The sequence below is a fragment of the Panicum hallii genome, chromosome 1, assembly GCF_002211085.1.
Source record: "Panicum hallii strain FIL2 chromosome 1, PHallii_v3.1, whole genome shotgun sequence".
Lineage (NCBI taxonomy): Eukaryota > Viridiplantae > Streptophyta > Magnoliopsida > Poales > Poaceae > Panicum > Panicum hallii.
The window spans coordinates 6,382,905-6,452,819 of NC_038042.1; the positions used below are offsets into that span (position 1 = coordinate 6,382,905).

The 69,915-nt window shown below is 46.1% G+C and overlaps 6 protein-coding genes and 1 pseudogene across 19 annotated transcripts; 4 read left to right on the forward strand and 3 right to left on the reverse strand.

Annotated features, from left to right (window-relative positions):
• Positions 1-13,594: 13,594 nt before the first annotated feature.
• Positions 13,595-14,677, reverse strand: LOC112872859. Its single transcript, XM_025935896.1, has one exon. The coding sequence runs from the start codon at positions 14,361-14,363 to the stop codon at positions 13,767-13,769; it is 597 nt and encodes a 198-aa protein (XP_025791681.1). The 5' UTR covers positions 14,364-14,677; the 3' UTR covers positions 13,595-13,766.
• Positions 14,678-17,275: 2,598 nt separating this feature from the next.
• Positions 17,276-21,142, reverse strand: LOC112892129 (heterogeneous nuclear ribonucleoprotein A2 homolog 1-like). Of its 2 annotated transcripts, none has more exons than XM_025959218.1 (7): positions 20,982-21,142; positions 20,695-20,887; positions 20,564-20,604; positions 19,247-19,410; positions 19,018-19,120; positions 18,777-18,946; positions 17,276-18,273 (listed from the first exon to the last, which is right to left on the reverse strand). In XM_025959218.1, the coding sequence occupies exons 2-7, from the start codon at positions 20,859-20,861 to the stop codon at positions 17,737-17,739; spliced, it is 1,182 nt and encodes a 393-aa protein (XP_025815003.1). In that variant the 5' UTR covers positions 20,862-20,887; positions 20,982-21,142; the 3' UTR covers positions 17,276-17,736. The 2 variants fall into 2 exon arrangements, with proteins under 2 accessions (XP_025815003.1, XP_025815012.1); XM_025959227.1 differs by having other exon boundaries at positions 20,695-20,890; positions 20,982-21,133.
• Positions 21,143-22,162: 1,020 nt separating this feature from the next.
• On the forward strand, positions 22,163-25,921 carry LOC112892166. Of its 10 annotated transcripts, none has more exons than XR_003228683.1 (5): positions 22,163-22,890; positions 23,440-23,751; positions 25,186-25,305; positions 25,381-25,466; positions 25,627-25,921. XR_003228683.1 is itself a non-coding variant. In XM_025959275.1 (3 exons), the coding sequence occupies exons 1-3, from the start codon at positions 23,920-23,922 to the stop codon at positions 25,643-25,645; spliced, it is 384 nt and encodes a 127-aa protein (XP_025815060.1). In that variant the 5' UTR covers positions 23,762-23,919; the 3' UTR covers positions 25,646-25,921. The 10 variants fall into 10 exon arrangements, 1 of the variants encoding a protein (XP_025815060.1); XR_003228682.1 differs by having other exon boundaries at positions 25,392-25,466; XR_003228679.1 differs by having other exon boundaries at positions 25,186-25,466.
• Positions 25,922-26,661: 740 nt separating this feature from the next.
• Positions 26,662-30,677, forward strand: LOC112892143 (reticulocalbin-1). Of its 4 annotated transcripts, none has more exons than XM_025959240.1 (8): positions 26,662-27,284; positions 28,351-28,453; positions 28,536-28,601; positions 29,439-29,603; positions 29,700-29,796; positions 30,034-30,162; positions 30,241-30,359; positions 30,440-30,677. In XM_025959240.1, the coding sequence occupies exons 1-6, from the start codon at positions 26,702-26,704 to the stop codon at positions 30,148-30,150; spliced, it is 1,131 nt and encodes a 376-aa protein (XP_025815025.1). In that variant the 5' UTR covers positions 26,662-26,701; the 3' UTR covers positions 30,151-30,162; positions 30,241-30,359; positions 30,440-30,677. The 4 variants fall into 4 exon arrangements, with proteins under 4 accessions (XP_025815025.1, XP_025815033.1, XP_025815050.1 ...); XM_025959248.1 differs by having other exon boundaries at positions 30,244-30,359; XM_025959265.1 differs by having other exon boundaries at positions 30,034-30,158.
• A 34-nt stretch (positions 30,678-30,711) lies between these two features.
• LOC112892121 (cytochrome P450 711A1-like) lies at positions 30,712-33,032 on the reverse strand. The gene is made up of 4 exons (XM_025959205.1): positions 32,725-33,032; positions 32,493-32,642; positions 31,383-32,319; positions 30,712-31,281 (listed from the first exon to the last, which is right to left on the reverse strand). The coding sequence occupies exons 1-4, from the start codon at positions 32,976-32,978 to the stop codon at positions 30,952-30,954; spliced, it is 1,671 nt and encodes a 556-aa protein (XP_025814990.1). The 5' UTR covers positions 32,979-33,032; the 3' UTR covers positions 30,712-30,951.
• Positions 33,033-38,934: 5,902 nt separating this feature from the next.
• LOC112872388 lies at positions 38,935-42,030 on the forward strand (annotated as a pseudogene).
• Positions 42,031-58,870: 16,840 nt separating this feature from the next.
• LOC112895266 (zinc finger MYM-type protein 1-like) lies at positions 58,871-60,589 on the forward strand. Its single transcript, XM_025963214.1, has 3 exons — positions 58,871-59,201; positions 59,292-60,534; positions 60,584-60,589. The coding sequence occupies exons 1-3, from the start codon at positions 59,047-59,049 to the stop codon at positions 60,587-60,589; spliced, it is 1,404 nt and encodes a 467-aa protein (XP_025818999.1). The 5' UTR covers positions 58,871-59,046.
• The last annotated feature ends 9,326 nt before the right edge of the window (positions 60,590-69,915 follow it).

Below are 69,915 nucleotides of genomic sequence, written 5' to 3' on the forward strand. Positions count from 1 at the left end.
CTCTGCAGAGGTGTGCAACTTTATCCACAGGTGGGGTACCACAGCACGAACACCTTAGTGCTGGTGCAGATCCCATCAAAGCCCTTACCCACCTTAGCTAGAGCTAGCTAGCCACCACGGGATCCATCAAGGGGTCATTTGACCTAACACCGAGGTTTAACCGGGGCATAAGTCACACAGAGCTTATCCCATCTCCTTGATCGCCCGTTGCTCCCAGCTCTCCTGATGGCTATCAGACTAACTAGTGGGGTTAGGCTAAGCCGTTGCCCATACAACGGTCAAGTGGTTTGCACGACAGGAAGCTAGGTGAGACGACACATCAACTCGGTCCTTAGGGGTGACAAGATGGATATCTCCCTTCCTTGCTCAACCACACAGGTACGAGCACACCAACGGCAAATCACACAGAATTGCCATCCATCCCGTCTAACTCGTCTTTCAAAACACATTTTTATCCCTTCCCACACACACACACACACTTTCTTTACAAAACCAGGTGGTCAAGATATGGGTATCACAAACAAGGGTGGCTATCCTACCATGCTTTCAGTAAGCAAATCCATGCAATTTTATAAAGCAGGCCACTGGGTTGTGTTTATAAAAATTAGGACAGAAACATGCATCAAAGGGTGGAGTTGAACTTGCCATCATCAAACCCTTGCGGAAGGTCCTGATCGAAGCACTGTCCCTCGGGCTCGGGGTCGCAGAACTGGTCCTCGTTCGCTTGGTCACAGTCGGGACCTTCCTCGTTCACTCCGTGTCCTACGACGCAATTAAACAAACACACAATCAAGCGAACGAACCAAAAGCTTTTATCGTTGAGCTCGGATCGGAAATAATTTAGTTACGGAGGTAGGGGTAGTATTTTTGGGTGGTTTCTTAATGGCATGGCCAGAACTATACTAGAAAGAGCGTGGTAAAGTTTCGGGTCGATCAGAGATCATTTGGCGCATAAAATGACGAGTTAAAGCTGGTTTCAGAGGTTAAACGGGGGTCCAGGGACTTGTTCGTAATTATCTAAAGGAGGTAAGGGCTTATTTGCGAACCCTGGAAATATTCAGAGCATGCTAAAGGGTGTCTAGTACAATTAGGTTTTCGTAATGGAGGGGCTTGGTTTGAAATGTTAAAAAGAACAGGGTCTCTTAAGCAAAAAGAAGTAATTAAGGGAGGGGGGTTCTTTTTGGGGAATACAGTAAAAGGGGGGGCCATGGGCAAAATGCCCCTTCTTCCTCCTTCCCCCCCACGGGAAACAGAGGAGGGGGGGGGGCAGGGCTCCTGCGCCGGCCCAATCCCGGCGGCCAGGGTTCAAGGGCGGTCCGGGGCAGGGGGGGTGAAAGAGAGGGAGGCGCGGGGATCCCATCCCCGGTCTCACCTTGGCCCGAGGTGGAGTGAGGGTGTGTGCCCACGGGAGCAGGGGCGGCGGCGCTAGGCGGCTCGGCGTGGTGGTCGTCGGGGCTAGGGAGGCAGAGGGCGGTAGCGGTGGAGGCCGTGGGGAGAAAGGGTGAGCGAGGCGGGCTACTTATAGGCGGAGGGAGGCGGTGGGGAGGCGGGGCCGCGCGGTGACCGGCCTCCGGGCTCGTCAGGGCGCCATTAATGGCGTGCGGCCTCTTGCGGCCGTCGTGAAGCGGCGTGCGGGCGGCGGGGTCGCCGAGGCGTCGTCAAGCACGTGGGAGGAAGGGCTGTGCGGGCACAGGCGATGGCGCGAGCGGCGAGGGGGGGGCGCGGCAGCGGCGGGCGGCGCGGCGTCGCGGGCCTGGGCGCGCGCGCGTGCGCATGCGGCGCGGCGTGGCGCGGGCCAGGGGGCGGGGCGGTGCGTACCGCGGCGTGCGCACGGGGAGGCAGTGGCCGGCCGGGGCCAGCGACGGACGGCGCGGCGTCGCGGCTCGGTCGTGCGACGGTCGGCACGGCGGGCGGCGCGGCGCGTGGTGCACGCGCGGGGCGTGAGGGCGCGTGCGCGACGCGGTGCGGTTGGCCGAGGGCAGGCGCGCGCGCGCGTGAGGAGAGAGGGGGGGTGTGGTGGCGTGGCTCGGGAGCCAAAGGCCGGTGGTGCTCGGGAGCAGGGGAAGGGGAGAAGAGGAGGGAGGAGAAGAGGAGGGAAAAGAGAAAAGAGAGAAAAGAAAGAAAGGAAAAAGGAAAGAAAGAAGAGAGAAGAAATGAGAGAAAAAGAAAGGAAAAAGGAGAGAGCAAGAGACAAAAGAAAGGGAAGGGGGGGTCGCGTCGGCGCCGATCGTGGCGCCGACCGCGGTCGGTCGGCCACGCGCGTGTGTCATCCGCGCGCTGCGCGAGACGAACGGAATCGCGCCGGCGCTGATCACGGAAAAAGCGGTCGCGCGTGATCGTCGGCCACTGTGCGGTGCAGGATGGGACAGCGACCCAGTTAGGGTTAGGGTTTTGACGTCGGACACGAATTACTCTAGCGCGTGATTTAATTTAGTGAATTTTCAGGGCGTCACAAACCTACCCCACTTAAAATGAATCTCGTCCTCGAGATTCGACTGGTTCTCGAACAGATGGGGAAACTCCTTCTTCAGAGCCTCCTCGCGTTCCCAGGTCGCTTCCTCTACTCCGTGTCTGCTCCATTGAACTCTGCATATCCGTACTTCGGAGTTTCTTGTCCTCCTAGTGACAGTGTCTAGAATTTTGACCGGTACTTCCTGATATCGCAGATCCAGCTGCAGATCTATTGTTTCCACCGGCACGTGTTCTTCCTCGGGTACTCTCAAACACCTCCTTAATTGCGAGACATGAAACACTGGGTGTATATCTGACATTTCTTCTGGTAACTTCAGTCGATATGCCACCGTTCCGACTTTCTTTAGAACCTGATACGGTCCAACGTATCGAGGGGCCAATTTTCCTTGTACTTGAAATCTTCGCGTCCCTCGAATAGGTGAGATCTTGAGATAAACAAATTCTCCTGGGTTGAAACTTAGTTCTCGCCTTTTCTTGTCTGCGTAGCTCTTCTGTCGGGATTGAGCTGCTTTTAGCTTTTTGCGGATCTCCGCTACTTTTTCTTCTGCTTCCTTTATAAGTGCGGGCCCTACTAGTGCACGTTCTCCAACTTCCGACCACATCAAGGGAGTTTTGCACTTTCTTCCATAGAGGGCTTCGAATGGCGACATGCCCAAGCTGGCTTGGTAACTATTATTGTACGAGAATTATGCATAGGGCAGACTCTGCTCCCAATCCTTTCCTTAGGTCAGGACACATGCTCTCAGCATATCTTCCATAATCTGATTTACCCTTTCGGTTTGACCATCCGTCTGTGGATGATATGCAGAGCTGAAATCTAACTTGGTGCCCATGGCTTGATGCAAGCTTTTCCAGAACCTAGAGGTAAATTAGGTCCCTCTATCTGAGACAATCCTGCTAGATACTCCGTGTAGCTTTACTATGTTCTCCACATAGAGTTTTGCCAGCTTTTCTCCACCGTAATTAGTTCGTACGGGTATGAAATGTGCCGATTTAGTGAGTCGATCCACTATTACCCATATGGAATCGTGTCCCTTCTGTGTTTTAGGTAGACCCACTACAAAGTCCATTCCTATCTCATCCCATTTCCACACCGGAATAGGTAGGGGTTGCAATAATCCTGCTGGTTTTTGATGTTCGGCCTTGATCCTTTGGCAAGTATCACAATGAGCCACAAATCGTGCAATGTCCGCCTTCATTCCGTTCCACCAATACTTTTGCCTTATGTCCATGTACATTTTGGTGGATCCTGGGTGGATGGAGTAGGCCGAGTTATGGGCTTCGTCCATGATTATCCGCCGAAAGTCTCCATCCCGGGGTATACAAATCCTATTCTCGTACCATAACGCGCGCTTATCGTCCACTCTGAAACCTGGTGCTTTGTTTTCTCCAGTCTGTTTGCAGATCTTTACTAACTCCTGATCCGAGCTTTGAGCCCTTCTAATTCTATCCTCTAGTGTTGACTGGATGTTTAGTATATGGCTGGAACCTCGAGGAACAATGTACACATTTAATCGTGCCATTTCCTCGCGCAGATGGTCATCGTTAGGTCCATGAGGTTTCCGGCTTAAGGCATCGGCTACCACGTTCGCTTTTCCGGGGTGATAATGGATTTCCAAATTATAGTCCTTGACCAACTCCAACCATCTTCTTTGCCTTAAGTTTAAATCCGGCTGGGTGAAGATATACTTCAGACTCTTGTGGTCGGTGTAAACCTCACACTTATTTCCAATCAGGTAGTGTCTCCAAATCTTAAGGGCATGCACTACGGCTGCCAGTTCCAAATCATGGGTCGGATAATTCTGTTCATGAGTCCTGAGTTAGCAGGAAGCATATGCAACGACTTTCCCGTCTTGCATCAGCACACACCCTAGTCCTTGTCGGGATGCGTCACAATAAATGACAAAGTCTCGATGAATGTCTGGTAGGGTCAGCACTAGGGCGGTTGTCAACCTTTGCTTCAATTCTTGAAAACTCTTTTCACAAGATTCTGTCCAGGCGAACTTCTTCTCCTTCTTAAGAAGTTCCGTCATGGGTCGGGCTATCTTGGAAAATCCCTCGATAAATCTCCGATAGTACCCGGCTAATCCAAGGAAGCTCCTGATCTCACTAACGTTAGTTGGTTGCTGCCAGTTGGAAATGGCCTCGACCTTCTCTGGGTCCACAGCTACATCTTCCGCGGTCAGAATGTGACCAAGGAAAGCTACTCTCTCCAGCCAGAACTCACACTTGCTAAATTTAGCATATAGTTTATGTATCCTTAGCTTTTCCAACACTACCCGCAGATGTTGCTCATGTTCCTGAACACTCTTGGAGTAGATAAGTATGTCGTTGATAAAGACTACGACAAACTTATCCAGCTCGTCCATAAATACTTTGTTCATGAGGTTCATAAAGTAGGCAGGGGCATTGGTTAGTCCGAAGGACATTACGGTGAATTCAAACTGTCCGTAACGGGTGACAAAAGCTGTCTTGGGGATATCACTTTCTCTAATCTTGAGCTGGAAATATCCCGACCTTAGGTCGATCTTGGAAAAGTGCTTGGCTCCTTTTAGTTGATCGAAAAGGTCATCAATCCTGGGGAGGGGGTACTTATTCTTGATGGTAACCTCATTCAGTGCTCGGTAATCTACACACAACCTCATACTCCCATCTTTCTTTTTGACAAACAGAACTGGGGCTCCCATGGCGACGAGCTTGGTCTGATGAAGCCCATTCGTTGCAGTTCTTCTAGTTGCATCTTTAATTCTGTCAACTCAGGGGCTGCCATCCTATAGGGTCTCTTGGCTATAGGGGAGGTTCCGGGGATGAGGTCTATGACGAACTCTATATCCCTGTCCGGCGGCATACCGGGCAGCTCTTCGGGGAATACATCTGGGTATTCGTTTACTACCGGGACTCCTTCTAGGGGCTTGGCTTCCATGCTAAACACCATTGGGTCAAACTTACTGTCCCGTGTATGGCAGATCACTTGTACTCCTTCGGGGTTTGTTAGGTGTACCACTTTGTTGGTACAGCCTATGAGACCATTGTGTCGGCTTAACCAGTCCATTCCAAGGATCACGTCTATTCCCCCAGACTTAAGTACTACCAAATCTGCTAGAAAGTCTACCCCACTTAAATTGATCCTTACCAGTGGACAACCTAATTGACAATTGATGTCGCCTCCAGGCGTCCGGGTTAATAGGGGTGTTTTTAGTAGTACTGTAGGTATTTTGTGTTTCTCCACATAGCTCGAGGATATAAATGAGTGCGATGCTCCAGAATCAAATAAAACTGTTGCCAGTGCTGAGTTGACTAGGTACTCACCGAGCACTACGCCCTGAGCTTCTTGAGCCTCCTGCGTGTCGATGTGATTGACGCGGGCTCATCCAAATGACTGTTGGGGCTGCTTCATCTGCTGGCTGTTGTCGTTGTTGCGGATGGGCACTCGGTTGGCACCGGTCAGGGCTGGTCTGGGTCCATTCACCGTGTTGGAGAAGGCCGATGTTGCCGGCTTATTCTTGGCATAAGGGCAATTGACGATGAAGTGCCCTATCTCACGGCAGTTAAAACAGGCCCTAACGTTGTTGTTGTCGGAGGCGGCCAGGCTTGCATTGTTCTGCGGGGCCCTCATGGTATTCTGACTTTTAGGCTGTGCTTCAGGGGCCCGTGGTCCTGTCACTTGGGACTGAGTCCTATACTGCATTGGGGCCTGGGATCTTGGTGCAGTATAGCTGAAGTTTCTTGGCTTTTGGAAACGGTCTTGTTGGCGGGCCTTACTTTCCAGGAATTTGCGTTTGTTGTCCTTCCTCTCTTCAGCTTTGGCCCTTTCTGTAAGGATAGCCTTGTTCATCAGGGTATTAAAGTCAGGATAGATCTGTGGGGTAAGCAAGGTCCGGAGTTTTGGGCTTAATCCCTTCTTGAACATGTCTTGTTTCTTGTCGTCGTCGTTTACTTCCTCCGGCGCATACCGGGCCAATTCTATGAACCGGTGGGTGTACTCTTCCACCGTCATGCTTCCTTGTTGTAGTGCGCGGAATTCATCTGCCTTGCGCTTCATGGTGGCCAAAGGAATGTGGTAGCGGCGGAACTCCCTCACGAATTCTCCCCAAGTGATGGTAGAGTCATCTTCGGCTGCAGCACAGTAATTTTCCCACCAAGCTAATGCGGTCCTGGTGAGTTGGTGGGCCGCCAGAAGGACTTTGTCCCGGTCCTGGCATTCGAATGGTTCGAGCTTCCTCTGGATTACTCGTAACCAGTCGTCTGCATCCAAAGGGTTGCAGGATCCGGCAAAGGTGGGCGGCTTGGTCCTTAGAAAGGCCGTCAGCTTGTCATTCATATTCTACCCTCGCGGCTGCCGGTTAATGAGGGCATTGGCCAGCGTCTCCAGTATGAGGGTCTGGTTGTGGATTATCTGCGCCAAGTCTCCGAGGGGTGGGGGTGGTGGTAGTTGCTCTCCTTCTTGACTTCCTCCTCGGTTCTAGCTTACTTCCTGTTCTCCTTGGGGAAGATCTTGTTCAACGGGCTGTGCTCCGGCACTAGCGGCTACGGGGTTCCGGCCACGGGAGGCCCTCGCGACGTTCCGGGGGGTCACCTGTTGATTGGGTAAATTGGGGTTACGATTATGTGATGTTTAAGTTGTTCAACTCGTATATAAGGCAGAATCTACCTTCTGCCGGTATTCAAGTAGCACACAACATCACAAGCAACAAGCACCAACCATTTTATTACTGCAAGGGGGGTACAACTTAGGGGTACGACTAGGTCTCGTGCTACTCGGCCAGGGTCTTGTCTAAGGGCACGTCTTAAGCAGAAGGGGCTGCAGGGGTGCATCACTAGGATGGCGTCGGTTATTCTACTTGCGCGGCGTGCCTTCTTCCGGGGCGGGAAGGGTGAGGGGTCCTCGCTCGCCGTCCTCTGGGTTCCCATCAGTCAAGGGTTGTGTTGCAGCATCCCCTGCGTCGGCGGCAGCAGAACTTTCAGGGTTCTCGGGTGGGGCTTGTGTGCTCCCAAAGAGTGATCCCCACCCTATGACGGGTGTCCCGAGTAAAATATGGTCTTCCCCAATTGCCGGGACTGGTGTTCCACTTTGAGTCCAATCTTGCATACGCCGGTCTCGGGCCTGCCTGAGGCTCTCTTGGGCGACTGCTTCGCTGCTGACTGCGGCTGCGGCTCTTGCTTCGACGTGGGCGGCTCGGATCTGCTGTAATCTCACTGCGAGCTCCGCTTGCTCGGCTCGATGGGTCTGCTCCCTTAGAAGGTTGGCTTGCTCATCAAAGAGTTGGTCCAGGGCGGCTAGGTAAGTGGCCACTTGGTACAGGGGGCCTTCTTCGTGGCGACGTCGTTCCAGGTTTCTCATGCGTGCTTCCCAAACTGGGGTTCTGATGGCCGGCAGAAAGAACTTTGCTGGTGTAGGGGCGAGGTGTTCTTCAAAAATCCGGCACAAATAACGGAGTGCTTTCCTGATAGCCAGGGGGTAGGTGTCCCGGTGTCTAAACCCTGTGGCAGTCGCTCGCCAAGGCTGGATGTCGGGGTAGCGGTTGCTCCTGGCGATGACCAGGATCACCCTGCAGCGGAGGGTACCATGATGCTCGTACTCTCGGCTGTAGTACCTTGGGCGTTCTGTAACGCCAAGGCTTTTCAGGGTGTTGATAAAAAGGCCGGGAAAGGCAGGTGCTGCTTGGCAATCGCCCTGGGTCCATCCTTCCTCAGTCATCTGAAACAAGGGCAGGGTAAACAGTCTAGCACAGATACAAAAGGGAGTAGATAACATTTATTATTGTAACGGGGTACAGTTTTCATGGATACAGGGTTATTAGGGTAGGGTTCTAACTCGGAGTGCTACTCCTATCATGGGGATTCTTCCTCGATCCTGATAGGGCGCTTCTTTATCGGGAGGCATCGATCTATCTCATCTTCGGTCTGAGTACCTTTATCCCAATGGGTTTCCTCGGGTTCTTCTTCCTCTTCCTCTATCCATCCACCTGTTCCACTGTGGTTTTCGTATTCCTGTATCTGGGCTTGGAGGGCGGCCAAGGAATACTCGGCGCTTGCGGCTCTTGTCCGTTGTTCCTCCAGCTCCTGGGTTATCTTTTGAATCCCACGGATTAGCTGCCTCAGTTGCGCTGCCTGTTCGCGGTAGAGTGCATCCAAGCCAGTAAGGTAGATGGATAGGTGGGAGACCGTATCTTCTAGGTCTTCTTCTTCTCGTCCAAGTCCCCTCATCCGGGCAATCCAAGTGCGTCTTCTCCCCTCAGCGGGTGGGAAAAACCCCATAGGAGTCCGCTGAAGGTGGTGCCTGTAGAGCACACGCAGCCATCGCAGGGCTTTACGGGCGGCCTTTCGATAGGTGTCGGGGAAGCGGAAGCTAGAGGTGGAGATGAACCAAGGGTCCACATCAGGGTAGCGGGTGCTCCTCTCCACAAAGACCATCATATCGCACCGAAGGGTGCCTCCGGAGATGTATTCTCGGTAGGCATACTCTGGTGGTTCCATAACCCCAACGCGTTCCAGGCTGAGTAATAGTAACTTAGGGAGGCCGGGCTCTGCGTGGTAGATTCCGCTAACCCATCCATTGTCAGCCATCTGGAACAGGGCAAAACCAGTGGTAAGTGTTTGTGTAAGAAAAGAGCTAAGTCAGAGCAAGTCCCAGGGTCCGAAAGAGGGTCTCGCTTCTAGGGTTGCGTCCTACGGCCAGCCTACGGCTCTGATACCACCTGAAGCATCACCCCCTATCAGGGAAGACTTAAAAGTGTTACTTTACCAGTCCTAGGAGGCTGATAACACTTTTATTACCTCAGATGGTTCATCACCGTACAACTCTTCACGGTAATGGGCAGTGAAGCGCCACTATCGCGAGGATTACAACTAAAACCCACACTACTACACTAACTACGAAAAGGGGGTCATCAGAGTCTTGCGCCATGCGGAGTTCCAACGGTGACCTCACCCACAGGCAAGACTGGGTGCAGGACGGAACCCTACTCGACGTCTTCGGGGATGTAGTCGGGATCTTCCACTATAAAAGTAAGAATGGGGTGAGTACAAACGTACTCAGCAAGTCCAATCACACCCGCGGAGGGGAAATAACAGAGATAAATGCACAGGTTAATCCAAGGATACGGTTGTGGTTTCATTTGCGGAAAACTCGACTTTATGCAAAGGTTCATTTAAAACATTTTCAAAACAAGTTGTTAAACATTAAGGAGCACATGGTGTTGGTCCACACAGGATCCAAGATTAAACTGCTACCGGACTCCCCGTCCGTCGTAACACACAGCACAGGTGCCGGACACTTCCCAAACAACCCACACCAGTCCAACCATTCCCAGAAAGCAACACTAGTTATGTGACCACACCGTAACTTGCCCAATACCGTGGGCACGGCTATTCGAATAGATTTTAACTCTGCAGAGGTGTGCAACTTTACCCACAGGTGGGGTACCACAGCATGAACACCTTAGTGCCGGTGCAGATCCCATCAAAGCCCTTACCCACCTTAGCTAGAGCTGGCTAGCCACCACGGGATCCATCAAGGGGTCATTTGACCTAACACCGAGGTTTAACCGGGGCATAAGTCACACAGAGCTTATCCCGTCTCCTTGATCGCCCGTTGCTCCCAGCTCTCCTGATGGCTATCAGACTAACTAGTGGGGTTAGGCTAAGCCGTTGCCCATACAACGGTCAAGTGGTTTGCACGACAGGAAGCTAGGTGAGACGACACATCAACTCGGTCCTTAGGGGTGACAAGATGGATATCTCCCTTCCTTGCTCAACCACATAGGTACGAGCACACCAACGGCAAATCACACAGAATTGCCATCCATCCCGTCTAACTCATCTTTCAAAACACATTTTTATCCCTTCCCACACACACACACACTTTCTTTACAAAACCAGGTGGTCAAGGTATGGGTATCACAAACAAGGGTGGCTATCCTACCATGCTTTCAGTAAGCAAATCCATGCAATTTTATAAAGCAGGCCACTGGGTTGTGTTTATAAAAATTAGGACAGAAACATGCATCAAAGGGTGGAGTTGAACTTGCCATCATCAAACCCTTGCGGAAGGTCCTGATCGAAGCACTGTCCCTCGGGCTCGGGGTCGCAGAACTGGTCCTCGTTCACTTGGTCACAGTCGGGACCTTCCTTGTTCACTCCGTGTCCTACGACGCAATTAAACAAACACACAATCAAGCGAACGAACCAAAAGCTTTTATCGTTGAGCTCGGATCGGAAATAATTTAGTTACGGAGGTAGGGGTAGTATTTTTGGGTGGTTTCTTAATGGCATGGCCAGAACTATACTAGAAAGAGCGTGGTAAAGTTTCGGGTCAATCAGAGATCGTTTGGCGCATAAAATGACGAGTTAAAGCTGGTTTCAGAGGTTAAACGGGGGTCCAGGGACTTGTTCGTAATTATCTAAAGGAGATAAGGGCTTATTTGCGAACCCTGGAAATATTCAGAGCATGCTAAAGGGTGTCGAGTACAATTAGGTTTTCGTAATGGAGGGGCTTGGTTTGAAATGTTAAAAAGAACAGGGTCTCTTAAGCAAAAAGAAGTAATTAAGGGAGGGGGGTTCTTTTTGGGGAATACAGTAAAAGGGGGGGGCCATGGGCAAAATGCCCCTTCTTCCTCCTTCCCCCCCACGGGAAACAGAGGAGGGGGGGGCAGGGCTCCTGCGCCGGCCCAATCCCGGCGGCCAGGGTTCAAGGGCGGTCCGGGGCAGGGGGGTGAGAGAGAGGGAGGCGCGGGGATCCCATCCCCGGTCTCACCTTGGCCCGAGGTGGAGTGAGGGGGTGTGCCCACGGGAGCAGAGGCGGCGGCGCTAGGCGGCTCGGCGTGGTGGTCGTCGGGGCTAGGGAGGCAGAGGGCGGTGGCGGTGGAGGCCGTGGGGAGAAAGGGTGAGCGAGGCGGGCTACTTATAGGCGGAGGGAGGCGGTGGGGAGGTGGGGCCGCGCGGTGACCGGCCTCCGGGCTCGGCGGGGCGCCATTAATGGCGTGCGGCCTCTTGCGGCCGTCGTGAAGCGGCGTGCGGGCGGCGGGTTCGCCGAGGCATCGTCAAGCACGTGGGAGGAAGGGCTGTGCGGGCACAGGCGATGGCGCGAGCGGCGAGGGGGGGCGCGGCAGCGGCGGGCGGCGCGGCGTCGCGGGCCTGGGCGCGCGCGCGTGCGCATGCGGCGCGGCGTGGCGCGGGCCAGGGGGCAGGGCGGTGCGTACCGCGGCGTGCGCACGGGGAGGCAGTGGCCGGGCCGGGGCCAGCGACGGACGGCGCGGCGTCGCGGCTCGGTCGTGCGACGGTCGGCACGGCGGGCGGCGCGGCGCGTGGTGCACGCGCGGGGCGTGAGGGTGCGTGCGCGACGCGGTGCGGTTGGCCGAGGGCAGGCGCGCGCGCGTGAGGGGAGAGGGGGGGTGCGGTGGCGTGGCCCGGGAGCCAAAGGCTGGTGGTGCTCGGGAGCAGGGGAAGGGGAGAAGAGGAGGGAGGAGAAGAGAGGAGGGAAAAGAGAAAAGAGAGAAAAGAAAGAAAGGAAAAAGGAAAGAAAGAAGAGAGAAGAAATGAGAGAGAAAAAGAAAGGAAAAAGGAGAGAGCAAGAGAGAAAAGAAAGGGAAGGGGGGGTCGCGTCGGCGCCGATCGCGGCGGCGACCGCGGTCGGTCAGCCACGCGCGTGTGTCATCCGCGCGCTGCGCGAGACGAACGGAATCGCGCCGGCGCTGATCACGGAAAAAGCGGTCGCGCGTGATCGTCGGCCACTGTGCGGTGCAGGATGGGACAGCGACCCAGTTAGGGTTAGGGTTTTGACGTCGGACACGAATTACTCTAGCGCGTGATTTAATTTAGTGAATTTTCAGGGCGTCACACATGCATGGCTCTTCACAATTTTGTTAGAGAAAATACCAATAAAGATCCAGATTTCAACTTCGATGTGCAAGATGATGCTATCGGTGGCAGCCAACCTACCATGATCGATGCTAGTGCTCCAGGAGATGATATTGATATGGGTACCTTTCGTGATGCTATTGCTGCCTCTATGATGTCTTGATATCATTGTAAAATTGTATTACTTATTAATCTATGTTCATCATGACTATTATTTATTAGTTTATTTTATCATTATTGTGTGTTTTATGACTATAATTCTACTATAAAAAAATTCTGATACTAATAATATACTTAGAATTGAAAATGGTAGAGAAATCCGATCAAAATGAGCTATTACAGGACTCAGGGGCATATAGATCATTTCACAGACAGAACAGATAATCCAGTAGAAATAATCAGGATTGTCAAACACTCTAGATTCTTTAGACAGCAGATTCTCCAGACAGCGGTTTATCTGAAAATTTTGATTCTCAGATAAGCGATTCTCATGTAAGCGAAACCAAACAGGCCGTACATAGGTGCCACTGATTAGAGCAAACTTATGCCCACATGCTACCAGATATTCAAGTCGTAACACATGCCGCAAGGTAGAAACCAATCCCTTCGCTCAAATTGCTGGTAAAAAGGTGTTTTGATCGGAGGTGGTGATCTCCTTGGCAAAGCTCCGGCTGCGTGCGGCTGGAAGTGGCTGCTTCGCAGTGGCATGCTGGTAGGGTGGACCAAATTGTTAGCCAAGCGTTGCTGGCCTAACTGGGAGTGCTGGGCTGCAGCCAGCGGCGATTCTTGGCCCAGCAAGGCGCAGGCACGGGGTTGGTTAGCTGTTTAGGCGGGCCACTCGGAATCGATAAAGGGCCTGACCCGTAGGCCCGTTTGAGTTCCTTTAGTCGCTGAACTGTGGGCCCACCCTTTGGTGGCCTGTACATGAAACAGGATGCCAGACATCTGATGAGGACGCTGTTATTCTTAGAACTCGAGCGAAACCTTTCCAAAAAAAAAAGAACTTGGGGGAAAGGGCATGCGGCATCGGCATGTGCACATGCGCTTCGCTTTCATCGTGTACAGACTAGAGAGAGGAGGTTAGGAGACCCAAGTCCCATGTCTTCAGTTTATCTTTCTTTAGCCGTGGCCTCGGACCGAGCTTTCTTTAGACGTCTTCCGAGCAAGCTCGAAAAGCAACTGTTTCGACTCGCATGGCGAGCGAGGGGGATAATCAGCAGGATACAAAGACGCCAAGATGGGGGACCGCCAAGATTAAGCTAACTAATGAAAGCTCACACAGATAATTTTTTTATAAAAAAAGCATTGCATATGCTGGAAATTTTTTACCGTTACACCCACCTCCTCGAGACCTCGGCCTCTACGCTACGACGCATGCGGTAATAATCGCACTTAGCCCCCTACGAGTAAACGTAATCCGTGCTCGGGCCTGCTGGCTAGGCGGTGCCGGTGCGGCGGAGCGTGTCCCGGTAGCGGAGGATGGAGTCGAGGCGCTGCAGCCGGAGCTGCTCCCGGAACTGCCGGATGAAGTCGTCCGCGCGCGCGTCCACCTCCACCGCCGGCTCCTCGCCGCGCCCGGCGCCCCTCGCCTCCGCGAGCGCCGGATCCTCGGTCGCCGCCCTCCGCATCCTCCTTGCCCGCGGACGCCGGTTACTGCTAGCTGGCGCCGCCTCCGCGGCGGCCTCCGACCGGCTCCTCTCGATGCGCGCCGCCTCGCGCTCGGCCTCGCGGCCGTCGTCCCCCGGCGCCCCGGCCCCCGTCGTCGCCGGTGGCGCCAGGGGGGACGACGGCTCCGCTCCGGCGTCGTCGAAGAGCGGCGCGTGGTCCGCGGCGAGGCCGAGGCGGGAGAAGCTGAGCGACGCGCGGAGGCGGTCGACGGCCAGCGACGGCGCGCGCAGCAGGAGTCTCCGCCGCTCGTCCCCGGGCGCCGCCGCCGGCATCAGCCTGGACGCCACGGCGATGGTGGCGATGACGAGGTTCACGGCCACGAACAGCACTGCGGGCGTCAGCCACCCGCGCGCGGCCTCCAGCATCTCTCTCTCTCTCTCTCTCTCTCTCTCTCGCTCTCGGGTGAATGCGGCTGCGGGGTTTTTTTAGCCTCCTCGAGGCACGGCAGGAAGGGTTTAGAGCTCCGGGGTGCGGTGGCGTGGGAGCGAAACGGAGGAGCCACGTGGGTGCGTGGGAGCGGGCGGCGGGCGAGGTGTTTAATGGCGGCAGGAGGAAGTGAATGCGCCTGTGGGGCACATGGAGGAGACGGACGAGGAGGGAGGAAGACGACGAGGGGAACCGACCGACCAAGAACGTGGCGGCCAGTCGCTGACGAGGGGAACCGACCCGCCCATAGGTTACGGCCGCTGCGGACCTGCGGTGGGGCGCGCGAAGACGGCCGGACGCGGGCGGTCAGGAGCGGCGGTACCCGTGTAAAATACGGCGCGTGGATAAGAACATCCGAGTTCACTAGACTCGACTCGGTAGTAAATTTCTTTTTCTTTTTAAAATAAAATACTCCATTTATTTTAAATTACAGAAAACATGAAACGGAAGGAGCACGCAGTAAACTTCTTTAGCATCTCGATTTTCTTGCCAATCTATACTAACACTCAGTTAAAAGTTCCAGAGGTACTATGCTTTCCCTAAGTTTTTTTCTTTATATCTACTCCATCCGGTTTAAAAAGTACGTGGGTTCCTAGACTTGTTCATAGTAGGTTCCCCGAATTATTAGTTGTACGTCTAGGTGTTTAAGCTGCCCCACACTCTCTCTCACTCTCTCTCTCTCATAGCAAGAGGTCCAGTTCATTCATGAAGAGTAGAGAGTGTAGTAATTGGAAGGCATGGCTAGAGGCACGCCCAAAGCCCCCCACATTGATAAGCAGATGGTAATTGATGTTTGGTCTGAATGGCACAATGCCACAGTTAATAAGTCTAAGAACTATATTTGCAAAATGAACATAGACTTCACACCCTTGAACAAATTTGAGAGCAAGGCTAATAATTTAGCCAGTTGTTGGCTAAATCCCATTGCCATGACATCTTAAGCCAACCTATATATAATAGTTGGCTATACATGTGAACTATATCATTAATACTTGGTTCATCTTCCCTTTCTCATTCTCTCACCAAATTTATTGGAGTCCGTGTTGCAGCAAATTGAGAGCACACTGTAAACTTGCAGCCCGCTTTTCTTCTCTCCCCCTTCTCTCTCATCCAACTCAGCATAAATATGATGTGGTACTTCATTTAGCCCGCCTACATCCTCATTATACTTGCTCTTAGGAGTGCTGATGTCCTTAAGATATATTACTATATCATCAATAATATTGCCTATATAGGTTGTAAAAAAATTGCTTATATGAAATTTGGAATGCAGGAATAGATATATATTGATCCAAACTCTTTGGAAGGAAGCATTTGCTTTCCGCCTAAGCTGTCGCAGTTCTGATTACCAAATAGAAAATTAAAAGATTGAAATGAGGCCTTGTTATTTAAGGATGAAAATGGTACGTTTAGTTGTCATAGGGTTTTCTGCATCATAGGTGGATACGGATAATATGATAGATAGGATTGTCTGACTTTAAAAGGCGTAAGTTCCCAAAACATAGTTACAAGCATATTTGAGTCCACTAGTACCAGAGAAAAATATAGTGCCACCTAAAACCAGTTTGTTACACATCCTATTTAGCGAAAGAAAGAAATAAAATCGAGAAAATTGACCTAACTTAATATTGGTGCTCGCATTTTGAGCTAACTATTCCACTATTGATAGTTATGTTTGCTGCTAATGCTTCTGTACTAGGGTACACGGGCGACCGGATGCAGTCCATGGCAACTACATTAATCTCTGCTTTTCGATTCTGCACCCATAAAGCATCGGGAAAATTCCTTATTTAACACTAGAAGATGACTAAATTTCTTTCTTGGCCCTGTAAAATTTTTTATCCCTACTTAACACTGCATAATCTCCAAAATTCATGAAACGTTTTCTGGTCATAGAACAAATGAAGATGGACCCATTATGCTTAAAAACACACATATATCTTTACAACTTTAAAACTAAAATTCATCAAATTAAACTACCTTTAAAACTTATATGAATTTTTATGGCACCAAATTACTTTCAAAAGATCAAGGGAGAATAACTAACATTCCTCACATGGGATGTAGTAATTTATAAAATTCTTTCATGTCATCAATTACATAGAGAATTATGAGGTTCTTCTAAAATTTTCCAAATACTCCGTTCTTCATAATTCCCTACGTAACTTATGCTAGAAAATAAAATAATAAACTATTTCATCAAATGCAAGGAATAATAGTTGTGTTCCATAATTTTTAAAATATTTTGGTGCCATAAAATTCAGATAAGTTTAAAAAGTACCCTAATTTTGTGAATTTTATTTTAAAAATTACAAAGGTACATGTGTGTTTTTAAAAAAGAATAGGTTTATCTTCATTTATTTTGTCACTTAGAAAAGTTTCATAATTTTTTAAAGTGATTTGGAGGTTGTTTTGCCGAATTTAGCTCAGAGAAATGATGAAAATATCAAATAAGGAATCAAAATTAGAACTCGGTGTCACATTGGGAAGGGAAAATTTTTTAGGATCAAAGAAGAATTGAGTTATCTTTTCGGGTCAAATAAGGAATTTCCTCTACAGCATCAATTATCCACAGTGTAATCGCGCGACATGCGGATTTAGAGCAAGCGGAAATGCAAAGTTGAGAGTAATCTCTGTTGTGGTAGCAATAGGCTAGAATTCTGGCCCACGGACGTGGTCGTCGTGTCCTGAGGATGGGCTCTAAGCCTCTAACGCGGACGCAAACCATTCAACCAGAACCGGAAAATGAGCCCACAGACATACATAGGGAAAAGATTTCAGACGACACAGAACAAAGCAGAACCAATCTTTCCAGCAGAATGCTAATTCTCTGCAAGTACGTAGCCACATGTATCCCATCATCCCAGATTTAGGGGAATCCCACTGTATCAATGTCAAGAATGTATGTCGACAGTCAATTAGAATATTAAACCAAATCCTGTAACGAGTTCCTAATTATAATCACCACAGATTTCAACAGTTAATTGCTTGGAAAACCAATGTTACAGCACAGAATATAGTTCTACCGCACCAAATACTGTTCCTACCATAAAACGCTTGTTCTCAGGGTTCTAAGCTCTCTGCATACCAAACTAAAGAATACAACACAGGTTTCATGTGTAGCTTCTGCAGCAAACAAAAGCAGGCAGGCGGGCTGGCTCAGCGACTGTAGTTACACAGTTGCTCAAGTAGCAGCTTAGTTCAACCCAAACAATGTTCCAATGCCGCTGATTAGGTGAAATCGCATGAAAACTGAACTTCTAGGAGGCATGAGGAACCCTGGGCCCTAGAAAACCAGATTTGACTTATCACTTATTTTCCATATGGATGATACCTGCTAGACCCTCGAGCACCTGAACTCCCGCCAGCAGCACCACCTGCTCCACCAGCACCCCCATAGCCACCATATCCGCCAGCGCCATAGCCACCTGGGGCACCACCATAGGCACCACCTCCATATGCACCCCCTCCGTATGCACCCCCTCCATAAGCACCACCACCGTAGGCACCATATGCACCATAAGCGCCTCCGTACATGGAGCCACCATACCCACCACCAAAACCAGACCCAAAGCCAGCATTGCCTCCATAGCCATACCCTCTGCCGTAGCCATATCCTGCTCCTGCACCACCGTCATATCCATAACCTGCTGCAGCACCAGACCTATAAGCACCACCGTACCCATAACCGCCGCCGCCGGCACCACCACCACTGTTGCCACCGCTGCCGCTGCCAGCTCCACCACTACGGTAAGAACTACGGTAACCACCACCACCCCCGTGGCTAGATCTACCATTACTACTGTGATCAGATCCATGCTTCTTTGGTTCAGCCTTCTTTATTTCAACCTGAAAACAAAATAGTACAAAAGTAACTAACATCACTACAAATCACTTCAACTTGGAGTACAATAAATAACCTTCAGTAAGCGTACAAACATTAATTCCAGTGTGTACAACCAAAAATGCAAAATGCATAGAAAAACAAAGAGCAATACCAAAGAATTAACCAGCAGGAAAAAATAATGGCTCCTCGAAAAGGAACCACAGAACACAATAACAACAAAGCCTTTTATTCGCAAGTTGGGAATTTGGGATAGGCTAGAGAGCTATATAGCACCATTCAAAATTTTAATGCAAACTGTTGAAAATCAGTGGCTATAATTCATGTTCTAGAAAAAAAAATGATCCTTTACTTGTAGCATATGAACATGAATCTATTACCCTCTTTTGGGCCCCCTTATAAAAGTATAGTTGAAGAAAAAACTATGAGATTGGTTACAGGTCCACAACAGCTACTACAACTACCACTACAGAGTTTACAACATAAACACAACAAAAAAAACTCTAACCTGCTTCCCACCAAGATCACGCATTCTCCCCTCTGATATGACACTTTCAACAGAATCCTCGCTTTCAAAAGTGACAAAACCAAACCCTCTAGAACGCCCAGTGCTATGATCAAGCATTATCTGGTGTTCGACCACCTTACCATAAGAGGAAAAGTGATCCTTCAACTCATCTGAAAGTTTGTACCTTCTCAGTATCATCAACAAAATGTATCAAATATTTCATTGTTTAGCAAACACCTACCTTCAGTTAGTGATGGTGGTAGCCCACCAATGAAGATCTTTCTTGTCTTGGGGCCATCTTTGGTGGTCATTTCTTCCCTAGGGACTGTCCTCTTGACCTCAACCTGCATAAACAAGAAGTTGAGCGGTCAAGACAAGCTAAACTTCGATCCAATTGCAGAATTTGCATATGAGAGTAAACTGCAAACTGAGGTCCCACATTACGGCCGGTCTAAATTTAGATGTCCTACCGTTCTGCCATCTATAACGTGCTCATCCTCCAAAACCTTGTCTATAACAGATGGATCAGAAAATGTAACAAATCCAAATCCACGAGGCATCTTAGTATGCTTGTCCTTCATAATTACAGAATCAGTTATTGCCCCATACTTCTCAAAATGCTTGGAGAACGTTTCTACATACAAACAAATAAACCATACAGATTTGTCAATTGGGAAAAGAAGAACAGAATTGGGAAAAGTAGCAGAGCACGGACTATTGAGATAAGAGGGTAAAAATATTTCACACAAGATCAAACCTAGATACCTCAATCAAGGACCAAGAAACAAATCCAAAAAGCAACTTAATTCACAAATGCCATGCACCCATAATTGCTTTCTTTTAAGCAGAAAAAATATATGTATCTTCTTACACAAACCAAATTGGTGTATGTATTTCAGCATTTGAATGGGCTCATGTTCATGTTCAAGCTATCTCAGTACCGCTAGCCTTGTCATTATTTTGATCTTACATTAGTTAATTTGAGAAGCATATCTGGGTATCATGCACTTACGTACCAACAAAGCAGAAATATCAATTTGACAATCTGCTGAGTTTTATAGGACAAACAATTTGTTAAGAGGGCAAAGTAATTCTTGCTGGTGTACCTTTATCCAAATAATACTAAGTGGGTTATAAATTCACAAAAATGTGATTGGCAGTACAAGCAAAGACAAATCCACACAGGCGCAGAATGTCAGCATCGTGTTACACTGAAAATAAGCATAAGCTCAACAGAAGTGCTAAGTGCAGTCTACCAAAAATATGTCGAACAGCAGAAAACATGCAGAAAGATAGTAAAGAACCATGTTCAAATCAAGCACATCGACAAGTATGCATGTAATTTTCTATGACCAGCCACCCTGGTACTTTATACATATATCTTATTCCCATTAGGAGGAAGTTAAAAAATAACAAACTGAATAAAACATGGTCAATCATACAAGCAGCAAGTCAAGTAACATAACAAATAATGCCACGGGCAAGCAAAAAATACAACAGAACACACGGATAACATTAAGCTATTATAGCCAAACACATCAAGCAGCAAACAAGGTAAACAGCCAACACATAAGTACCCTGCCGGGCGTGTAACAAAAGCATGCAAACAGAAACACTACTTTCCACAATAACAAACGCCCTGTTCCCCCTTAATGATGAACCTGCAGCTCAGCTCTACTTGTTTCTATATATTTTTTTATTTTAGCATTCGAATTTACCAAACACCAAACTAGACAAATCTAACCCTGGCGCACGCCGAATCAGTAGTTAATGACATAGAAATTCACCTTCAGTCGTCTCCCAAGCAACGCCCCCGACGAAAATCTTCCTGCAAAAGTGAAGAAGAATATCAGCTCTCCCGCCCCCGCATCCTTCGAAATCAATACTCAATCGAAACCCTAGAGCCCAGATCGCTCACCCAGACGAGTCGCCGCCGGCTCCCCTCCCGTCCTCTGCGCCGGCATCGCCGTACCCGGAGCCCCCGTCCCGGCCTCCCCGCCTCCCGGGGTGGCCCTCCTCCTCGTCGACCTCCTCCTCCTCGTACCCGTTCAGCGCGTGCTGGTTGTCCTCCGGGTACCCCGCCATGCCGCAAGCTTCCTCAAAGCCGCCGCCTGCTAACGAGACCAACGGAATCTGAGCAAACACGCGGAGCCGCGGGAACCCTAGCTCCGGCCCGGGGAGAAGGCGCGGGGAAGGGCGGATTACCTCGGAACCGGAGCGATCGGATGGCGGGGTTCGGGGGGCCAAGCAAACCCTAGGAGCGCCGCTGCGGGTGCGGGTTTAGAGGGGAAGGGTACAGGAGAGAGATGGGATGAGAAGACGACGGAGGCGGCGGCGAGGTTTGGTTCGAGTCGAACGCGCAAGCGGCTCCGGGTCCTTTATATGAGACGTGCGCGACGGTGAGGGCTACAGGCGGAGAGATGGTTTGGGTTTTGTTACTGGTAGGAAGGATGCTTAATAATCAAGCACAATTTCTACTTTTCGATTACTTAGTTAGATCTACAATCTCGTAATTTTGTAAGAACGGAAAAATAGAGTCGCCATCTTAATAAGATTGGAAACAAGCTATTAAAAAATTAAAATTATTAAAATACTTTGAACTTTTAGCCTGACGATGTCTCTTATTTTGGTCCCTATCTTTTTAGCCTACTTCCAAAACTTTGTAGTCTACTTCCACTTTTTCTAAGACTATATGCTAGCGATGGCGGTTAAAAAAATAATTTGCTCGAACTATTTTTGTTGTGCGATAATAGAAACGTCACTTCTAAAATTTGTAACCTACTTCCACTCCTTTTAGATCACATGTTAGTTATGACGGTTAAGAAAATAACTCGCTCAAACCATTTTTGTTATGCGATGGCAGAAACATTCCATTCGCTAGAGTGCCTACAATTTATGCACATATGGATCCTTTAGTAATTAGTAATAGATATGTTAGGATTATATTTAGAGATATATAAGTACGTTGTGAATGTATAATTGTGGACGTATATCTAAATGTAAAGAAAAGGATAGAAAATTCATATCACAACTAGAGGAGAAATCTTTATCAAACTAAACCAGTGTTAGCTCTATATATATGTAGTGTATAATAGTAACTTTTCACTAATTCGTATAAAATTATCGGTATAGCCTGATATCGACAAATAGGTCTAGCTTCACTTATATTAATGTAGATAAAAAATACACCTCCTATAAAGTACAGTTGAAATACTAATAACTCGTCAAAAAGAAAAATATAATCAGTCTACGTATACTCCTAAAATGATTAATTAGGGGATAATTTTTTGTGCGACACCGGTCCAGCGTCAAACCTTCGTCGGTCTGCCAACTCCATACCTCAACCGTCCGATGGTTTACTCCTGCGATCTGCGCCTCTCATCCTACCTCTTCCCGACCCCCGAGCCTCCCACCTCGACGCCGCCCTCACCCTCGCTCGGGCCTCGCCCATGCGCCGCCCTCATCCGCGCGACGGCCTCCACCTCGCGACGGACCGCCGCCCTCCTCGATTCGTGTCCCCTCGGCCCTCGCGCAACACCTTCCTCTTCCGTGAGCCACCCAATCCGGTCCTGCGTGCGACGCCCCTGCCCATGATGCGCCGCCCACCCCTCCCCGTCGGTCGCTCGCTCCTCCCCATCGGCCACCCGCCGCTACATCTCTCTCTATCTGTGCTCGGCGGCTGGCGCAGCCCGCCTCCCGCTCCTCTCCCCTTCCGTGTCCGAGGCGCGCTGTCCGCATCATCTACGACCGGGACTAATTCGTCCGTCTTGCCGAAGTGCCAAACGGAACCGCCCGTTCACCCTAGCTCCATCCGGCCTCCAGTGCGATCGTCGCCTCCATCCATCCCACCCGCAGTCAGAGCCACCAACACTGAGCAGTTGTCCGTCCTCCTGCCCTCGCTCCATCTCCAACCTCCGATCTGATGCGGCTGCTTAGGGCCGAGCGCCCGTGCCCACCAAGCATGCCCCACGCCGCAGCCCTCCGATTCACTCCCTTCCACCACTGCTTGTTCCGACGCCTCTCCCTCTCTGGGATCAAATTGGTGGAGGCAATAAGATCGAGCCTGCGGCCAGCCAGCCTGGTGCTGCTCGATGACTACTGGCCGGTCAACCAGGTGCACCACCTCATCGTCAGCTACTTTTTTCTCCCCTCCTAATCAGGCTCCCCCCCCCCAAATTTCAAACCCTAGCTTGAAGTCCATTAAATCTTGGACAATGGGAGCAAATCAATTGCACAACCATCTTCTTAACATCCACGGGGTTCCATTTTTTATGGTCACTACTATCCTTCCAGCTGAATTGGTGGCTTGGTACCAATATTCTCTAACTGGGCAAGCCTTTTTGTTTTGTTCTGGTGCAGTGCTCGATCTGTGCAGTATGCCTTTGTTTTATTGGTTAGTTTATATGCGTTGCTGTTTTAGTAGAATGCGTGTAGGGATTGTAAGATTTAATTCAGGTACTCTGAATTCACAGTATTCCATTAATATTCCATCAATAGTAAATCAAGTTTCTCCCATTATGAGATTTTCTGATTAGTATTTCTTGTTATGCGTATGTTGATATTTATCTGTTTTGCATCACAATCGCAATGTAATAACAGAAGTCATTCCTTTTTGATTTACGATACTGACTGTAGCCTGGTTTTCTAACCATATCATCGTCAGTATGTTTTGCCAGGTGATGTTCTGTTCCCTAGCGATGTTCTGTGTTTGAAGCAATGTGTTAGAGGAGTTGTCACTCTGAGTGAACCCAATGAAGCTCTGGTTCCAATATCCCCTTACCACGTAAATGTTCCTTTACCATCTTCTAGTTGCAGAAATAAATAAATTCGATCTGATTATTGACTGATTCTTGTTTTTTTTTCTTTCTTGTGTCATGCGCTCCTGTAATCATGTTGGCGTCCTAAATTGGTCGGAGAAGCGATACTGCTCCCGACTCGATGCATCAATAGGTCACTGGCACTGATGAATCTTTCCGTACGTTAAGATCATTTCCCCTTCTTCCATTTAATATCCTTGCATCTTTTAATGATTTTTTTCCTTTGAGGATTTTTACTGCAAAATCTTGATGCAAGAAAGTTGAAGCCCACATATTTGAGGAAATGTACAAGAACTCAAATATGCGCTATTGTAAAAGCAGTACCAATGATATTTGGTATGTGCTTTGAGAACTGTAGTAATCTAAGATTAAGATGATCGAGTTCATAATGGCATTAGCTTTTGTGATATAGTGGTATTTATTTGGGCATGCTAACACTCTCTTGGGGCATGTAAATTGTGATATGCATCAAATTTCTTAGATTTGGGCTCCTCACTTCCAGGTTTGGTTTCGTATAAGCATGCCATATTGCCATAATTCTGTCACCTGGATTGGTTGTGGTGTGGCTTGATCATATTGATTTTCTGTACCAACAACTTCAAACCTGGAGAAACTACAAAATTAATTCAGTATCTCTGTTTCCAAAAAAAAAAAATTTGTTTGCCTATAATTCTGTTCATGTTGTTGAATTGTAATAAGAATCTTCTTGGGTTTGAGCTGCCGTTGTGATCCTTGAGAGTAGCTTTGAATTCAGACGCCATGGTGCTTCTTTCCTCCATGGAAGATGCACAAGATTTCTCTAACTCAGCTCAAGCATGAAAGGCATGGATTAATATATGAATGCACAAATGCCATTGTAGGTGCTTTTAATTATCTTCTGAACTATTTCACACGCCAAACTTATTATTTACCACTAGATTGTTTCTATTTGACGAAAGATATAGTATAGCCCCAATTAGAATATTCCCATTTTTATTTGGAATATGAGTGATGCTGTGAGATATAACTGCAAACTTCAAATAATTTTTAGTTTAACTCAATTCTGGTTACAGTTCGCTGCCCAGTGCATCATCGAGCTCTGCATGTACTCAATTGTAATCCATTGGGTTAATAAAGAACCCATTTGTTCTAAAAAAGTTATTGTACCATTGCAAAAAGTTTTCTGCACCTAATGCCATAGGAACGGTTGGATGACGAAAGAGCATCACAGCTCAGTTATTGAGTTATATGTCAACTTGGTCCACATAGGTCATGCTGGTGCATTTCTTTGTGATTACTGACTACTAAAGGCATTGCCCTCGCTCATATATGCACGTGGAGCACAATATGTATTTTGGTTGCTTGCTCACTCTCTATTGTGCTTCGTTTTAGACTTTGTTAGTGATTGCATCTGAACTTATGGTGTATTTACTTTTTTTTTGCCAGCATCGGTTGAGCTTTGCACTTGACTCAAAGTAATACATATATAAGTTTAACCAATAATAAAAAGAAAATCTTTAATATTCTCTCATATCACTTTCACAAAGTATAGTATTTTCTAGGATTTTTTTCCTGTAAACAACTTAATATAGCTAACCTTTTATACCTATCAGATCGTGGGACCTGCTATCTCTGGTTGAGCTGCATCCAGAAACTGAAGATTCATTCACATGGAAAGTGGACAGCTAATAGGCAATGCACGGCAAAGTCAGCTTATCTTGCCCGACACCAAGGTTCAATCAGATTGCATGGGACTGACCTCATTTGCAAAACATGGGCTCCTCTTTTGGGTTAAAATGTTTCTTTAGCTCACTTTCAGAAGACATCATTGGACTGCGGACTGGTGGATACGGCATGGCTTACAAGCTTCAGAGACCTGCAGACTTTGTAATCAGTAAGCCGAATCTTCTGACCACATTATGCTCAGGTGTTCTTTATCTGTACAGATTTGGTGGGCAATATTATCTAGACTGGGCTTCAAGAACATCAGACGCATGGTGTGAGTTTGTTATTACAAGATTGGTGGATCAACCTGTGGGTGCATTTACTGGCAGGAAAATGAAAAGGTCTTGATTCTCTGATCGCTCTGGTCACCTGGAATTTGTAGAAGGAAAGGAATGCACAGATCTTATGGAATGATGAGGCGATAGTGCAGCAACACATATGGATTGTTTGTTTTCTGAATAATAACAGAATAAGCAGAGTAGCTGAAGTTCTCTAGGTTTATTTATTGATGTATATACATGCTAGGTCTGTGTTGCGTTGCATGTCATGTAATAAAACTATTTGCTTTTTTTCTTAATATAAAGATGCACAGCTCTCCCGCGTATTCAAGGGATAAAAGAACAAGTAGAGAGAGAAGTTCGATAGTCTGGTGGCTGGAGGAGCCAAGAAAATGAATGCAATCTCAATCTAATTCAATGCAATCTCAATCTAATTCAAGGAGGCGTGGAGGGCATCGAGGCGTGAGCTTAGCTTGCCCGTCCCAATGAAGGATTAAATATAAACTAAACTTTGTCTTTTATATACTATTTTTAATTTTTCCATAATAATGAAATAGCTGGTTTTGCCTCTTCCACTTAGATCACATTAAATTGTAGGGGCGTTGATTTGTATATTTTGTATATGATAAAGCTTGAGTTTTTTTTATATGTTTTTTATGCATATTTGGTACGCTATAAAATGTAATTTCTTTCAAACATGTGTGCGTGTACATGGCTCAATTATTACATGTCATTACAAGTACTTTTTATATAATAAAGATTGATGCTAAAGAAAATTGTTTCTCCCGTAGCGACGCGCGGACAGTAACAGTCCAAGATAAAGGCCAACCGGCCCTGTAGCACAGCGTACGCAGGCCAAGTTTCACCATGGACCAGACCACAACCACCACCATTAATCCCTGCACGTTGTCCTCACCTCCGCCGTCCACGCGTAAACCACGCTCATCTGGCACTGCTATGTGGTCCCTCTAATGGTGGCCCCACATGCCATAGAGTAACTGAGAACAGTACAGCTGAGAGTGGACTAGGTACCAAAATCACCAGTTCCTACTTGTGAAAGCAAAAGCACCGGGGGGGGGGGGGGGGGGGGGAAGGAGAGAAGTGTCCGAGCCGCGACTCGTCGGCCATGGCGAAGCCGGCGGCGGCGGCGGCGACGAGGAAGCCCTCGGCGGCGCCCACCCTCGCGCTGACACTGGCCCTGGCGCTCGCCTCCGCGGGCCTCCTCTTCCTCCTGCTCCGCCTCTCGCCGTCCTCCCCGTCCCCCACCCCGCACCCGCACCGCCGCCTCCGCCTCCGTGACCGCGCACACGCGCACGAGCACCACCAGATCCCGTTCGACCCCGTCGTCGCGGACCTCGAGCGCCGCCTCGAGGACCGCGAGTGGGAGCGCCTCGCCGCCGCGGGGCTGCACGCGCCGGGCATGGAGGCGGCGCCCGTCCCGGAGGACCTCTCCGACGGCGAGGACTACATCAACGACGCCGCGCGGTTCAACGTCACGAGCCGCGTGGAGGAGCTGTTCCCGAGGATCGACGTGGGCCCCGCTGACGGCGCCGTCACGGGCGACGAGCTGGCCGCGTGGAACCTCGCGAACGCGCGGCGGGAGGTGCTGCACCGCACCGCGAGGGAGCTCGAGCTGCACGACCGGGACCACGACGGCCGCCTCGCCTTCGGCGAGTACGAGCGGCCCAGCTGGGCCTGGCGTTTCGACGGTACGTATCATGTATGTACGATTCCAGCTATTTGCGTTTGTTTCTTCAGTGGGATTTGGATCCTTGTACTAAATTTGGGCGTGTATGCTTACTTTAAGTTCGTTCGATACTTATAATCTTGCAATGGTAGCTGGCTAGCTGGGAAGCTCTGAATCTTGGTGCTGAGATTTGTTTGACCACGTGATGTAGTTGTTGGATTTTAGGATACATTTACTGATTCTTAGGCCACATTGCGATGTTAAGTCATTTTACGGAGTGGAAATGTGGTTATTTACTCTAAAAATGATTCGTCTTGCTAGCCTATTTGTTATGTAGACCACGATGAAGCCAAGCAATTGAAGTTTTGTATAACAATTTTGCCAGAAGTGCTGTTTTAGTAAAGTATTATTTAAATCCTTCCACTGAATGTTGCTTAAATGCATCACATTGAGAAGTTTTCAACTTTTTTCAAAGAAAGGGAATGCATGGAGTCGTGCATAATGCCCCATGCCTGAATTAATAAAAAAGTTATAACTTTGGGAGCTTGCCTGTGTGCGGGAATTAGGAACCTTTCCATTCTCCATTGATCGAGCATAGGCTGAGGAAACATGCCTTTGTCATTTACATTTTTTCTTGAAACTAGAATTGTACTTATATGCTCATGTGAATGTTACTCCAGACCAGACCATACTTAAGTGGCATGACATAAGCTGCAAGAGATATCGTCATCAAGTTGGAGTTCTGATACATTTTGAATATGCCAGAGTTCATTTTCAATATGGTCCCTGTGTCAACCAATAAATGTTGAAATTTCATTTTACCATACATTTTGAACAAAGATTTGTAAACAGATGACAACCTGAATAGTTCTCAGTTAGTCACATTGATGAAATTGTATATATTACATGGAGTGAAAAAAGTTTCGGTACGCCTGCCAATCTCATAAAAAATAGTCCCATTTATGTCTGAATCATAACTCAACCAGTGATACAATGGTAAGCTGGAAGGAGTTCAATAGACCACAACCTGCAGTGACTATCGCATGCATATCTTAGCAATTTGAGCACTAACCCTTGTCTATGTCCAGATCATAACTCAACCAATGATGTGGTCGGATGGTGGAAGGAGGAGCATTTCAGTGCCGCAGATATGGATGATGACGGCTTCCTAAATCTGACTGAGTTTAATGAGTATTACTTCCTCTCTGACCACCTTTTCCTAAACCTTTTTTTTACCTAGCATTCAGTATTTACTTTGAATTTCTGTGTCCAGCTTTTTACATCCAGCTGATACTGCCAACCCAAAGCTAATACATTGGTTGTGCAAAGAAGAAGTCAGGTACAAATTTTCCCTCCAAACTTCTCCATTATGTTTGCAGTCAACTGCATTGTTTTGCATGATCTTAGTATTATTTCAGTTCTGTGCAAGAATAATGATGATGGAAAAGTTTATTTTCCTGTACTTCAAGGAAACCAATATTAGATGTTTCGTTACCAGGATTATAGATTATAATATTAGACATAAATTAAGAAAAGAAAGAATGTTTGAGGTGCTTGCCAGTTGCCACACACAGTTTATTCCACAACTGTAAATTATATGTGACACAAGTAACTAGCTAACTACTGCAGGCCACTTCAGAGGTAATAATTGACTGAGCAGTTCATGGCATGTATGAAGGAATTAATATTTGAATTTTCATCGACTGTTTTAATCCTGCCCATTTCTCATATTTCTGATACTAAATAGTATATATTGGCTGGCATGTCACTTAATGTTTTGTTGATTACAGCTGGATCAGATTATGGCTACATATTTGAGATGTTTTAGTCTTGAATTCTTGATATTTGATTCTCAACTATGTGCTTAATGCCATGATCCTTATTTGGAAATTCCTGGTAGTCAAACTAGGCTCTGGGGCTTTAATGGAAGATATGCTTGAGTTAGGTTTTTAGTGAATAATCTATGCTGATTCATGCTGGGTTCAAACTATGCTACTTCATGCCTCTGTTTTGGATTGTCCGAATTATTTGCAATGGCATACTATCTAGTACCAACATTGGTTATCCTGACTGAAATGGTTTCTATTAATGCTATCTGGGCCACATTCCTATTTAGCTTCGCAGATGTCTGTTCTAAGGTATCATCATTTAAGATGAATCTGTGTTGACTATTCAGGGAAAGAGATAAAGACAATGATGGAAAGCTCAATTTTCAAGAGTTCTTCAGTGGATTATTTTACTCGATTCGACATTATGATGATGAAGGCATAACAGATGACACCGGTGGCTCTGATGCACCAGCTAAGAAGTCTTTTTCACACCTTGATCTGGATAATGATGGGTAAATATTACAAGTTCCAGTGTTTTAAATTGTTCCTATGCATTTATCAGAGTAAATATTTTCCGACTGACATAGGAGGCTTTCCTCATTTTGAAGGCTGTTAACAGCCGATGAACTAAAGCCTATAATTGATAATCTCCACCCTTCAGAACACTTCTATGCCAAGCAACAAGCTGACTACGTAATATCGCAGGTAAGAGTGTGCTGCGTCTTGCTTTACTTTTGGGATAAGTTGGGATCCCTTGATCTCTAGGACCATCAGAAGTATGTACTATGGATTATGGGCTTAAATTTGTCAGGTGTTTGGGAACAGCTTGCCCTTGTTTATCACAATAAGCTTCAATTATGCTGAAAGAGACCAAGTAGCAGTGTCTTTCTCTAGGTAGGCTTGGTGACTTTTGCCATCTAGTAACCCTTTTCTCCAATGTAGGCTGACACAAACAAAGACGGACAGTTGAGCATGAAAGAGATGATTGAGAACCCCTATGTCTTCTACAATGCTTTATTCACAGAAAATGATTATGGGTTTCATGACGAGCTCCGTTAGTTCCTTAGGCAAGTAAGGGCACATGCTTGTACTCTGTCCTGCTTCCTGCATTTGCCAACTTTCATTTGTTCACACTTTTGTGTATTGTAGCAGCACGAAGCTTTGTGGAATCACCACCTTCGGAAGTCAGGCTTTGGTATGTACTGCTGCGAATAGATCATTTCCGTGGTCTATCTGATTTCGTCTGCAGGCTACAAGCACATTTGGTGGTACATCACTTGACCTGCTTTTCAGTTTAAATTTTTAAGCCACAAATATTTATTACATGGCAATTTTTGTTTCTTGGCAGGTGATTCCATGTACAATACAAGCATGTTTTTCACGCACCTGTTACTACAAGCTGTGTGTTCTTTTGTAGCCTTTATAATCTTTTCTAGTTTGTTTTTAATCATATGTTCTGTGCAGATGTGAGTTAGCTTTCGTTCTTTCATTTTTTGATACAAAAGTAGCTTATTGTAAACCAAACTAAACCAGGAAAGTGTTACTAAAGGCTCGCATATCTCACAGAAATTGGTCAAATTCATGTCTGAAGCTGTACAACATAGGCACAGCACTAGGAAGTGGAGAAAACCCATTCATCACACACATTCTTGTACGGAAGTTGTATCCGCGACACATTTACAAACGGTTCAATGCGTTCCAGTCTTCTTCAGCTATTTGTATGTATTATAATTTCAGCCTATATGCTATTGATATTTTGATAATACTATACTATGATGAAGTACAATTCACACACGAGAAGACAAACCATGGCACCATCACGGATGCTGTGTTCCACACGCGGCCCCAAGCAAGCCAGTCTCACTCCCTCCTGATGGCCCTGAGCTTGACGCCGTGGCGGAAGGCGAGGACGAGGTCGAAGTCGAACTGGATGGGCGACTCCATGGCCGGCGAGTGCCGGAACACGTACCGGCGGTAGAGCTCCACCACGGCGAGCTTCACCTGCTGCAGCGCGAACTTGTGCCCGATGCACGCCCTCGGCCCGACGCCGAACGGGATGTGCGCGTATGGGTGCCGCGCCCGCTCCTCCGCCGCCTCCGCCGCGAACCGCTCCGGGCGGAACTCCTCCGGCTCCGGGAACTGCGCCGCGTCCCGGGCCAGCACCCCCGGCGCCAGCCACACGTACGCGCCCTGCCATGATTGAACACGCCTCGTTACGTTTGTTTTGTTGAAGTGAACTGGCTGACGGCATGAGACTTGAACCAGCTCGGCGGCGGCGGCGCTGCGGTTACCTTTGGGAGGACGTAGCCGCCGATCTCTACGCGCTCGGAGGTCTGCCTGGCGATGAGCGGCGACACGAGGTGGAACCGCATGGCCTCCTTGATGACCTGGTCGAGGTAGGGGAACCTGCTCTGGAGCTCGTCGGCGGTCGGCGCGCGCCCGCGCGGCGGCGCGAGGCCGTCCAGCTCCCGGAGCAGCTTCTCCTCCACGCGCGGGTGGCACGACACCAGGTACACCACCGACGACAGCGTGAACGCCGTCGTCTTCGTCCCGGCGATGAGGTGCTCGTACGCCAGCGCGCGGACGTGCCTGTCCTCCAGCGCGGAGTCCTTCCCGCCGCCACCGCCGTTCTCCATCGCGTCCAGCAGCGCCGCGATGAAGTCCAGCGGGGCGGACCGAGCGGCGGCGTCGGCGTCGCCGTCACCGCCACGCCGGCGCGCGGCCCGGTCTCGCCGCCGGCCAGCTATGATTGCGTCGATGCGGCGGCACAGCCGGCGCTCGTTCTCGTCCATCTTGTAGTCCGCCGTGCCGGGCACCCGGCGCAGCAGCCGCCTGCACGGCGTCTGGGCGCACGGGAGGAAGAGGCCGAGGATGGTGGACAGCGAGCTCGACAGGTCCATCTTGATGAACTCCATGGACCGCTTGTACTCCTTCAGGAACTCCCTGACGTCGTCGTCGCCCTCTCCACCGTCGGTCTCGCTGCCGCAACTGCTGCCCGCGGAATTCTTTGACAGGCCGAACTCGATGCCGAAGGCCGTCTTGCCGATGATGTCGATGGCCATCCGCAGCGAGAGCTGGCAGAAGGGGATGCAGTCCTGGTCTGGGCAGCCGGCGATGTTAGCCACCAGCGCATCCACGTAAGACTGCATCACCGGGATGAGCCTGGCAAGCCGTGCCGGTTGGTAGAGCGGGATCACCGTGTTCCTCATCGCCGACCATGTCGAGTCCCTGACATTATATGAGCACAGTATGTTAAGCTCACTGCCTCGCTCAAATTCATGCAAGTGTTAGAGATTTTTTTTCCATGCCTTCTCTGAACATTCCAGCCTACCTCCATCTAGCTAATGTTTCAACTTTCAAACTACTTGTCAGTTCATTCGGTTATCATCAATCACTAGCACCTGGTGAGGAAGAGGGCGTCCTGGTGCAGGGAGCCGATGGTCGGCGGCGGGGTGCTCCTGTTGCGGATGTCCTTGAACTTCTTGATGCCAACCTCCTTGCACAGCTCGGCATTGGCCACAATCACCAGTGGCTGCCTTCCCATGTGAAACCTGCGCGTGGTAACCATGGTTACTTTCTTCTCCATCTACGCATTACTCCTGAATCTGCAGAACCTCAAATTACGAGGATTACCTGAAGATTGGACCATACTCCTTTGCAATCGCACGAAAGACATCAGGTCCACTCTTGGCAAGAAGATGAAGATGGCCTACTGGGAACCTGGTTGGTGGACCCGGAACTCTCCTCACAAGCCAGAAGGGTGCATAGAAGTATATCAGAAATGCGCTGAACAGAGACATAAAAGATATGAGCACAAGAACAGGTACGCTTTGGTGCGCGACAAGACCAGCTTCGGGTGCACCATTGCAACTGGTTGCAGTCTCCATGGGAGAAGCTTGGACACTGGCACGTGTGGAAGAGAGGAGCTGCCTAGCTGCTCAGAGTTCTGGTGTTCAACTGGTGCTGCTCCTGCCAATTTATAAAGGGTGAGGTGAACAGCATCCGATGTCGTCCTCATGTTTGTAGTCGTCAGATCCTGCTGAGCCAGTCGATCTGCGCCATATGACCAATAAATCAGAGGAGAGGAATCGCAGGCAGCTTTTTGGCGACACATCAGCAGTTACCGATCCAGATGTTTTGTGAAAAATCTCAATTACCAGTCGATCTGCGCCATATGACCAATAAATCAGAGGAGAGGAAACACAGGCAGCATATTGGCGACATATCAGCAGTTACCAATCCAGAGGTTTTGTCAAAAAAATCTTATTGTTTCCAATTTTTTATTCTCATGAATAATTCTGTAAGGTGTTACCAACCAGACAACCACAGATTGCCTACATGCAACTATTTACATGTGGTGGCTAATTTTATTCGCCTTAATTCAGTTCATATGTACACAGTTCCCTTGCATGCTCTAAACATTGCAGGGAATTAGAAAATGGATTTTACCGCACAAACTATTAGTCTGAATGTATCACAGGAGCAACTGCAGCTATTTAGATCAGCAGAAGGAATTGGTCACAATTTTATTATACTTTTATAACAGATAAAAGTAAAAGAATTGTATGAGAAAAACAGAAAAGTACAATTCATGCATGTGCCGGTAATACAAAATCCTTGATTTGTCGTACAAGAGTCAAATCACTTAAGTGAGACATACCAATTGAATTCATTTTGAATATATCAACCTGCAGCTATTACTTGTACAAGAGCAGAAACCGAAGAAATTACTAAGTTCTGGACTTGTTCTTCTCACATCATTTTCTTATGGAAATACGGTCTGGTAATGGACTAGTCATAGGTTGCCTTCATACACATTGTAAAGCACATGTCGCAATGACATGGGTGACGCGATGGCGACAGTAACAAATCGCGTTGGAAGGAGGAATCGAATGGAACAGATCAATGCACTGATTCGGCCACTGTAATGCGGTCAATAAATTCGCACCATATACTTCATGTGTGGGATCTTGGCCAATTACAATCACTGTCTGGTGTCTGCTAATCACTGTATGAATAGAATAAACTTTCTAACGATCTCCAGATTCCATGTAGGCTAGTATTGACATTATGATTCTGACAAAACAGAATTGACACCACCATACTAGAACGGCACATGTATCTTTCAGTCTTCTTTTTCTTGCTATGTATTTAGACCCAAATTCTGAAAAAAGTGATGTATTCATAGACTATTTAATCCATAATCTATCATCTGAACAGTTAACAGCTGTAAACTTGAAATTGATTGGTTGTTCATGAATCATGACATGATAAATTTTCTTCGAAACTATACTAGATGACTTAGTTATTGATGAAACAGTATGTTCTATTCACATAAGGCTTCAAAAATCACCATGATGATTATGATGAGGGATAAAACTATAACAGAAGCACTGTTAAATTAGCTAAATCCAAAATCAAATTTTGTCCAAGCTGGTCTACAATTTCGAAAAGGATGGTCCACATTCTTGGGATATTGGATGCAGGGTTGATATTATTTCTCTCGTTGCCATCCCCTTGAGGAAAGATTCTTCTGTGGGGAGCAAGGCTGTTAGCAAGATGAATCCATGGCATCTTACAGTGATGGTATGGTCCTTCCGAACTGATCTTTCCAACCTAGAAGGATCTTGCTGGGACTGGGTACATGAACACTCTTTCTTTTATGGATGTCAGTCTTTAGACTTCGTTTCTTTTTTCATTTTTTTTCTTGTATGGATGTCACTCTGTAGACTTCGTTTCTTTTTTTCATTTTCTTTTAACTAGAGGAGGATTATCCAGTCATTATTGTTTCTTCTTTCTTTCAATTATAATAAATTTTGGTTAGATCCATCAAAAACTGATTTGATTTTGTTGTTTCAAAAACAACATTTTCAGCTTTATCATTGCAAAAGACGGAAGCTCTTTTTCCAATACATGTAGGTATCAGTACATGCAAATTGTTTTGTTCATTATTTTGAGCTTATTTATTATATAGCTCCTCTCTGCTTGATTAGTTTGCGTCAAAGCAATATTTCACCACTTTTGGAAAATGTCCAAATGTAAGAGTTGACAAAGCACACAGGGTCTAGGTACATTTGAGGTTAAGTGCAGAACTATGATTGCACAAAAAAAAGTGCAGAACTATTTAGTCAGAGATCTTTTATGGTACATAGTATAGAGCAGATCTAACCCTTCATTCGTAAGGGTAATTTTGAGATAATTTTTTAGTTATAAATGAAAATGAAGAGATGGAATTAGAAAGATAGTCCAAATGAAATGAATCCTCGTGTCAGTAATATTTTCTCCCATAGTACCCTTATACTACCTATACTACTCACATATACTACCTATACTATTGAACTTTTTAGTAGTATACAACTAATCTGAACCGCCGTCGGATGTTTATACACTAGTCCTTTTCAAACACTAGTATAAACCAGTATTGTGCACCATAAAAGACCTCTAATCAAACAGAGAAATATGGTAAAGATAAATCTAGTAGGACCTTTCAGAACCTGCCCCACCCTTCCTTCCATCCTCATTTCTGAAGGTAATTATCGACCCAGAAACTTCATATGATGCAGCCGTGAATCAATCATTTGGAGGAATCCATACATATTGTCATTATGATTTTAACTCAGGTTTAATTTTAATCACAGATGGCATGCATCAGCTAGCGGAAAACCTGACAAGATATTCGTAGGCTGATAGGCTGTACCAATAACCTCGAATATTCTTGGACACGCCAAAGTCAGAAATGTACCCTAGCTACACAGTTTATCCCATTGGGAAAATGAAAGTGAACAACACATGGACCACCCAAGGTGACTGAAGACCTGTCACTTTTTGGGGCCAACTTGCAAGCGCACCACAATGACAACGATAATCATATTAGACATAGAGCCAATTAAGTCATAGCATCTTGTGAACGCCTCCTGATTGTGTACTGCCGGAGTGTGAAATTATCCTGGTTGTCGTGGCGTGATACCGGGTTCAAAAACTGAGTGGAGTTGGTGATTCACAATTATTGAAACAAACTTCACACAGCTATATTGCAGTGCACTACTTCTGGAGCCTTTCTGATTCTATAGTGGTCTCAACAATACATTGTACCAATAAAATATGTTATATCAGTAAAACTGTAGTGCAAATCTTTTGATTGGATGGTTAGTCAGTTTGGGTCCCACTATAAAGGACTAAAGCACAATGATTTTTGCTCATCAGTTTAAGGCCGCCCCCCCCCCCCCCCCCCCCTGCAAGATCAGGGTTGATGAGCACTGTGAGAGGAAAAGAACTAACATGACAAACCCCAGCTGGCCAGTTATTGCACCAGGGGATTTCAACTGCTGCTATTGCTCTTTTGCATGGTGTTTGGTGTGTGATGTGCATTCTTTGCTCCTGAGTTCTGCCTCTCCTCTTTTCTGACAATGACATGCAGAAAGCCGAGAAACTCTCATTTTTGAACATGCAACTTGATGGCTCAATGTTAGGAGATAGTTGCCTGGGCCAAATCAACCTGTATAGGATGGGTCAATGGGTGCATCTCAGTAGGAAGGTAGCTGGGTGGGTCTGCACACTTTATGTGGATACCAAGGATTGAGGGTTGATAACTGGAAGTGAAGCGCTCTCATTACTTTGAGTGACGACACTCACATCGGCATCTGTGGGCCAGTCCTGAATTGTTGTTTACCATCAGGTATTCAAGTTTGTAAATTCAGATGCAGAAAGTGAAGGTGATTCCAAGGAGCCAGTTTTGAAATCAACCATTTGGATCTTCTCAGAATTTCACAAGAAACAGCAGAATCTCCATATCCCACAAGAATGCTCCATTCTAAAAGCAGCACTGGACCATCTCATCAATAATTTGTCAGTTCAGATTGAGACAGGAAAAAATGACAATCAGTTACCTTTCGATAATTCATGGGCTATCTAATGTCTTGTGGGACAATAGCACCACATGCCCCAATTGGAATAAATAACGAAATATTAGATGAACCCAAAATCTCCTAATCTTTTAGATAGTGTGGAATCTCCTACCTTAACAGAGCCTTGAACAGATAAAATCTAACAGGCTCATAGCCAATAAGTGTTCTAAAGGTGCCCCACCATTCTTTATCTAAAAAAAAGGTGCCCCACCATTGCTGTGCATCAATCTGGCAAGAGTACCTCCCTTTGGCCCTATTCATACTTTACATGGCATGTGCTCTTGCACATGAGGTCTCCTATGCTATGAAGGTCCTGTTTGGTCCTTGGATTTTCCTTCGCCTAATTATTCTCTTGTTCGTAGGGTGTCAGTGACAGGCATTAACAGACAAAGGTCACAGGAATATCACTGCATCAGGTCAAAATGCTAATGATCTAGGTCCTCACAAAGTGGCGGCATCCATAAGCTGGCTGGTTACACATAGTCAAGTGCTTGATTCGACTACAATATTCAGTGTGTTTCTTATTCAATTTTTAGTTTATCATATATAAATTAGATTACTTTTATGTCATGAATAGTAAATTTTAAGCAACCTCAGAATGTATGAATTTCAGAAAAAAAACGGATATCAACTCTTATGAGATTTTTTGTTCCTTATGGAACTCATATGCTCCTGTCAAGATTAACCCCCCCCCCCCAACAAAAAAAACACTAAACAATCTTGCTTGAAAACTTGAAAATGGCTGCCTGCACAGGTGACTATGCATCCTAGCTTTAAATCATGTTATTTTCAAGTGACACGTGAAATGTGTAGATGCAGTTACTTGTTCTCGAATATGTAGAACGTATTGTTATTCTCACAACAATACCAATAAGCACGTAACAATTGAAGCTGCAACAGGCTCTTAGATATCAAAGTTTTATCTATCTTCCAGTAATTACACACTTTTTATGAAAAGACAAAACAGTAGTATTTCACACTATACTGATCTTATGCGTGAAGAGCGAAGGCTTTGCAAAACAAATTTCCCCATCTTAGCACTATTTTTTTTTAAAGACCAATCTCAGCAAATTTTATTTTAGCGCATATAAACAGCACTTGCGATTTCGCGCATGACACGTGATGTGTTTGTTGTTTGGATTCAAGAGAACCGAAGCACAGCATGTAATTAAAATGGATAAGAGGGATTCAAGCCATGGCTCTCACAATTTGATACCGCATTGCAGCACGACACGGCGGCGACGACGAAGGCGCTCCTCCTTCACCGCCTCTTGGGACGGTTCTAGCCTATGCTACTGCCGACACGTGGCAACGGACGCGGCGGACGCGGCCGAAACCGCTGTCGCCGGTGAGGCGGGGAGGCGGAGGAGGCGACGGCGTTGATGTAAAAGGGAAGAACAGGTAGGGGTAAAACGGGAAAACAACTCATCCAGTCACTGGGGCCCACTCGTCAGGGACATGATATTCTCTTGCTGGGGTCCAGTTCCTTTCCACCCTCAACTCCAGCTCCGGCTGCGGCTCGGTCACCCTGCACATTCCTAGCCGCGACGGTTCCTCGACCGCCGGCGAGTGCCGTCCTCACCTCCATCCCTTACTCTCCGCAGACTCTGCTCCGGCAGCTCCCACGCGTCCGACCATCTGGCGATTAATCTCGCGCCAATCTTGGAACTTAACAGAGATCCGGCCTCGACGAGAGAACAACGAACACACGTACACAGGTGGACACAAGAGAGACTTGGTGCTGCCAAGCGGCTGCTTTTCTGGTGGTTCTTCTCTTCTATATAAACGAAGTACATGCAGTAATATATGGTTACAAATGACTGTGCTAATCACGGCATGATCGTGAGTGATTGCTGCCATCCCAACAACCTGAGCCATGCCGTGAGTTTAGCACTAATTCCTACCTTCTATCTTTAGGACTTATTCAAAAACAGAACTGAACTTCGCAGTCTCCATTGTTCCAAAGATGCATGCTTGGGATCAGGACTCAAGCGTAGATAGATAGATAGATGGTCCACGGTTGATTCTCAATTAAGGTCTCCAGAGAGCTACCGAGTGGAGAATATTGGGGGCATATTATCGAGTCCCAAAGCCCCGAGGTATCAAGAGTTCTTGGCTTCTTATGATATCCACACCTTTTGAAATTTCTGAGTGCCAAAAGATTTGATGCTTGCATAGTCCAGCAATGGCGTTGCGTTACTATGCCATTTTCTTACACACCCATGTCCATGGTATGGTTGAAACTGTGCATATCTCATCTCTGAGGCTTTCACAGCAACTGCTCTAAATCTGGGGTATTGGTTGCAGGTTGTGGCAAACTGAAAATCTTCCTTCTCGCCGTCTGGACAGCACGATTTGAGTGGCTTGCACTCCAAGTAGCAAACATTTCTAAGAATTGATGCGGTCTGAAGTTCCAGTCAACTAGTGGCTTCTATACTTGACATAATTTCCCTCTCATGTCATGTGCACATTGTTTGACATGCCAACATGCTTTTAATTTTGATTTAAAAATGTCATGTGACAACAAACTTTTGAAAGATTGGCTGAAGGGAAGTTCATGGATACTACCCTGGTCTTTGTCCACACCTTTGTTGTAACCTATCAGGCACATGTATATATAGGCGCATTGTAACCCCTCCGCTTGTACCCGTCCATTTGTTCAAGACATTTGAAGTTTCTAGTTCTAGTTGTCTTTGTTGTAAATTAAATAGCACATAAATGGAGATGCAGGAAGGAAGGAAAGGGATACCGTCTTTGCTCTCCTCCCAGGGGAGTGCATTGCATCCAACATCACACAGGTGGCTATATTCCCTTCATGCCTTTATAGGAATACATGAAAGTGTTGTGAAGTCTGTTATTTTTTTTTTGCTGTTGATGCTTGCTGCATTTTGTTTTGAGTAAACTATCTGCGTTTCAACTTATCAATTGGACGCCGCTGATAGAAATGAAAAATATTGCGAAGAAGGATGGCATAAATGCTCGGCTGGTTGGGAAGATTGAGCTGTACTAGCCCCTTTCCTCTGTCAAGGATCGAAGTGCTCTCAGGTGACTGCTCTACTTCTTCAGATGACACAACATATTGTTCATGCAACAATTCAGATGCAACACGGTAAAGCTATTTTAGGATATCAAAAGTGTCAATGTGTCATAGAACTCTTGTGAACTGTTATCTTATCTCATGTCTGTTTGGTTCTGACACTTATCTCATTTATATGATGTATAGCTTTCATCGTGAGCCAGGGTTGTTTAAATATTATAGTTGAAGACTTGAAGTAGCAGAAAAATTTGTAATTTGAATTGACTGGTAATGACACATGACAACTGGTATATATGAGGCTTGAGTCCTTCCTTAATGTATATTTCTTCTATTCAATATGACACAAAACTGTTTGTGAGTTTGCACATAAATACAACTCAGATCAGTAAATCGTTTTCCTAACATTTTAAGAATTCTAAATTTGCAGGTTGATTGAGATGCAGAGGAGAAAAGCCTGATCTCGCTGGAATAACAACACTAGTGGCGGTCACGAGTGGTAATCTTGGTATTGGTGTGGCATTTGTTGCTGTTCAGAGAGGTTATAAGTTCACTGCTGTCATGCCAGCAAAAATTGCAATAGATAAGAAGATACTGTTGAGATACTTGGGCGTTGAAGTGATATTAGTTGGTAAGAAGCTATAAACCATGCCCGTCATACTAGTTGAGTAACTCTCTCTGATGGGAGCCAGCCTACTTGTCTCTTGCAGATCCTGCAATTAATGGATTCAAGGGGTTACTTGATAGAGTAGAACAGCTGAAGAATGAAATTCGAATCCTGATGCACATTTCAGATGGACTGGTAACATGATCTCTTCAAAGTAAATTGGATGTGATAGTAGTATTGTTGAAATAATGTTAGATGTTTGATTCTTCCTGGAACCATGCTATTTTAGTATTTTGCCCTGTAGTCAATTGCATCCTAAGAGTTGTGATGAAAACATGAACTTCTGAAATAAGTATTCTCCGAAAAAAGAGCTTCTGAAATTAATAAAAGCATGGTGTAGTACCAACTCTTTCATGGAGTCAAGGTCGTGCTGACTTTTACATGAATACACGTTTCCATGAAAGTGTCTACGAAGTACTAACTCTTGATTAGAAAATGTATGTCAGTAATTATTACTCTATTCCTGAAACTCCTTTTCTGGACGAAAATTTATCAATAGGACCTGAGATTTGGAAGGATACAGAAGGCAAAGTGGACATATTTGTTGCTGCGTTTGGTTCAGGAGGCACCCTGACAGGAACAGGGAGGTATCTGAAGATGAATCCATCGGTAAAGCTAATCTGTGTTGAACCAGCTGAAAGTGCGGTAATTTCAGGTGAGACACGTTATGATCCCTATCTATGTCGACATTCCATGCTGTGGCATGTCCTTTGTTTTTTGCCCTGCTTAGTGAGCAAGATCTTTATCTTTGTGTATCATTATCTTGCAGGTGGTGAGCCAGCAAATCATAAAATTCAAGGGACAGGGCCTGGTTTTGTCCCAGAAATACTAGACACATCACAAATAGATGAAATCGTAACGGTAACTGACCAAGAAGCGATGGACATGGCAAGAAGGTTGGCAAAGGAAGAAGGATTGCTCGTTGGCATATCTTCAGGGGCAAATGCAGCCGCCTGCTTAAAGGCATGCTCTTTACTCGTCTTTTTTGTGCAAGTTCTGTAGTCATCTATACCTGCTTGTTGCATGGTCATCTGATCTGATGTGTACTACTTTGCAGGTTGCGGCAAGAGAGGAGAACGAGGGCAAGATGATTGTGTTGATGTTTTCCAGTGGCGGGGAGAGGTACCTGAACTCGGAACTCTTTGCTCAGGTGAAAGAAGAATGTGTGAACATGAACATGGCCTTCTGAATGCCCAGCTTGAGGCAATAGTAGCATATATCTGACCCCGAATTGCAATGCCGTCCTACAGTCTACCTTGCAAGATTTAATGTTAATTGTAGCCTGACTCAGTGGCTTATAAGTTGTAGGGAGAACCTTTGTAAGTTACATAAAACCAGACAATGTATCTTTACCCTTTTATCAAGAAAGGAAATGCAATTAACTGCTGTGATTAGTTCCATTGCTGAAGTTCATGAAGGGGCCTTAAGTTAGTTTGAGTAGGTAGGAGAAGTGAGAGAACAAGTATACAAACGCACAGTGTTCATGAAGGGACAATCTGTCCTACCTCCTTCATGCAAAAAATGAAATATGAGCTAGATGTGAAAGTACCATGATATATGCATGAAAGCGGGAAAATGTATGATCTGTTTAGCTAGTATATATAGTGTGGTATTCCAATGCAACTATTCTATATAAATTCTTTTGAAGAATTCTCTCAATGCATATGGTGATAGTGAAGCCACAACCATGTATTGTTCAAACTATTCATTTCTCGATAGATCTAATGGGTTCCAACAGGTCTCACCACTATTATAGTGGTTGTGGTGAGACATTGGGGTAAAACAATCTAGCCTAATAAATCAAAAGGCACAATGAGGTGAATCCATCCTGGAGATGGAGGCTGCGACATGCCGTACGGTGTTTGAACAGACTCCAAGTCAAACAAATAAATGACAATCTACTCAAACAACTGCAGTGGCACATATGCTAGAGACAAGTGAAGCGTGCAGTGAATCGGTGCAGTGTACTCGTTGGTGATGCTAGAGCTTGTATTCAGAGGAATACAAGGCGAATATTGTCAACGAAGTTTGCATCAAGATAGCTTCTTTGTCAAGCTTGATCCCTTCCAGTTGTGTATTACATTGGTTGTCTTAGTTGTTAGTCTAATCTAACTCTCAAGGCAGAGTGTATTTGATTGTGTTGATTGGTTGTCTGATCTAATTGTCACAGCCTTTATTTATTGGATTCACTTTTTTTTGAAGGTATGTTGGATTCACTATCCACCCACTATAGATATTTCACTTTGTTGTATTTCATTTCTTTGTGCTCTCTTAGTACAAACGGTTGCTTTCTGCATGTTCTGCTTTTGGCAATGGCGGTGCAAGGGTGATCCTGAAGCACCATCACCTTTGGGACGGAGCCTGTTTTCAATGTTCTAATATTTGAGTCCTTATAAAAAATGACAATATTTTAACTAACCATGAGCCCATGATATGAAACATCCCGCTGTGCATAACTCATGAAGCAGGCACACTGTTCTTCATGAGCTAGATGAAAGGGCAGTGATACATGCTGTTGATAGTCAAATTTGGCATCCCAATTTGTACCTCAGCAAATGCATGACCACAAAGCAAAAAATGAATGATCTTCATGGTGTGGCTACATCAATTTCGATATAAATGGTGATTGGTGAAACCACACCAATTTCCATTCGTTTCTTGAGTCTCATGGTTCCAACATGTTTCCTTTCCATGACTGATTTACCGTGGTGTCGTGAGGCATTGGAGTGAAACAAGTAAGCCCGGTATGTCTTCATGAGAAATAGAGGGGGAGTCATGTTGATGATAGAGGTCAACACAATGTTCCCAGGTGTGTTGACATAGGAACTAAATCGAGCAAGTAAGTGGTGGTCCTACTCCTTTGATAGTATTGACAAACATTAGATAGCTGTAAACTGGTGGCGGCTGCGGGAAGTGCTTGGCTGTCCAAAGGCAATTAGTACCAAATAAAGCATTTGCCTCTACTACGATGTGAGAACATTGGTTAGACTAATGAGCTAGGTGTGTACTCTTTTGTACTGCTGCTTTTAAGATTTGTATATGAAATGTAAGGTGAAATATTATCAACTATGGTTTTCGAGGAAAAGATTACTACTGCTCTTGCGTAGATACCACACTTCATTCAGTCATCCGTGGTGTGGTGTGTTTGGTTCTATTGGTTGCTAGTCTAATATAATCTTCAAATCCCCACACCCACTCTGGTGAAATTCATAGTTTGTCCCTGCCTGCCACATTCAGTCATGTGTTCATTACTGCTTGCAAATTCTACAGTGAGTATGGCATAATCTCACAATTTTTGCACTCTTGAAATAAAGGCGCAGCAGGAGAGAGGATAACTGGGGCGAGATGGCCGTGGTGACCTTTCCCAGCAGCGGGGAGAGAAAGGTAGATGAACTCGTAGCGCTTTCCCTTCCCAATATTCTCATCGCGGCAGTTGCAGTGGGAAGGTGATCCTAAAGCACTGTTACTTAGTGTCCTCATCTAGCTTGCAATCTTTTAGGAATTGATGCTTGAGCTACTCAAGAACAAGTCACTGTTTGTACTGCCAGAGGAAAAGAGAGGCAACGATGCATGCTACATCCTGTCGGCCGGAGACAGAGTACTAGTGCTGCTTGTACAAGTAGGCACATGAAAGCTCTTCCTCCGGCTTCAGGGATGGAGTGCTTCGTGCGTAGCGACCAGAGAGTACGCCAAGGCTAGTAGTGCTGCAGGTAAGTGTCGGGCCGGAATAACTGGATCCATCAGTAGACTGTAGACTGCTAGTCTTCTTCATGAACCTCTCTGTGGGCTTGGGCGTGTGCGAGTGTCATCGGAATTGTTTAGTTGGCAGCCTCGTTGGATCAGCCTGTTTGTGCTCAACCAACGTTATATTATAACTCAATTCGTCTATGACAGTATTGTCAGGGAAATCTTGTTCCGGCACGTCATCATAAGCTAATAAAGATTTGATGCTGAAATGCCTTGCTTATGCCTGAAACCCGCATGGATGCGAGGAACTGGCAGTCCATGATTCTTGAAGAGGCCATCACACATGTTCTCTACTTCCTTCACACAAAAGATCATCTGGTCAAGATTAAAAGAAAGGTAAGACAGATGCGAAAGAACAATGATACATGAATGACTGCAGGCCAAATTGTTTATGACTTAGGTCATATAAATAAACAAAGAATTGGGGAAAGCTAATGCCGTCTTTGTTAAAGCCATCAGTTGCCTTGAATTGGGTGGATGCAAGCTTGTAATGGGTTGCCCACAAGTACCGTGGCTTATCTTTTTGTGAAAACTTGGAGCAAAACAAACAGCCATGCTATGTCTGCGCGAGCAGTGAGGAGGATACCATGCTGATTATTGGGACAGCGTTATCAGACGCGCAGCAGGGAGAAGCGAGAATCAGCACCAGAGATGCGCTTGCGTTTTTGGGCAGCACCAGTTCAAACTCCGGTAGGATTTTTCTGCTTTTATCTGCCAAAACTGCGGCCGACACGGCTCCAAACATGGCCTATAATGAGTATTAGCAGCTAGAGTAATATGCTAACTGAATTAAGAGTTCTCAATTTGCTTGCAATATAAGCATTCAGGTTCATATATATAGAATAGGCATGGGACATATGCATGTATATATCGTACAAAGGTGATGCAATGAAATTTGCATTCAGTGTAGACTATCAAGGTGGTTGGCATAATGCAACATGCAAGATGCACAATTACATGTATTTAGTTGTTGCTCATATTTGATTCTATGCATTACAAAAGCATGCATCCAAGATGTAGTCTTCAAATAAATAGTACTATATAAATTGATTCATGCACGCATGTGGAAGAAAAACCTTCGCGCATGCTTGTAGCCTTACTTTCTTTAACGCCCCCCTTTCCCTTTAAACTTGCTGTAGCACATTCTCAATTTTTTTGAGAGGAATTTTCTCCTCAAAAATAGCTTCGGCTTCTAGGAAATATTTGGAGAATATTTTTTTACTGTGGAATGAACAACTCGCCCCAATTGACCTAGAAGATGATAAAACTATATTTTTTTCTTCACCGGCTCCCGCAAGCCGTAGAAAGTTGGAGCCCTACAAAAGGACACTTAGTCTAGGCATCTTCAAAATGAGAAAAATATATAACCCAGTGGTTGCAGTGTCTTAATCAGTAGCATCGAACAAATTCTAGTTTCAACTCCCCTCAGAAGTGGATTTGGAGGCTAAGTTAAAAAAAAATCTCCCTCGTCACTATGCAGTGTCTGTTATAGAGAGCTACGGTTTAGGGGTTTTCTCGGTCCCAAGGAAATGAAATGGTCTGTCTGGAACTCAACATCATTTTGACACTTGGAGGCATGCATGGTCCATGTTTGGACATAGTAGCTGGACCTTTTGTTTTGGTAATCATCAAATAACTAACAATGACATTACATGTAGTCATAGTCTTGATAATGCAAACTTTAATTGCTCCATCACCGAAATGTTCTGCTTCCTCCACAAATGTTGTCTTATGAGTGATACTCCACCACAAATGTGCTTTCTTCCTTCCTTCATGCCAAAGATGATAGGTCAAGATATTAACATGAGACAAATGTGAACGAACAATGCTACAAGCATGATGGCAGGGCAAATTCTCAATGAGTTAGCTGATATAAATACTGCCATTCTTGTCCAAGCCGTCAGTTCTCTCGAGTCTGATGATTGTAATTGTACACCTGTACCAGGTCACCCAACTAATACTACCGTGTTGCTGTGAGATGTTGGAGAAAAACAAGAAAGCTTGGTATGTCCTCCAGAGCTGCACGGAGGACACCATGGTGGCCATTGAGGCAAACATCGTGCGGCTCACGGGTCGGATGGACTCGCTGCCGGGTCCGTGGTTGGTGGGATACTTCATTTATAGTAGCAGTAGATTGTGAAGAAGGGAACATGTCTACAGTGAGGTTGTGTAGAAGTCAAAGAGTTTGGCTACTCCAAGCAAAAGTGGTGAAGGTTTCTATTGCCGATCTTCATGTGACAAGAAATAAAAAAATGTTGTAGAGTTTGTTTTATTGATAAAAGTGAACAAAAAGAGACTAATCGAGCAAAATAGTTAAAAGGCCCTACCGTACCACTACTCGACGGGGTTGTGCCAAAAAACACATTAACGATGCAGAATAGCCATTGCACCACCGTCTTTGCCGTACAATAAATGTCATTTATAACCCTGCTTCCGTATTACTGCACCAAAGCTGACCCAACCTTTTATCACCGTAATGCCATGAAATTAACCGGAACAGGGGTGTGTCCCACACCCAGGATCTACCAAGGAATAGTTGGACCTTAAGTCTTAACCATCAAACTATATTGGCACTTGTAATTGGTATGAAATATAAATATCTATCTCTATCTCTATCTTCACCTATTTTTTTCTAATCTAAAAGGAGGACTGATTCCTTCGTCCGTCACTTTCCCCCGACGCTGACATGTGGGCCCAGACATACACCCTGTTGATCTGCTCCTCGCATGTTCATAGCTAGCCCGTATCATCCCTAATTCTACTCGTACTACAACATGCCCTGAATCACCAAATCAAAACTAGATTGAAACTGAAACATAATATAATAAAAGAAGATGATTTCGATTGGAGCAAGGTCAAATAGAATACGAAAGGAAGAGGAAGAACATCCATATATGGACACAAATCCAACGGGGCTGCCAGAACTGTTGTACAGCTCGCCGTCGTTTTGCTTGCCCTCTTCATTCCGTCTCAGGCGGCTCCCTCGTGCACTGCGATGGGCGGACTCGTGCACTGCCACATCCTTGCTTGAAGCCGCTCATACATTCGCCAGCGGCGCATTCCTCGCATGGACGGCTCGAGGGAGAGGATAGGGAGAGAAAGATTGACAACAAAGAAAGATGAAATATATCACAACTTAAAGTTCAGTAAATAAATTTATGGAATCCCATGGATAGACACGAACTTTTTGGGAATTTCTTCAAATTTTTGGTAGATCAACTCATTTCATAACCAACCATCTGATATCAGACAAGCTTTCGCCAGCGCTGGAACTGCGGATGATGCTACTTCTGATGTCAGGGAGACGAAGTCATCTACATATTCTAAAAAACAAATGGAGTACCGCCGCCTAACTGCGGTTAAACTGCAGCGATTGGGAGGATTTTATATTTTTTTGACTGAGATCGGAGGCAGTTCAGCTGGGTAGAAGCCCGGTTGGTACCATGGGTTAATTACTAATAATAAAATAAAACAAATTACTTGTTTCCTTCACAATCCTTGTAAGATTTCATAGTTGTAGCATGGGATAGATGTGCAAGCGCAACAATACAGGCATGACCGCAGGACCAAAAATGGATGATCTGCCCGGCTGATGTAGTGTGGCTATACTACGACATCAGTCACTAAATTTTCTTGAACAGTGCTTCTTCCAATGTACATGGTGATCGGTGAAGCTACGATCGTATCTTGTTACCCATATTATTCCTGAGTCTGATGGTTCCAATAAATGGGCTTTACAACTAGTATATGGTGCCTGGTGGTTGTCGTGAGATGTTGGAGCAAAACAAATCAGCCTAATTCGTCCACACACATAGTGAAGAGGGCATCACATTGGAAATAGGGGCTGGCGAGCATGCAGCTCACAGAAATCCAGTACTACATGGCAGTACACTTTGCAGACAACAACTTCCCATATGTCCCTTTGCGGAGATCAGTTGAAAGCAATGATATCATGCGTGTGGGGTTTGATTTCGAAGCACAAGTACCACCCTTTGAAGACTTGATATCTATCTTGTAACTTATTTGGAATGCTTCTTGAGTAACTAGCGACAACGAGACATTTTCTATAATGGTAGCAATGAAATTATCTAGCCCATGATCTTCTCGTGAAGCATAGATTTGTAAAATTATTGCATCAGTGGATGACTCTGCGGTCAACTTGTTTCAACTCTGAATCATCGATCACTTATGGTAATAAAGTTGAATACAGGTACCACACACCGTCCTAACTTCAAAGTTTACTAAAAAATCTGCATATAATCAGATGACCCATCTCAATGCACATTGTTCAACAAAATCACGGTGTAGTAGGTACCTCAGTGGGTACGGAGCGGGAATGTGGATGATGGTGATGCAACACCCCAGCGAGGGAGAAGAATAGAGAGGGTAAAGCCAAACGTGATCATGTAAGATCTGAGAAGGAAGAAATAACACTGAGATATGGGCCCACTTGTTAGGCGAGTCCTTTCCTTATCACATCCCAACATATTTAATTTTAGGATATGAATATCTTTTAGAAAGCATTTATCCACCGGTAGAGTTTTCTGAGAATTTTCTAGGTCTTTTAGCAATTATTCTTATTTTTTCTAGAGCTAAATCTATTTATTGGAAGACTCTAGAATGTTTTTCACGAACCCAAGTATTTTATTTGGACTCCTAATGTCCCAAATATTTATTATGGACATTTAGTATTGCAATAAGAGAAATGGCCAAGCAGGCGTCTCTTGATGCGTTGCCTTCATGCACGGACTACTATCAACTATTGCTGACAAGTTACGTAATTCAAGAATCCAAGCTCATCTGAAATGCAAGAACACATCAAATTGCTATAAGAGTCACCATGCTGTTTTTGCAGCCTGAAGGACCTTCCTTTGATGCTTAACTTGCCACGATCCGAAACGAAGATGGTACTGAGTATGGACGCTTGTCTCGTTCAGCAGCCAGTCGGCAAACACGAGCTGCGTATGTGATTGGCACACGGCCAAACTAGCATTGCTAAATTAACGCAGCAGGGAGGCCTGGAGACTTTTGCCACACAGTTCATCACCTCCACTACATGCCATGCTCATAAAAAAGGAGGTTTGGATGAAAGAAAATGAGAAATGGGCCGGCGTGTCACAACTACTCATGCAAAAGGTGATCTGGTCGTGATAAAAAAATCATGCAACAGATGCAAAAAACAAATGATACATTCATGCATGACTGGTGAGATAAAATTCAGGATGAGCTGCAGGCTGATATAAATAAAGACCTGGTGTACAGAAACGTGCTGTTCTTGTTCAAAACCATGTATTACTCCAACAAACAATCCAACCTGGTTAACTGTGGTGGGTTACCCAACTAATGCTGTTGTGGTCTTGTGGGATGTTGGAGCAAAACATACAAGCATACTATGTTTTCAGCAGCAGGCTCCTCGTTGGCAGCGGAGATCAGTGGTGTCTCATTCCGTGCATCGAGCAAGCTTGACATTGAGGCTGCAGTGCGTGGAGTACTTCACTGACTGTAGCAACAAATTGTGAAGAAGAGGAAAGGTATGCAATGAGCCCGGATTGAAGTTGAAGAGTTGGGCGTCTCAAAACAAGGACATGAAGGTTATAGGAGGAACCAGATGAGAAGATAAAGAGGATTCCTTTCTTCACAGGCAGTTATGTTTCTTGTATTCCAATAATTGACCTGCATACAAGTTAAAATAATGTTGCAACTCAAGCTCTAGGATTAGCTGTCTCTTTAATTTATATTAGAAGGGCGCTTGAGTTCTGAGTCGATCCTCTTCAGCTTGTCAAAATAAGAGCTCTCTTGTCCAAACAAATTGGCTGGGCATCTTATACTAAAAATTGGCAGAGTAAACACTTGACATGTCAACGAAAGTTTCACACTATTCCTTAAAACTGCCAAATCTCCAACTAGATCATCTGGCAGCTACTTTATTTCCAACTCAATATTAACTGGAGACTACTCAAGTTCGACTAGCATTATTCACCAAATAAACTAAACTAGCTAGGAACAACATTATTGGCTGTACGGAAACTGTCACCATTCGGCAGTGCAAGAAATCGTTTGGATTAGCATGGCAACCTCATAAGGGCATGTACAACGCATAGCCGGCCCTCGTCTTTTTGTTGCCACATCAGCAGAGGAGTCATCGGTGTACATCATTAAATGAAGAAAGAGGATGGAGCCGGCGTCTCGTTCGTCGACGGCGCGGGCTCATGCTCCGAAGCGAGTCGCCGCCTCACGCCGCGCGTTGTATGGTCCTCTGCGGGTCGTCGACGGCGCCGTGGATCCCTTGCGCGTGAGCGGGATTTTCCCTCGCGATGGCAGCAAAATCTTCTGCAGCGCGCCATCTTCCCAGCACTATCGGGAAAGAAAAGGAGCCGCTGGCGGCGGCCGCGCATGAGCTGCTTTATGCGGCGGCACGGCGGGAGCGAAAGGCTGTTGCAGTGCAAGTGCGGAAGGACTCATCGTTGGCAAGGGAGGCAAAAGGGAAGGCAGCGTGCTGCAGCAGCGCCAGAGAAGAAGGGCATGGCCCGCGGGGCGGCTGTTTCCGGCGGGAGTGAGTACAAGTGATGATCCTAATCCATGCTTTGTGGAGGTACTTAATATAAACTCGGCCATCCGTGCTCGCTCTACACATAAGCAACTCAAGAATGATTTGGTTATATGGCAGCGTTATGGGCCTACATGAGTAATTTTTTACTTTATTAAATAATATCATGTATTTCAAGTACCTATTGATATATTTATGCTTCTGTAAGAGACTCATGCGATCTATTTGAATATATTATGTATTATCTCATGTAAGCACCAAAATAGCTACAAAGATTAAATTTATACTTGATCATCATGATTTGTGTGTCCATGGATACATTAAATAATTTGCAGACGGCCAAATAAATAGACAGCACATTGTACAAGCTGTCTGTTTACCCGTCTACGTATGATATGGCATAACTTGCAGACATCAGCTGTCTAAACTGTTGTACAAGGACATGGCAAACGGCACTCGGACTTTTGCTCTCTGGCTGCAAAAACACGAATCCAACTGACTTTTAGCAAACAAATTGGTCTATAGTATATGGTTTGCATCTTGAACCTAAAAGGATGAGTAACTAGAAATGTAAACATCTCTCAACGGGATTGACACTGATTAACTCAGTTCTTATTAGTAGCCTACCCACATATGTTGATATCCGTTTTCGCAATACTAAGAGGAGTACTAAAGAAATTGGACAATTTTTGGTCCACATTCTTTTGGCAAATTGATGATCAGAAACAAAATACCGCCTCGCCAAATGTAGTATTTTGTGCCAACCAAAAACTAAGGGGGACCAGAATTCATGATTTAGATATTAAGAACGCTCCTCTGCTCAATAAATGCCGGAGTAGTTGTGTTTCTGGTATTTTTGCTCTCTGGCTAAAAAACATGAAGAGGTTCCTCTGCAGTAATTACAGAGGGCCCTCACCGATGTGTGGGTCCCATTGCCGTCGGACCCACACGTCAGCGGATGAGCCACTGGAAGGAAGACTCGCCCCCCCCCCCCCCCCCCCCCCACCCCGACGCAAGGGCTTGTTTAATTAGCTGGGCCAGGCCCATCCAAAGAAAAGCCTCGTCGGGTCATAATTGGTTGGTTTAGTTAACAACGGAGAGGACTGTATGGGCTAACCAACCATGGGACCATGATGGTATGAGCAATCATCTGATCAGGCTGTGGATCGTCGTGGCCGCGAGGAACGGGCATTCCTTACCGCCCACACTGAATGTCTTGCTTCCTTCACACAACAGGTGATCTGGTCAAGATGAAAATAATGAGACAAATATGAAGGAACGTTAAGACATGCAGCTAGAGACATGTAGCATTCCGTGGCTGAGCCCATCTCAGTCAGTTCCGTCCATTGTGATGGTTGTTAATTGACTTGCTGCAATGGTGGGTTATCCGGCAAATACCATTGTGTTGCAGTGGGACGTTGGAGCAAAACAACGACACCAAGGCTACTGTGTCCGCAAGATCAGCAAGGAAAGTGGGCTAATGGCGGGATTCTGGTTTGGGTAGGCCATCAGGTAGATTAGTTAAAATATCCATGCACTTCTGTGATAGGAGAAAATAATAATGGTGCACCTTATTGCTGGTGAACTCAATCAATGACGAACAAGGGTGAACGAATCAATAACTCGGTGAAGGCTGTTGGCGTTGTGCTCTCGCTTAGTGGTATTGATCTAGCAAATGATCGTCCAAATGTGTATGGCGAGCATGCAAAGCTTGCATGTATTGGTCGGTTTGCTTCGCCCACTCGTTTATCTTTAACCAATGTAAATATTGTGAGATGTGCAAAATTCAAACCGGGATGAATTATGGTCCATACGTGATGATTTATCCATTGTAACATTGTCATGAATCTTTTTTTGAGGGCAACAATGTCATGAATCTTGAGCCATGTTTGTGAGCATAACAGATTGCAGCCTTGAAAATAAATGTGACAAGCTAGAAGAGACTAGAATTTCGCAACATTTTAACAGCAGGAAGCAGAGTAAAATTGATTTTCCATGGTTCAATATTATGCATGTCTTCACCAAGATTCCTGAAAATTTCAAATTCCATTTGAAGTGCAGATCTAATAAGTTCGAATGGAATTGAGCTCATCAGAACTCAACTATAAACCAGCTAAATACAACGTTTAACAACGGTTCCGAGACCATTTCCTTTCTGATATTCAGGAAAATTGCTTGGATAAGCACTGCACTTTAAAAAAATCTTGCTTTGGTGTCTATTAACTATAATGGACTAATTCCTCCATATAACGGCTTGTTTAGCTGGGCCGGGACTTGTTTAGCCGGGTCGGGCCCATCCAATAATGAAGGCCTCCAAGTAACTGATGATCAAATAATAATCCATTTTGGTCATCAGCTGGTGGCCATTGCCAATTAACAAGGTGATCATGTATGTCTTTAGGCTTGTATTATATATGGTCCATGGATCCAGAATGCAATTTAATTTCTGGATGTGTTGCCTTCATATGTGGTGGGGCGCCGTGGTGAAGAAGACTACGGAGCGGCGAACCCATAAAAAGGTGACCACGTAAGACTAGGGAGCGAGAAGGGAGAACGTTAATTACAGTCACACCTCAGTGTAGACAAGGAATGGCCAGTAGTCCGGAACTCAATAACAGGAACTAAGTTCTTACTTAAGCTTCATCAAGAACCGACTAAAAACTAGCAGCGTTGGTTTCATAGAAGGTATGGAGTAGGAGCTGGCAGAGATCTTGGTGACCCTCACTACATGGATACCAAAACATGGACATCCCTTCTCAAGGTCCTGCCATCCTTCAGAGAGTGCACCTACACTTTGTTGGGGGATGGGCAGCACACCTCCTTCTGGTTCGATCGATAGTTGGGTGAGAGACCTTTGGTTGAAGTTTTTCCTTCCCTGTACTCCTTCTGCACAAGGCCCAACATTGGTGTGGCAACTGCTTGCTCTGATGGCGCCTGGTTTCTTCACCTCCACTCAAGACTGTCTGCTCAAGCTTCCCTTGTGAATCAGCACCTTCTGATCGCACTTGCAAGTGCCACTCCTATAGTCGGCATTTCTGACTATCGAGGGGTTGGGGAAGCAGATACAACCCTTCTCCTCTTTGGCTTTCTACTCCTGGTATATGAATCAAGTGCCCGTGGAGCACTTCACAAGTTACATCTGATGCAGTGCGGCTACTCGACGAGGTAAACAATTCCTGTGGCTACTTCATCGGTAACGGCTTCCAACACGCTCTCTTCTGCGTCGGAGAAACATTGTTGATCACCCGTTCTGTGCACGCTGCAACCAAGTCGAGGATCAGGAACACATCTTTCTCTGATGCCCGGACAGTGTCAGGATTTGGAAGTGCCTAGGATGGGATTTCTTCCCCCACTTGGAGGCTGTCGCAGCAGTTTGGTCCACCTCGGAGTTCCAGGATCGCCACACTCCTAAGTCCGCATCCACCGTTGGCATTGCTCTCTTCTGGAATATATATGGAAAGCAAGGAACTCATTCGTCTTTAGGCAGGAGCACCACTCTACCATGCAGGTTATCCGGGCAACTACAGCTGACCTCCATCTCTGGTCCCAACGAACTCGCGATGAGAATGTAATTGCAATCCTTTGGTGGGAGAACTACATAGGCAGGGTAGTTTGATTAGCCTTACCTTACCTTCCTTTCCTCCCTTTTTTCACAAATCAATGTATGCAACGACTTGGCATCAATAAAAGTTCAGACTGGCTGCCGTAGTTTCCATCAAAAAACATTCGCACATGAGCCCCTAGTTTGGATTGCGGTTACTAATCGAGATCCGGTTATTTACATATACACCCCTGCAAAATTGTAATTAAACTCTTAGTTTGGATCATGACTAATAATCACGATGTATATACACCCTACAGATTACAATTACACACGTAATTTGGATCGCAATCAATAATCGCAATCCAGATAATTGCAAATATAGACCGTTGGCTTGGATCGGCTCGTCATCTGGGGGGTTTGTCGACGGCCGCCGCCACCATCTTCCCGGCTGCCACAAAAGGTGATCGGTCTGGTTAAGTAAAAATCATGAGGCAAATCACTGATGTGAAGAAAAAACAGTAATGCATGCATGACGGCAAGGCAAAGTCTCGATGAGCTGGGCGATGAAAATAAACAAATAGCTGCTGAAGCTACAGAAATATTTGTTCTTGTTCAAGCTATGTTTCCTCCAACCTGATTGTTGTAATGGGTTACTCAGCTCTGGTGTTGTCGTGGGACGTTGGAACAAAACAAAACGCATGCTATGTCTGCAGGAGCAGCGAGCTCGGCATCATGGCGGCAGCGGAAGTCAACATCATGTCACTATGTCAGTCCATCCATCAAACCAACTCAGGGTCGAGTCTGCCATAAACGGAGTACGTACTTCATGGACAGTTGCAGCAGCCAGCAGATTTCGAAGAAGAACAGAAGTATACTGTAGGCCTGAATGATTGAAGTCCAAGAGTTCAGGTGCTAAAAAAAATGACAGAAAAGACATGTAAGGTTTTTGGTATTGTGCTCTCACTTAGTTGTAGCAACCTAATACCATCCGAGTGTGTGGCGAGCATGTAAAGTTTTTGCTCATTGTTTTGCTTGATCAGCATGTCTTTTTCGCTGAGCCAAATTTCTATATGAGATTGCAATGCGTACTGGGATAATGGTCCATTACATGACGATTTGTCCATTGCCATTGTCATGGATCACGCCCCATGTTTTGGACATAAAAAGTTGGCAGGTTGCAGTCTTTATGGACAAGAGTTCCACAATATTTTTGTACACACTGGACATATTGCATGTAGGAACAAAACATTAACAATGGTTTGGAAACCATTTCCATTCTGCAAATTAAGAAATCGCTGGCAAAAGCACAAAAATATCATGAATAATCTCGACAGACCACACAAGTTTCATGAGAGGACTGTATGAGCAAACCAACCACTGATAGAGTCAAGATAGCATGAACAAACCACCTATGAGCTAACCCTGTCACGCGAGGAACGGCCATTCTGCAATACTCCATCATTCTGATCAAGATGGAAACCGGGAGATAAATATGAAGGAACAGCAAGACATGCATGACTGCAGGGCAAACCCTCGATGTGATGGTTGATATAAATACACAAAGAACTGGTGAGACTACGGCGACATGATATGGCTTGTATTGTTCAAGCCATCATTTAGCTTCCTCCATTATTACGATGGTTGTTAACCTGTGCACCACTCCACTAATATGGTGTTACTCTAGGATATTGGGGCAAAACAAACAACCCTATTGTGTCCAATTTCCTTCTACAACACTGGCTTCGAGAAGGAAGATGAGATTTGTGCGGCAAGGGCACGACGCGAGAAAAATGGCGGCCCGCGCTGTTTAGCTGCCCTGCATTGCCGGCGGCCCCGCCCCGACTCCATGGCGCAGCAGATTTATGATCTGTTGCGCTCGCCCACAGCTGACCTCTGGCCCGCGTGTTGCTCCTGGATGGCTGTATCTGCTGCCGCCCGTGAATTTTGATGCGGAGCAGATGTGGCGCCCAAGCGTGATATATAGTGGACCGCCGATGCTACGTGGGACAATAACAATGGAGGCAAGTGCTCACCAAATGCTCAATCAAATGTTTGAGAGACGGATCTTTACTCGTGAGCTTTTGGCATTAGTACCATGACCACTGCTGCCTCTCCTCTTTGTACGCACTACCATATGCTGCTCTGGAAGCATGGCACTCTGAAAAACCTAGCTAGCTGTTGATGAATGTTAACACTTGTGCATCCGAGTAAGTTTCCAAATTTGTAGAAGAACAATCATCGATCTTGAATTTCTAAATCTTGCATGTACTATCTTTACTGTGCGCCACTCTCTGATACGAAATTATCAACTAGAACATATTTAAGCATCATTATTTCTGACGAAACAAATTATAGAACAAAATAAATGCTGAAAGCACTTATATTGGACATAGTTCTACCCATTTCTTCCAGGTTATGAGGAAGAGCCAGGGGCGGAGGGCCCAGTGTGGCGAGGTATGGCGTTCGCCATACCTCGGCCCGGCCCAGCCCAACAACAGCCCAGCAATAGAAAAATTTTACCCTATCAATTCCCCACCCGCCCGCCGCCTGCAGTGCCCTCCCGCACCCCCGCCTCCGCCCGCCCGCCGCCCGCAGACCCCGCCCCCGCGCGCCGCCGGCCGCCGGCCGCCGCCCGCCGCCCGCGGCCCCGCCCCCGCGCCGCCGCCGCAGGCCCCGCGGCCCGCGCCCCGCCGCCGGCCCCGTGCGCCTCCGCCTACGCGCCGCCGGCCACGCGCGCCGCACTGCCGCAGGGCGCAGGCCCCGCGCGGCCGCGCGCCTCCGGGCTCCGGCCTCCGGCCGCCGCCGGCCCCGCGCGCCTCCGCCTGCGCGCTGCCGGCCTCCCGGCCCCGCGCGCCGAACTGCCGCTGTGCCGCAGGCCCCGCGCGGCCGCGCGCCTCCGGGCTCCGCGCGCCGCCGGCCCCGCGCGCTGCAGGGCTGCAGGCCCCGCGCCGCCGCCTCCGGCCCCGCGCGCCGCAGGCCCCGCCGCCGGCCCCGCGCGCCTCCGCCTACGCGCCGCCGGCCGCCCGGCCCCGCGCTAGGTAGTTTGGGCCGTTTTCTGATGGGTTGTGCTGTGCACTTGTGCTTATTAATTTCTACAGAGCTGTGACCGATTATTATCACGTTTAATAATTAATATACATCTTTCTATGCTAGTTTACTAGGCTTGAATTAACCATTTTTAATTTTACCTGAATATGGTGTGAAAATGAATTGTAGTGCTAAAGTTCTTGACTTCAGTTTGGTAGGAGCGGGTTAGGGACTTTTCAGTATGGTGGCACTATCATTTTTCTAGCTATTTCTTTTGTGCTGCAGTACCTCGGTATTTTCTCCACTATATAGATTTTTCTTTACCATGTTAGGGTGTAAATAAAAATTGTTGCGCTCGAATGCTCGATTTAGCTTGAATATTGTGTTTATTGCGATGTATATTGGAATGTTTCAGATAAGCCAGGAATTGACGGTTTAAGGCTGCCCGCAGCCCCGCGCGCCGCCCCGGATCAGAAAGTAATTAGCATGTTGCCACTCGATGGTGATGCTTCCAATCCAAGCTCTAGCAGAAAAGGGAAAAGAAAGGCACAAGAAAGAGGTGAGAGAACTAGTAGTTTTTGGGTGTTGTATAGGATTGGGAAGTTAAGCTAATTTACTTTAATGTGAATTTGACTATTTATTTCAGATCTAAAGAGCTATTTTAGTCCATTCGTATCCAGTAGCATAAACCCAAGCACTCATGGAAGTGAAGTTGGTAATGCCATAATAGAGGAGGAAGAGGTGGTGGAAACTCATTTGGAGGACACCAATACCATAGACCAACAGCCAGGTAGCAATGAAAATGATCAAAATGATCAAGGTACAATAACTGAGTTCAATCCGGATTATATCATTTCTGATCCGGGGCTTCGGATTCCAATTGAACAATTTAGTCCTAATATTAGAGATGAAATTAGGAGGGCTTTCATGGAACGAGGTCCAACTCAACCTAGTAGTCATGTTTTTCCTAGAGGAGAAGATAAAAGGCGCTTTCGAAAAGAATGGTTTGAGAAATATAATTGGCTGGAATATAGCTTGGTGAATGATAAGGCTTATTGCTTTTGTTGTTATCTTTTTAGAAGAGTTTGTGTAGATGATGATAAATTTGGTTATGAGGCATTTATAAAAGAAGGCTTTAGGCAATGGAAGAATGCCTACTTAGCACTCCCTAAACATGTTGGTGGCCCTAATAGTGCTCATAATAGATCAAGAGCGGCATTTGATGATTTTGATAATCAAAGGGCAAGTGTAAAGGAGAAAATTGTAGTTCATACCAAAGAGGCACAAAAGAAGTATGAAACCTGTGTAGATACATCTTTGGCTATTGTAAGTTATATTGCCTTGCAAGGTGAACCGTTCCGTGGACATGATGAATCAGAAACTTCATTGAACAAAGGCAACTTTCTAGAATTTCTTGATTGGTACAAACTAAGAAATGAGGAAGTGAGGCAGGCATTTGAATTTGCTTGTCCTAAAAATGCTAAAATGACTTCTGGAACAATTCAGAAAGAACTTGCCGAGTGTTGTGCTCAAGCGGTTACCAAAGTCATAAAAGAAGAGATGAGTGGTTGTTTATTCTCTATTCTTGTTGATGAATCTCGTGATATATCAGTCAAAGAGCAAATGGCCATAATAGTCAGGTAAACATCCGCTTTTATATCTTGTATTCTTGTTGAATGTTGATGAATCTTGTTATAATATTTCTAAATATTGTGAGTTTCTTCATATAGGTATGTGAATAAAAAGGGGCAAGTAGTTGAAAGATTTTTGGGTATCAAGCATGTCAAGCTAACTACATCAGAAGCATTAAAGAGAGCAATAGTGGAGGTTCTTAGTGCCCATGGTTTAACTATTGCAAAAATACGAGGCCAAGGGTATGATGGAGCTTCTAATATGAGAGGTGAATTCAATGGTGTTCAAAAACTAATTCGTGATGAGAACCCATATGCTTTTTATATCCATTGCTTTGCTCACCAATTGCAGTTGGTAGTTGTTTCGGTTTCAAAGTGTTGTTCATCTATAGAGGATTTCTTTGACTATGTGGATATGATTGTGAGCAGCACTAGTGCATCTTGTAAGAGGAAGGATTTATTGATTGATAGTCATCATACAATTGTTTTGAATAAGTTGGACAGTGGAGATATTTTATCAGGTAGAGGACAAAATCAAGAAACATCATTGCCTAGGCCTGGAGATACAAGATGGGGATCTCACTACAGGACATTGCTTCGTATTGAAACAATGTGGGACTCAATAATAGAAGTTCTGCAAGTGGTGCATGATGAGGAACGTAATCCATCAAGGGCAGGGGGGTTGGTGCCTATTATGGAGTCTTTCAGCTTTGTGTTTATCATGAAGATGATGTTACAGATCCTTCGCATAACAAATGAGCTATCTCATCTGTTGCAGAAGAAGGATCAAAATATTGTTGAGGCCATGTCTTTGGTTATTGACGTGAAAACACGTTTGAACAATTTGAGAAGCGAAGGTTATGAGCCACTACTTGAAGAAGTCAAAACATTTTGCCAAGAGAATGATATCCCAATACCAAATATGGAAGATAGTGTACCAAGATTTGGTAGATCAAGGAAAGGAGGGAGAAACAACATCACTCAAGATCATTACTTTCGTGTTGATACCTTCTTTGCTACCATAGATGCTATCACAACAGAGTTTGATCATCGATTCAATGAGGTATCATCGGAATTACTTACTTGCTTTGCTTGCCTTGATCCTAGAGATTCGTTCTCTAACTTTGATGTGAATAAACTTGCTCGCCTCACGGATATATATTTGGATGATTTTTCTTTTGATGACCGGAAAAGAATAAGAGACCAGTTAGAAACCTTCATTATTCATGTTAGAAGAGTTGAGGCATTCAGAGCTTGTTATGACCTTGCAAGCCTAGCAATGAAAATGGTTGAACTTAAGAGGCATGAAATATTTCCCTTGGTTTATCGTCTAATTGAGCTGGCATTGCTGCTACTAGTAGCAACTGCATCAGTTGAAAGAGCATTTTCAGCCATGAAGATTATTAAAACTGAGTTGCGGAACAAGATGTCCGATGGTTGGCTTAATGACTTGATGGTGGTGTATATTGAGCGGGAGATATTTAAAGGAATTGATCTTGAATCTATCAAGAAGGCTTTTCAGAAGAAAAAAGATAGAAATATGCAATTGCCAAAGTCTCCTAGACGCAACTAATAATAAATATACCGGTATAACTCTATACTCTAATTGTGTATCTTGTATTACATTTAATATTTTAACTCTAATATTTCGTTACTAATTTATGTTGTCTCTTTGTTTGACAGCTTCTTTGGTCCAATTGTTGATTTGATGCGTACTTTACGTATTTTTCTTCATTTGAGGTACTTCTGAACCATATTTTTATTGTGAACTTTTATTTCCGTATAATATTTGAACATAATCTAGTAATCCACCGCCAGTCCGCCAGTCCGCAGCCGTAGGCTCCCGCCCCGCAGGCCTCGCGCCCGCCGCCCCGCAGCCCCGTCCGCCACACCTAAAATTTTGGGCGTCCTCCGCCACTGGGAAGAGCTATGTGAATTTCAAACACTCCAAGCAGGGCCATCTGACAACGGCACTCCAAAGTGCGAGCAATATTTCCGAGTCAATTTGGTTGGAGAAGGTCAACGGCCCTGAGCTCCAAACTATAGCATGTAGGAACGAAACATTAACAATGGTTTGGAAACCATTTCCATTCTGCAAATTAAGAAATCGCTAGCAAAAGCACAGCAACATCGTGAATCTCAACAGACTACACAAGTTTCATATGAGAGGACTGTATGAACAAACCAGCCACGGACAGAGCCAAAGATGGCATGAACAAACATCTATGAGCTAACCAAGTCACGCAAGGAACGACCATTCTGCAAAACATGAAGTTGCCACCACAAATAAATGTCCTGGTTCCTCCACGCAGAAGGTGATCTGGTCAAGATGGAAACCAGGAGACTAGTATGAAGGAACAGTAAGACATGCATAACTGCAGGGCAAATCCTTGATGAGATGGTTGATATAAATACACAAAGAACTGGTCAAACTAAAGCGACATGACATGCCTTGTTCCAGCCATCAATTCAGGTTCCTCCATTATTCTGATAGGTTGTTAACCTGTGCTCCACCCAACTAATACAATGGTGTTACTGTGGGACGTTGGAGCAAAACAAACAAGACTATTGTGTCCACAATAGCATCGAGGAGTGCACCGTGTCAGTGATGGAAGCCAACAGCTTAGCGACCCGGCCCCTGCATCGAATTGAACAAACATGTACCTACATCGAACTGAACAAACCTCTAGCTCAACAACATTGTAAGGTTGGATCCAAGCATAATTGGGTTTTTTTTTAGTAAAGAACAGTTGGATTTTGTTAAGGTGAGGTTCACAATGTTTACGTTTGAAAGCATCTACCTGAACCTGCCCATTATTGTAGAGTGCATAAGTGAGAGCAAAGGAAAGAGAAATTGTTTTGTATTCACTATGACTAGACTATAAGCTTGAGGTGCACTATAGGACTTTTTGCCTATTGATAACTTGCATAAGTATAAGGTGCAATACAAGATTATATTTATTGCTTAAGGTCATTTTTTTCAAGTACATCGTGGCTGCTCGATGTAAGAGTAAAAAAAAATACAGCCGTCGATTTTTAGAATAAATAGAAAATTTAAATAAATAATAAAAATAATCAGACAACACCTATGCTAATGACAATGGGCCAGGATTGCAATTGGACTGCCATTCATTTCCGCATTTCGTAAGAGCATGAGCGCGCGCACACACACAGCATAAACAGGGGCGGGCCCAAGGCCCAGTGAGCCTGGGCACCGGCCCGGGCTCCCTTATCTCCAGCCCAGTGAAAAAATATCATGGGCCATTGGCAGCCTAACATAAAACGCTGCAGCCCAGCAGGTAGACATGGTGGAGTCAGTAAGTTAGCCCAGGCTCCAGAAATATTCCAGGTCCGCCACTGAGCATAAATGAAATACCTACTCTGTACCCGTGGAGGCTATGCATCACGTGCGCTACAAACGCGTGATCCATCATCTGAAGGTGGCATCACCGATTAATTCGGTCTTTAGCGGCCCAGTTCTAGCCCATCTCGATCTTCCTCCTCCTCCGCACTCCGCCGTCGAGACGGAGTTACGGGCGGCGCGGGGGCAAAGGGGAAGGAGTTGGTGGTGGCGCAGGAGTTCGGAGGAGGAGGAAGCACTAGAGAAGAAGAAGCGAAAAAGAAGATATGGGCCGAATTGTTTTGAGCCGGTCTTGAGGTGATGGATGTTTAATCCATCACCTTAACCACACCCCTCCGTACCACTTCCTGGTTGCGAAAGGACGAACCCCGCTTCTGTTTCTGTACAGGGCCAATTCTTCCACGCATGGGCTTTATTGAGTGGGCCGCGGGCATCCCATGGAGCCAAACGAGCCCGGTGTTGCGAAGCTGATCGATAACGCATTCCGTCGACCACCGACGTGCAAACTCATCAGTCATCACTCATCCAGTCGACCAGTCGTCTCCCGCGAAAAAAAAAGGTTGGACGTGCTAACTGCTGTCAGTTAACAAGACGACGATCATGTACGTCTTTGGGCGTGCAATTGGGGTATTCGGATCTGGTGATTTATTTTTAGTTCGTGTGACATCGGATGTTTGGATATCAATTAGTATAATTAAATATAATATAAGTATAAAATTAATCATATAAATGGAGACTAATTTATAAGATGAATCTATTAAGTCTAGCTAATCAATCATCAGTACATGTTTATTGTAGCTCAACATTATAAATTATGGACTAATTAGACTTAATAGATTTGTCTCACGAATTAGACTTTATTTATGCCATTAGTTTTATAATTAGTTTACATTTAATATTTCTAATCGGTATTCAAACATCCCATGTAACGAAGACTTATTTTTAATCCGTGAAACTAACATGCTTTTACTTTGATCTCTCGACGCGTCGCCTTCACGCACAGCCCTGACCCTGGCATTCATCATCACGGTGGGCGCCCGTCCGGCCGGCCGCCGGCGTCTGCCATGGACGGCGTCGGGGAGAAAGATCTCCGTGGCCAGCAGCTGCAGGCAGGCGCGCGTGCACGCGAACGGGAGATCAGATGGACCAAGAGAGGAGCACGTACGTGCATGGTACACCCCCGTACGTTGTCCCTGATCGTTGGGGTCCGCATGCAATCAAACCATGTCGAGAAATTTTCCTGCGGTGGACGATGATTGAACGGTGCTGACAAGCCACGACATGAGATCCGGCCGGCGGTACGGCGCTGCTAGAACGGAGGACGACGACGCCGGGTCGCCGTCGCCGTCGCCGACCGACCGACCACGAAACTCTCTTCGGCGGCGAGGTCGAGCTACTATACGTAAAATAGATGATATGAATGCCGGCTGGAGCCAAACTGAAACTAACCAAGCATTATAAAATTGATCGAGCTCCAAACTAATCCATGAAGCCCTTGAAAGTTGAAACTAATTTTGCCACACACGCAGCTAGCACACCACTTGCTCTACTAGTACCAATAAAACGTACGAGAGGTGGCGCATCGATTTCTTCCATCCTCCGGCCCCCGATACGTACGGTACGGCGGCGCACTGCTCCCGTCAACGTGTAACGACCGGGCCGGGCCACGCTTCACAACGGGATTGATCCACTCCATCCATCGATCCACCGGACGCTCTAACCGCTGCATATTAACAAGCTAATCATTCTTCCTTTGGACTTGTGATAGGAGCAAGCGATGTATACGCTCCATTTCCTTTTTGTCATTGGATCCATCCAGATTTTGGTCTGTCCTATAATATAGCTATCTTTAAATTTTTTCGAGTAAAATCTTTTAAACTTTAATTATATGGATAATAAAAATACTATAAAAAATAATAACATAAAAATGATACTAGTTGTCATAGCATGCAGAGGCGACGCCACGTTGGATGTCCCTGGTGCCTGGCACCGGATAAACTTCTTTTTTCCCACTGACTAGCTTATGTTCATCGTATAATTTTGGAAAACCCCTTGAGCTGTAAAATCGAGATCAGTTTAACGGTGGGTTCGTCCCTTATAGCGTGCATGTAACGTTTTCTATTTAAAATTAATTATGATTGAAGATATTATTGATAAAAAATAAAAATATTTGACTTTAACCAAGTCTAAACCCTAAATCCTAAACCCTAAAACCCTAAACCCTTTTAGATGAGAGAAATGAACTAAAAGCGTGGTAACATAATTTATTAGCCGATCTAGATTTAAAACACCATCGATTATTACCTGTTTGCATCCTTAGATACATCCACGAATTTTGCTGTTGAAATATCTATCGACGGTAGGTCGCTGTCGTGCACGGGCCGGTCCAAGAGGAGGAGCACGTACACCGCCCCCGTACGTCGTCCGGATCGTTGGGCCCGGATGGAACCATGTCAAGATATTTTCCTGGTCCTGGTGTATGTGATGAACGGCAGCAGATCATGTGGTGGACGATGGTTGAACAGCGCTGACAAGGCACGGCATGAGATCCGGCCAGCGCGCGGTACGGCGCCGCTAGCGCGGAGAGGAGGACGTACGACGCCGCGTCGCCGTCGCCGGCGACGAAACAAGCTTAGGCACCGGACCGACCGATGACCTCTCTCCGGCGGCGAGGTCGAGCTACATAAAAGAGATGATATGATTGCCGGCCGGATCGAGCCAATGCAAATTGAAACCCAGCACTGTAAAATTGGTTGATCTCCAAACTAATCCACCATGAAGCCTTTGAAGCTAACTCTGCCACACATGCAGCATGTCACTTGCAGACTTGCAGTACTCCTCCTACAGTAGAAGTAGTACGTTTGCTCATAAAACGAGAGGTGGCTCGTGGTGCATCGATTTCTTCCCTCGTCGTACTAGTGCAAAAGCGATTTATAGAAAGGTTCCGTTTTTTAATTTTTTAATCAAAAGATAATTCGCTCTTACAAATGGAGCGTGGTTACTGTAGCATCCGACCCATTTCTAAAAGAGCATTTTTAGAGGCAGATGATGACATCACCCACCCATAGAAATAGCCACCATTTTTAGAGACGGGCATCACCCACCCTCTTAAAACAGCATTTCTAGCATTGGTGACCGTCACCACCCTCTCCTGGAAATGGTCCCCCAAAAATATATTTTTATGGGTGGATGATGGTACGATCCGCTCCTACAAATGATCCTACGTAAAAAAATTTATAACTTTTTATATGATCTTGATTAAGTCAAACTTTATATTAAAATTGTAAAAATTGATGTTATCTAAAATTTTGTAGTTGATAACTTTTTTATTTAAGGTCATTTAATGGTCCAAAATATTATTATAAGTTCTCTAATTTTAAAATCTTGAAGTTTTGATTTTTTTTCAAACAACCTCTCGGATATAGAGTAGCTCCTAATCAAAGTTGTAATGGTAAGATCTAAAATCTTATAGTTTATACATTATTCATTTAAGATCTTTTAGAATCATAAGATCTTAATAGTTGTACCTTACATATAGCTATTATAATATACTATCTCAAACAACTCAAGTCATATGACGTTTTCACAATCTTAATCTTTATATACACTGAAATATACTTGATATATTTTTTTATCTATAGTTCACAATAACCATTGTGTAGAAGTTTTATTTTTTATTTCTTTTGCTATATGTAAAGATTTAAATAAATTTTCAGAATAAAATAGAAAAATATTTTTAGGGGTGGATGGTAGTGTCGCCCACCCTTAGAAATCAATTTCAGAGTTAATAGAGTTAATATAAAAAATAGTATACTCCACAGAGTCACAAGTGACTGCGTAGTGCAGTAGAGAGAAAGGTACGCGCAAGACTTAAGGTAAGCGGTTCATATTTCGGGTGATGCACGTGTGCATATTTTATCAAAAAAATCACACATCTATAGTACAAGGTCCTATGGTGGCTGGTTGGCTGGAATATGTTTTTCCTTTTTATTTTGCTATTTTCGATTTTTTTAGTTTTTTTATTATCTGAAAATTGGTGCTACGAGAAGTAGGGACGTGCGTGTGTTACCCTCCTCTAAAAATATATTTTTACACATCTCTTAGAAATCCTTTTCGTAGCACTGCCGGCGTACGGCCAGCGGCACACTGCTCCGATCCCGTCAACGTGTAACGACCGGCGGGCCGGGCCACGCTTCATAACGGGATTGATCCACTCCATCCATCGATGCACCGGACGTTCTAACCGCTGCGAATTAACAAGCTAATCATTCTTTCTTTGGAATATCTACCATCTCGGTGTTGAAATATCTATCTATCTCGTCGCTGTCGTGCACGGGCCGGTCGGTGCCCTGACATCATCGGAAGAGCTACCGCGCCCCGCCCGGCCCACTCCGATCAGCCATGGATTCGATCGAGCTCGCTTACTTGCTGTTCCAGCCTTTCATTTAATTCATCGTGTGTTCGGGTGACATGCGCGCGCGCGCGCGAAGGATGCATCATGCACGGTTGGAGAGCACACCTTCGTGGGGCCTGTGTTTAATTGTGCCAAGATATTTGATGGTCTCGGTTCATCGCATGTTCTTATTAGCTTGCATGCGCACGACTAGGTGAGCTAGCTTCATCACCCCCGTCAGGCGCTGGAGACGATCGACGGGGCCGTCTGCTTCGTCATCATCAGCTGGATCGCCTCGATCGTTGTCAGCGCACAGCAAGTGGTTTTCGCTCGGAATCAAACAGCTCGCTCTCCGTCCGGGAAACGACGGCACGCGCGCGTGGTACGGACTCGCTGATTAGCTAGCGGCTAGCGCTGATCGCTCTCCTCCTACTGTTCACCGGTCTGGTCTTGTCCGCGCGCCCGGGTCGGCTGCAGAGGATTGATTTGATCGGAGGAGATGCATGAGCCCCAGCTCGCCGCCAAACATGTGCGAAGCGATCTATCCAATCCAAGGATCCGCGCAGCTTGTTGATCGATTCCATGCAGGCATACGTTTACTGGTTGGTCCACCTCCCTCCGGAAGTGAAACTAACTCACCATTAAGGAGGGAAGCAGTAGGAGGAATTAAGATAAAACTGTAGATTGGTCGAGATCGAGAATTGAACTCACAATCACTCCGGTGAAAATTCCATCACAAGAAACAGCGGAAAAAAAGTCCAATTTCCACTCTCAAACCATAACAGTAGTCTGATTTTCAAACTTCAATTTCAAAACCAGACAACCGGCAAATTTGACCATTTGGGTGGGTTTAAAAGTAGTCTTATTTTTTAAAAAAAATATAAAAAAAAATATATTTACTTATGAAAAATCGAAACTAATTAATTTTAAATCAGAAAAAAAATATGAGACCAATTTTTGCCACTGTGTTTGATCACTCTTTGCCACTGTCGCCGGCCGGCCGGTTTTGTCCCGCGCCCAGCACGTCGGCAGCCGAGAACAAACAAGGACGGACAGGACAGCAATCTTAGTGTTCGCCACAAGACAAAGGCTCAATTGGTTGCTTTTATTTTATCACAACACTGGCTGCAAGTTGGAAATGTAGCTGGTAGGTTGTCGATGTGGGTTTACTCGGATGGAAATCGACGAAAAGGTCCTCTGATTGAAGCTGTGACCGATCGAGAAACGACTGGCTGACTGATCAGTGTCCTGTCTTGTTGTGGCTGCCGTCGCCGGTTTTGTCGACGCCCAGGTCGGCAGCCGATCGAGCATAAGGACAGAGGCGAGCGAGCTAGTCACTCGGCCATGGCCGCTTGTCCTCGAGCTACACGACTTGCGAATTTTTTTAAAAAAGTTAAAAAAATAAATTCGAAAAAGAGATGCTGATTTGAAAAATTTTTAAAAATGGGTATCTCCCGCCCAACCAACGGGTGGGAGGCGTGGGGCCGGACATCTCCCGCCCATCCAACCGGCGGGAGGTGCCAAATCTTTTTCTAGTCCCCTCCTAAGATTTGGCACCTCCCGCTCAAATTTCTTATTCGCAAACCTCAGGAGGGGACTAGAAAAAGATCTGGCACCTCCCGCCGGTTGGATGGGGCAGGAGGTGTTTCTTACTCGCGACGAGGCCCTCGAGAGGGGACTAGAAAAAGATTTGGCACCTCCCACCTGTTGGATGGGCGGGAGGTATCCGGCCCCACGCCTCCCACCCGTTGGTCGGACGGAAGGTACCCATTTTTAAAATTTTTTCAAATCGGCACCACTTTTTCAAATTTAATTTTTTAACCCCTTTTTTAAAAAAGCCGGCGTGGCTCGCTCGTCGGCCCATTAACGGCCGCTGCACCAGCTGCTGATTGGGTTCTCGAGCCCAGCCGAGATGCGGTGGCCACCCCAGCAAGCAGCAATCATTGATGGCTCCGGCGGCACTGTCGCCATCAGCTGAGGAAGGAAGAACCGAAGATGGAACCCGATGAGAATTCGTGGTTGGCTTTCGTCGCTTTCGCGCCCAAAGCAACCCGCAAAGCGCAGGCAGGCAGGCAGGCGTGTTCGCGCGCTGCTGGCTCCCCTCCATCCTCTCGTCACGAAGCAGGAAAGCTACAGCCACTACTGGAACTGTGCAGTCCGCATTCATCTCTCCCGTACCGGCCGGACCGATGATCTTATCCTTTCACGTCGCGGATCTCGGCGGAAAAGCGGGCTTGGAAAAATGGCTAGGGTTTCGTGCTCGTAACAGGCGAAAACGAAGCGGGTTCGGTTCGATCTGATTTGATCTGATGTGCAGGTGGCGTGCTGCGCGCTCCGCGGCGAGGAGGAGATCGAGCTCGAGTTCTCTTCTTCCGAACCCCACGGCAGTTACCCTGTGGTTGTGACTTGTGTCCCTTCGGTTGCAGCAAGAACCGCGAAAATCCAGCTGAAAGTGAAGCTCCAATTCGACGACGGCAGTTAGCAGGATATCTCACGTGCGATTCTGATCCTCTCACGTGCTCATGCGAGCAACACGATACGGTCACCAGCAAATATCGTTGCGGATTTTGGCAGCTCCAAAAAATAAAAAAATCCTCCTATGCCCTTTTCTTCCCGTGGATGTGTCCTGGCGCGACAGCAAGAAGCTAAAGATCCGGCCGGGGAGCTGCGATGGCACGTTCCTGTTCGTGCCGCCGCCGCGGACATGTTCGCTTTGCCCCAACGCCACGCCGACGTGACAGCCCCGGCCGGCCGGGGAGACGTGTCGCGCTCCCCGGCGCCGCTGCGGCGGGCTCCGCCACACGAATCCATTCCCGTCCATCGTGCGCTGTAGGCTGCAGCTTTCCATCTATCGGGCGGGCATCTCCTCTCGTCCTCTCACGACGTGCGTGTCCGATGCCTCGCCTGGACAGGCACGGCCGGCGGCCGGCGCGCGCGTGGTGGCCGGTGTCCGTCGCCCGCCGGTGGTG

Bases quoted from the DNA above. Each gene is read 5' to 3' on its own strand.
- LOC112892121 (XM_025959205.1), bottom strand. From the start codon at position 32,978: ATGGAGACTGCAACCAGTTGCAATGGTGCACCCGAAGCTGGTCTTGTC. The intron at 32,320-32,492 runs GTGCTAGTGATT...ATATAATGTCAG, and splicing joins GACGCCCTCTTCCTCACCAG to GGACTCGACATGGTCGGCGA. The intron at 31,282-31,382 runs GTAACCGCAGCG...CAATCATGGCAG, and splicing joins GCGGCTACGTCCTCCCAAAG to GGCGCGTACGTGTGGCTGGC.
- LOC112895266 (XM_025963214.1), top strand. From the start codon at position 59,047: ATGACTTCTGGAACAATTCAGAAAGAACTTGCCGAGTGTTGTGCTCAA. The intron at 59,202-59,291 runs GTAAACATCCGC...TTCTTCATATAG, and splicing joins CAAATGGCCATAATAGTCAG to GTATGTGAATAAAAAGGGGC.
- LOC112872859 (XM_025935896.1), bottom strand. From the start codon at position 14,363: ATGCTGGAGGCCGCGCGCGGGTGGCTGACGCCCGCAGTGCTGTTCGTG.
- LOC112892143 (XM_025959240.1), top strand. From the start codon at position 26,702: ATGGCGAAGCCGGCGGCGGCGGCGGCGACGAGGAAGCCCTCGGCGGCG. The intron at 27,285-28,350 runs GTACGTATCATG...GTCTATGTCCAG, and splicing joins CTGGGCCTGGCGTTTCGACG to ATCATAACTCAACCAATGAT. The intron at 29,797-30,033 runs GTAAGAGTGTGC...TCTCCAATGTAG, and splicing joins CTGACTACGTAATATCGCAG to GCTGACACAAACAAAGACGG.
- LOC112892166 (XM_025959275.1), top strand. The intron at 25,306-25,391 runs GTTCAATCAGAT...GCTCACTTTCAG, and splicing joins TTATCTTGCCCGACACCAAG to AAGACATCATTGGACTGCGG.
- LOC112892129 (XM_025959218.1), bottom strand. From the start codon at position 20,861: ATGGCGGGGTACCCGGAGGACAACCAGCACGCGCTGAACGGGTACGAG. The intron at 20,605-20,694 runs GTGAGCGATCTG...TCACTTTTGCAG, and splicing joins GCCGGCGGCGACTCGTCTGG to GAAGATTTTCGTCGGGGGCG. The intron at 19,411-20,563 runs GTGAATTTCTAT...GTTTGTATGTAG, and splicing joins TGCTTGGGAGACGACTGAAG to AAACGTTCTCCAAGCATTTT.